This window comes from Staurois parvus, unplaced genomic scaffold (assembly GCF_062004578.1).
Source record: "Staurois parvus isolate SC_StPar_1 unplaced genomic scaffold, SC_StPar_1.0 ptg000582l, whole genome shotgun sequence".
Lineage (NCBI taxonomy): Eukaryota > Metazoa > Chordata > Amphibia > Anura > Ranidae > Staurois > Staurois parvus.
In genome coordinates, this window is record NW_028318378.1 from 281,172 (window position 1) to 353,260 (window position 72,089).

At 47.6% G+C, this 72,089-nt stretch overlaps 1 protein-coding gene and 1 long non-coding RNA gene across 2 annotated transcripts; both read right to left on the reverse strand.

The window, feature by feature from the left end:
- Positions 1–10,626: 10,626 nt before the first annotated feature.
- LOC149450100 (uncharacterized) lies at positions 10,627–12,431 on the reverse strand. Its single transcript, XR_016315307.1, has 2 exons — positions 11,724–12,431; positions 10,627–10,816 (listed from the first exon to the last, which is right to left on the reverse strand). It is a non-coding gene; the product is annotated as an uncharacterized LOC149450100 (long non-coding RNA).
- Positions 12,432–21,972: 9,541 nt separating this feature from the next.
- Positions 21,973–23,639, reverse strand: LOC149450101 (uncharacterized). The gene has a single exon (XM_089692361.1). It carries the CDS (start codon positions 23,609–23,611, stop codon positions 22,967–22,969), a length of 645 nt encoding a protein of 214 aa, XP_089548487.1. The 5' UTR covers positions 23,612–23,639; the 3' UTR covers positions 21,973–22,966.
- Positions 23,640–72,089: the final 48,450 nt, after the last annotated feature.

Consider the following 72,089-nt stretch of genomic DNA (forward strand, 5'->3'; position numbering starts at 1 on the left):
CTTGGAGTTAGGTGAAAGCCAGACTAGCTGTGTGCTAGTGGCCATAATTTGGGAAGAGTCTGCAGGAGACAGACAGTGAACTGTGTACAAGCCAGGAGGCTGAATCTTTGTTGGTATTTCTTGATGGTGGATACCCCTGCGTGGGAAGCATTTGTGTTATTTGAACTTTCTTTAAATAAAAGTGGGCAAAAAAAGCCCTTAAAGAAGCGAGTTGCTGTGTGCTTAGACAAGAAAAGCTCTACCAGTTGAAGCGAGTTCCCACAGTGGGTAGAAGGAGGACAGGAGGGGGAGCTGTTTGGTTCCCAAGTATACTGTAATATCCAGGACATTGTACAGAGTGGCGGTGGGTTCCTGGGGCTCTGAATTCCAGCACCGGGCACTGCCAGAGCCTGTGTCATGGGAAGGTATTGGAGTGTCTCCTGAAGATGTTCAGCACTGACCCCTGACTACCTTTTAGTAAAAAATGCACCAACAGACCTCCTCAAAGAACAAGTGACCACCAAGGGGTGAAGGATTGTCCTTCTGCATTCCATTTGGTATCTTGGAATACATTATTTGACCAGTGAGATGGTAAGAAGGTGAAGGTTGTCTTCCTTTCCTGGTAGGAGTTCTGTAAGGAGGTCTGGAAAGTAAGTGCAGGTAAGAGGACAATTAGAGACCAAGAGCCCCCCTCCCTGCCTCAGTGTCTCCCTGAGCCTGACAAACTTCTCTTTCCTCAGAGCTCTGCTCCCCACCAACCCTATCAAGGACCCAGATTCCTTCAGCTACTCTACCCCCTCAAAACCCTTGAACTCCACTGCCCCCTAAGGGCCCCCAAAGTCTCTCATCCTCAGTAATCCCTGAGAGACCCCTCAGCTCCTCTACTTCCCTCAGACCCCTCAGTATTTCCCTCCCTCTGACACCAATCATGGAACATATTCTTCATGGCAGGCTGGGGAATGTTTTCTTCCTCCTGAGCAGCAATGTAAGGGGCTCTATGCTCCATACTCCTGACCCCGGCACTCCATCATTGTGTTGGCTGCATAGTGTAATGATTGCCCATTGGCTGCCTGTGTAGTGTCATCATTGCCCTTTGTAGGCCATGTATGGTCAGGATGGTCCTTGTCTTGTCTATTTATTGTCAGTGCTGTTTGTTTAGAGGACCATATTACTAGAATTTATCTCCACAATGAGGAGAATGTTCCGGCCCCGGAAGTGGGGGAATGTTCTGCCCCTGAAGGGGTTCATCTGGGTTCCCACACTATATATGTGTGTATCATCATCTGCTGGAGATAAAAGACATCACAGTGACTATGGAGGAAGAGGACGGACGTGACTATGGAGGAAGAGGACGGACGTGACTATGGAGGAAGAGGACGGACGTGACTATGGAGGAAGAGGACGGACGTGACTATGGAGGAAGAGGACGGACGTGACTATGGAGGAAGAGGACGGACGTGACTATGGAGGATGAGGGCGGATGTGACTTTGGGGGAAGAGGACGGACGTGACTATGGAGGAAGAGGACGGACATGACTATGGAGGAAGAGGACAGACATGATGGGGAGTTACTGGGTGTAAATATAAAATAACATCTTATTACCTCCTCTGCTGCTACTTTGACCACTGTCTCCTCGCTGCTTCTTATGGTATGAAACTTCCTGTCTTTATTGCAGATGACTTCCTGTCTTTACCTGACATCACTTCCTGTCTCTGCCTGACATCACTTCCTGTCTGTGCTCTATAATAACTTTCTTTCTGGATAGAAGTGAGATCACCACCTTGTGGCGTTCAGAGGAACTGCAGCCCCGAGAAACATTAAAATATCAGTTCCTGTGGTTTCCATGAAAGATCAAAAATAACTAAAAAATAACTGAGAAAAAATAAATCTATCTCTTATGCAACCAACTATTTATTTTCCAATATTTTTATTGAAATGTTTCAAGTTACAGAAAATGTAATAGACAAGTGTCATGTTATAAGGTATGAAATCTCCCCAACAAACAGGCGGATGAATAAACAACAGACATCCCGCAGGGAAGCAGGAAATGTGTGCAATAATGACTGGAGACGTCACATAGAACATTCCCAGCATTAAGTCCACCTTGTACAGGGGTAGCAATAATAGGAGACATATGGATCACACAGAGCATTCATCATACACACCACACATAGTGCACAACACATACAACATGGAACTACACTAGCACCAGAACATGGGAAAATAAAAGAGACAGCAGAAAGGAAGAAAAGAGGGTAACAGTAATGAGAGGAGAGGAGGAGGAGAAGAGAGGGGAGGGGAGAGGAGGATAGAAGAGGAGGGGAGGGGAGAGGGAGAGGGGAGGAGGAGGAGGAGGAGAGGGGAGGAGAAGGGACAGGGGAGGGGAGAGGAGAGGGAGAGGGGAGGAGGAGAGGAGAGAAGAGGGGAGGAGGAGAGGAGAGAAGAGGGGAGGAGGAGAGGAGAGGAGAGGAGAAGAGAGGAGGGGGAGAGGGAAGGGGAGAAGAGAGGGAAGGGGAGAGGAGAAGGGAGAGGGAAGGGGAGAGGAGAAGGGAGAGGGGAGGGGATGGGGGAGGGGATGGGATGGGAGAGGAGAGGAGAGGAGAGGGGAGGGGAGGGGAGAGGAGAGGAGAGGAGAGGGGAGGGGAGGGGAGGGGAGAGGAGAGGGGAGGGGAAAGGAGGGGAGCGCAGGGGAGAGAGGAGATGGGGAGGGGAGGGAAGGGAAGGAGAGGGGAGGGTACAATTGCTAGTTATCAGCAGTACTTTCCTCATGTTGTGACAGTGTGAGGAAAGTGCAGCCGATAACTGGCAACTTCATTTCCTGGTGATCTGCTGTGTCATTGGACACAGCTGATCATGTGGTAAAAGGTTGCTGTGATTGGCCTTTTATCGCATCACATGATCAGCTGTGTCCGTAGGACACAGCGATCATGGAGATCACAGAGTGCACGCCTCCGGGGGTACGCGGGAGGGCGTGTTGTGGGAGGACGTCATATGACACTCCCAGAACTAGCCGGCCACAATGAAGCCATCATTTGCCTATATGCAGTTGGCAAGTGGTTAAGGGTCTTCTTTTGGTACTGTAAGTGGAAATTTATGGAAGAGGGCCGTTTCCGGGGCCCTACCAACATTAACCCCCATCACCCTGTAGATAAGGTTAAACATGTGGATCCAAAATCTAGTAACTATCAGACATTATACAAAAATCTTATTTGTGCCAGTCAATGTTTAAAATCCAAAATTATAGTCCAAATAAATGAATCCTCCGTGTCCAACTTCAACATCCCCATAAATCCAGATAAGATGTGTACCTCAAAAAAACGGAAAAACGAAATAGTGTATTACCTTCAATATCATCTGGTATATACTTTACCAACAATAATATATACTTAACAAAATATGCACAAAATAAAAACAAGATTCAAATCGTGAGCAACATGTGAATCATGAAATCACTCCGTGTACACTATAAATATATAAATGTGAACAATCAGTGTACACTCATAAAACAAAAAAATGAATAAAGTTAAAATAAATAAATAAAATAAAGGAAATAAATAAATAAAATGATATAAATTGTGAAAAATTCTAAATAGCTGAAATGCATACAATTACCCTCATTAGAGTAATAGCAAGCCTTTAAAGAGTACACCCTGGACTGTCACTCCAGTGTTGTAGTCGCTCCCCGGACTGTCGCTCCAGTGTTGTAGTCGCTCCCCGGACTGTCACTCCAGTGTTGTAGTCGCTCCCCGGACTGTCACTCCAGTGTTGTAGTCGCTCCCCGGACTGTCACTCCAGTGTTGTAGTCGCTCCCTGGACTGTCACTCCAGTGTTGTAGTCGCTCCCCGGACTGTCACTCCAGTGTTGTAGTCGCTCCCCGGACTCTCACTCCAGTGTTGTAGTCGCTCCCCGGACTCTCACTCCAGTGTTGTAGTCGCTCCCCGGACTCTCACTCCAGTGTTGTAGTCGCTCCCCGGACTCTCACTCCAGTGTTGTAGTCGCTCCCCGGACTCTCACTCCAGTGTTGTAGTCGCTCCCCGGACTCTCACTCCAGTGTTGTAGTCGCTCCCCGGACTCTCACTCCAGTGTTGTAGTCGCTCCCCGGACTGTCACTCCAGTGTTGTAGTCGCTCCCCGGACTGTCACTCCAGTGTTGTAGTCGCTCCCCGGACTGTCACTCCAGTGTTGTAGTCGCTCCCCGGACTGTCACTCCAGTGTTGTAGTCCCTCCCCGGACTGTCACTCCAGTGTTGTAGTCGCTCCCCGGACTGTCACTCCAGTGTTGTAGTCGCTCCCCGGACTCTCACTCCAGTGTTGTAGTCGCTCCCCGGACTGTCACTCCAGTGTTGTAGTCGCTCCCCGGACTGTCACTCCAGTGTTGTAGTCGCTCCCCGGACTGTCACTCCAGTGTTGTAGTCGCTCCCCGGACTGTCACTCCAGTGTTGTAGTCGCTCCCCGGACTGTCACTCCAGTGTTGTAGTCGCTCCCCGGACTGTCACTCCAGTGTTGTAGTCGCTCCCCGGACTGTCACTCCAGTGTTGTAGTCGCTCCCCGGACTGTCACTCCAGTGTTGTAGTCGCTCCCCGGACTGTCACTCCAGTGTTGTAGTCGCTCCCTGGACTGTCACTCCAGTGTTGTAGTCGCTCCCTGGACTGTCACTCCAGTGTTGTAGTCGCTCCCCGGACTGTCACTCCAGTGTTGTAGTCGCTCCCTGGACTGTCACTCCAGTGTTGTAGTCGCTCCCTGAACTGTCACTCCAGTGTTGTAGTCGCTCCCTGGACTCTCACTCCAGTGTTGTAGTCGCTCCCTGGACTCTCACTCCAGTGTTGTAGTCGCTCCCTGGACTCTCACTCCAGTGTTGTAGTCGCTCCCCGGACTGTCACTCCAGTGTTGTAGTCGCTCCCTGAACTGTCACTCCAGTGTTATAGTCGCTCCCTGGACTCTTACTCCAGTGTTGTAGTCACTCCCTGGACTGTCACTCCAGTGTTGTAGTCACTCCCTGGACTCTCACTCCAGTGTTGTAGTCGCTCCCTGGACTCTCACTCCAGTGTTGTAGTCGCTCCCTGGACTCTCACTCCAGTGTTGTAGTCGCTCCCCGGACTGTCACTCCAGTGTTGTAGTCGCTCCCTGGACTCTCACTCCAGTGTTGTAGTCGCTCCCCGGACTGTCACTCCAGTGTTGTAGTCGCTCCCTGAACTGTCACTCCAGTGTTGTAGTCGCTCCCTGGACTCTTACTCCAGTGTTGTAGTCACTCCCTGGACTGTCACTCCAGTGTTGTAGTCACTGCCTGGACTCTCACTCCAGTATGTTACAGACGGGGTTCCAATCCTTAGGCAAACATCTCATGACTCCATCATCCCCAAGTTTAGCCCAGTTCATCTCTGGCTACTTGGCAGCTCTCAGCACATGGGCAGAACCAGGGGTGGACTGACAACTCATGGGGCCCCCCGGGCAATAGGGGATCATGGGGCCTCTGTGTCCTTGCCCAAACTCAAAAAAGCCTATGAAAAAGGTACCAGGGGCATCTCATGGGGCCCCCTACTGACCCCGGGCCCTCGGGAAGTGCCCACGTTTCCAAATGGTCAGTCCGCCCCTGGGCAGCACTCCAAGTCTCTCTCAACACTCCTGTTTGTCTTGCCATGTGAAGAATTTATGATTCCTCCATCGTAGCTGTTTTTCTGTTTTTGTGGGGAGACAAAGATTAAGCTCCAAACGAGCCTGTTGTACCTTAAGTAACAAGTCGGGGGTTGGAGTCATTTTACGTTGGGCCAGTAAAGCCTCGTATTCCTTAGTTTGGGCAGAGATCAACTCTTCACGAGATCACTTTAGTCTAGAGGCTCATTGGATACAAAAACCTCTGATAGAAGCTTTATGGTTGTGAGCTCTAGAGAAATGAGAGTAGTCTCTAGAAGTAGGATTGGCCTCTCTCCATGCATCCACCAAATTATAGCCATATAAAGGTTGAGCAAATTTGCGACTTTGTTTCGGGGGACACAAGTTTGGTTGCATGCGATTTATCAAGCGTTTGATCTAAAGCCAAATTCGAATCCCCCACTAAAATGACATCACCTTCCAGTTCCGGAGCTAAAGATTTAAACAGGGATCGAAAAAAGGCAAATTGATTCACATTAGGGGCGTAGTAAATCAGGAAAGTCACTAAGTTTCCCCCCAAGTGGCCTTTAACCAATAGATATCGCCCTTCCTTGTCTCGTATCACTTTAGATTCAGTAAAGGATAACTGCTGGGCCAAACAGAGCGCTACCCCTCATTCTTTCTCAGATGCAATAGCAAAAAGCACACAGGGAAATCTCTATGAATATAACGTGGTGTGAAAGAGGAGACAAAATGGGTTTCCTGCAGAGCAACTATATCAGCTTCCAGGGACTCCAAGGGAAAAAACCTTGAGACGCTTAGAGGGGAATCCCAAACCTGCACATTATGGGAGAGTAAGGGAACAACAACACTATTAGGTCTTAAGGTGGACATAGAAAAATGCAAGACAGCGATGGGGAGACCCACACATCCCCTCGTAGGGGAGATCGAGAATCCAGGACCAAATAAAAATTCCCGAGATGACCCTCAAAGAAAAACAATTTAAAAAAGTGAGGAAAATAAGGAAGAAATAGGGGAGAGACAAAAGACACCGAGCCCAGAAAATGGCTAGCGTCAGTTCAAGTGGTAAAACAACAATATGCAGCATAAAACAGTAAAACACCAAATAACCCAGACACAAGGTCAAGGACTGGAAGAGTCTCCACCAAAGCATAGCAGTGGGGAGAGTCTTCCAATTAGGAGGAGCACATAGACGCTTCCCGGCACCATGGGGTCTGTAACAGACATGTATAAGAAAGGTTCCTAACCCCAGAGAAATAGAATACCTGACATATATCCAATCTAGCCAGGTAAAAAGCAATAAAATTAAAAACATAATATTTGGAATAACAATTCAAAGAAGAACAAGAGTGGAGGCCAATGTCTCATAAAAAGACCATGTAGAGGTCCCCGCCGGATAGAAAACAGCTAGTAGCCAGCAGGGTCCTCAAGGGACCTAACATGGAGTAGCAGGTTTCTTCTTCCTTGAAGAGGGGGACCACAGAGGTGAAAGCGGGGGAGGAGGGCTGTCAACCCTGGGCTGGTTTTGTGGGGAGGGGCTAAGGGAAATAAAGCCCAGATTCAGCAAGTTTCTCTCCTTCAGAAAATGTAGAAAAGGCGTAGGATTTGCCATTGTAAGTAAATTGTAAGCAAAATGGATATTTCCATTGATAACGAATGTCCCTTTGAATTAAAGATGAAAGCAACGGCTTGAACTTCCTCCGTTTCAGGATAGTAGCTTGAGAAATATCTGCAAAGACTTGAATCTTGTGCCCATGGATTTCCAAATCTGGATGTTCCCTGACGTATCGCATCACCGCCTCCTTAATTTAAAAAAAATGGGGTTTAATGATTATGTCTTGAGGAGGCCCATCCAGTTTTACAGGGACCAGAGCTCTATGGATACGATCTATTTCCGTTGTCACGATCAGGGGTCAGGATCAAAGACCAGAGCTCTATGGATACGATCTATTTCCGTTGTCACGATCAGGGGTCAGGATCAAAGGCCAGAGCTCTATGGATACGATCTATTTCCGTTGTCACGATCAGGGGTCAGGATCAAAGACCAGCAGTGTAAGGCTTACCTGAAACCAGCAGGATAGGTACACAGGCAGGTCCCCCTGGGAATGACGCAGGCTCACCTGAGGTGCGGGGTCTAAGTACTAACTGGTATCACCAGAGCTCCTAATGGTGGAGATGGATTTTGCTGGTGTTAGTACCAGGTCGCAGTTCTCAGGATCATGTCACCAGGAAGTGAGCAAGCCAGGAACCAGTAGCAGATATGGAAGGTAGGGATCTACCAGAAGCATGTGATCTGGGACTTCAGCATAGTAAAACTTGAGGTCAACATCAAGAAATGTAGCTACTCACCCAATTGTCAAGTTCCAATTGACGGCAACCATTTTCCCATTGCTCCAAATGTAGAGGCCAAATCAAATACATACCATGACTGAGTATTCTTGGGGCCATTTTCCCGGAGTCCAAAAACCCAGCCAGATCCCAAATAAAATCACACAAAAATGTCAATTTTCTAAGTCCCAAAAAAGGAATTCTCAGGGGCAAATCATTTTACAGGGCCCTCCCCCCCAAAAACAAATGAATCTAAATAATGCTTTTGACCTCTCATGTAAAAAAATTAGACTGCTTCGTTTTGGCACATCACATGACTAGCAGGAAGATCTATCCCTTTGCCAGACTTATCCACCGAGTATCTCAGGATTTAAGTTACCTAAAGCCCAAAAGGCATCATAAAGACTAATCTATTGTTCATTGACAAATACACTATATTGCCAACACTGCTGGGATGACTTCCTTTCCACACACATGAACTTGAATGGCATCCCAGTCTTAGTCCGTAGGGTTCAATATTGAGTAGTCCCGCCCTTTGTAGCTCAGCTTCCAATCGTCTGGCAAGGCTGTTTAATGTTTTTGGATATTCTGAGATTGCCACATGAGTTCATTATTTTCTTTTTCACATTGAGTTTGCAGGAGACCTGCGGTTTAAAAGTGATTAAAGGAGTTTTGGATGCATTGCTCTTGGTCTCCTCAGATCCACAGTTATATCAACAATTCTTTTGGATGCATTTACATGCGTTTGGCTTTGGAAATATTTTGGGGAACATTTATATTTGTGTCGACCCATTTTTTGCCCTGGGTGACCCTTCTATAACCTATTGACTCCTTTTTGGAATGTTGCCTTAACGACAAATGTTATATATTTTGCTTTAATGTTTGAAGCCCATGGTCAAAATGGCTGCAGTAGCTTATGGGCATAATGGAGCCATCCTAACACATCTGCCTCCTTGTTTGGCAGGAAAGGTGGCCCCTCATTCTTGTGGCCCCTGCTCCTGAGCCTTACCATGCCTCTTTCTACTCCCAAACAGTCTCCTGGGCTGTGGCTGCCAGTGTCCTATTTGTCTGGATAAACTTGGGTGAAGAACATACCAATGAGCAATCCCTCAAACCTTGGTCACAAATGTCACATCATACATACAGCCTAACTAGTATCTGTTACTAATCAGCATCTTGAACTCTATTTGCAGATCATCTTTTGCCCCTGGAGGCCCCAGCTGTTGGAGTGGGAGAAGAATCTGCATCTGATGTTGGGGTACAGGAACGGCTGTAATGGGGTGGGGATGTACAAATGCATGTTACATGTGTATTTGGGAAATGTCATGCATTTTTTTTGTTTTGTGGTGCAGGGAAGTTCAGGCACTCCAAACTTGTGTGAAATGCCGTCACCTCCACCTGAGTTGCCTGAACATCTGGTAAGAGATGCTAAAGATGTTCTCCCTAATGAGTCACCCATTTAGAGTATAACTCCGTTCCTGGCTGGGCAGGACTTGGCAACGTGATGTGTAACTTACTTTTTTTGGATCCTTGCTTAGTCAGGAGCTGGAGGAAGTGATGTGCATGTGACAAATCAGCAGGAAGGTATCAGTCTGGGGAAAGATGCCAAACCATTCATTTCGGTCAAATGCTGATCCAGTGTAATGTGTCAGGGAAAGGCATTCACCAATACCTGGTCCTAGGGGTGGAACAAGAACATGACCTAGTGTTTGGTGTCAGACGAGCCCCCTGTCCTACTGTACACTTGTGCTGTGTGTTACACACTTTAATAAGAAAATAAGAAGAAGGCCTTCTGTTGTTTGGACTATCATTATGCTGGACTAACTGGACCCAGACTAAGTTTGCTTTACACCCCGTGTGACATCTTGCCCCGAGATTGGTTGGGGAGCATAGGATCTTTAGCTGCCTGATTCTAGACGTGTGTGCCTATGGAATTTATGTGCCCAGTGGACACTTGTTCCTCACTTCATTACCTCCCCACCTCTTGTTGTCAAAACACTGACATGTGAATGAGCAAAAGTTGGATCCAAGTGGTGTGTGGTGAGCAGATAGACAATTTGCCCATTAGGGCCCCTTCTTTTCTGGGGGACATTGCATGTAACTGGTCTCATCCATAACTGATAGTCCATCCAAGAGCAGCTTTCAAGTCATGTGACTTCTGTGTAATGCCAATCCCAACTAGAGATGAGGTGATGGGAGACATCTTGACAGAGTTGGGCCACAGGATCCCACCACACATTGTCTACTTGGCTGCACCCCCCTTTTGGCAGTCTGCACAACTCCACTCCACCAAGCTATGTAGAAGTCCCTGGATGGAATGAAGAGCTACTCCAAACGTGAACAATGTAACGTGAATGGAGTGTTCTGTGTAAAGTGTTGCAGCATTTCACAAGAGGAAGCAAACCAAGATTGGGAGTAGCTGCAGACAGCAAGCAGACAACTTCAATCTTTATGTATCCCAGCTTAGGATTGAAGGAGCTGGTTTACCTCTCGGAAACATGCAATCCTATCTGCTACAGTCCTAAAGCTGGACTTGCCAGAAAACACTTCGTTTGGACATTACCAGAAATTCCAGGTAAGCAAGATTGTCCAGTGCAGCTGGAGCTAGCAGAGTCCTGCAATGCTTTAGGGACATGCAGATCAGCTCCAACTGCAATGAAGAAGATTGCCGACCTGCAAAGGCTGAAGAAGGCCACAACACAGGGCACTGTCCAAGAGAAATAGAACATTTATTTACAAATTTATAAAAATCTAAAAACCAAAAAACTAAAAATATTGCTTAATATAGACCACAAGTCCAGGCTGGTCCTCGGCTGGGTCCACCTCCAAGGCTTGCTCCAGGGTCTGGATGTGTCGGCACACCCAGCACAGGAGGCCATGAATGTCTGGATTGGGGAACACTGTAGAAAAAGCCAAACAAAATGTATTAGCTGTAATAAAAACCAACAACAGCATGCAATACTTGTCTACCTTTGTCTATTATCCTGAAAGCACTCTATGCTGTTGTCACCTCATAACTGGAACACAGAACTTACATTTCTTGCCTGGGAGGATTTCATGGCCCAGGGAGTGAGCTTGGAATCCTTAGGCCTAGATTAAAGTGTTTGCTCACTGACTGCAAATATATCTGTAGGCAACAGTGAAAAGGGCAATCTCATCAGTAAAGACAACAGATGACTTTGTCACACCTATCTCCTCCACAGAGTTCCCAAAGACATCTATCCTAGCTTTCTATTAGCTGCAGGGGGGGGATCCCTACACACATTATACACAGCCAGAGCACAGAGCTGAGCAAATTCTGTGAGCCTATTGGAGGGTAGTGGCCCAACTCCCTCCACACAGGTCCAGAGATTCCTATAGATCTGGCAGTGTGATTAACCAGGTGTGTCCTTGAAGGGAGGCGGTCCATCTCCCAGGAAGCTGGATGTGTCAGCTGCATCTATTAGAGTGATTCTTTAAGATGGTGGAGAGACCAGAGTGGAACAAACACTTGTTACTTGAGAAGCAGGTTTTTGCTCACTGGAGTGTCAGGTTAGTGCTTGACTATTGTGTCATATTCTTGGTTTATTGTCCTTTCTTAATTAGAAAAACACTTTAATGTATTCCTATGTAGACCAACTCAGCTGTCAGGTCTAAGTGTGAAGATTAAGCCCCTATCTGCCTGATGTGTTGTTTAGTGTGAATGTTTTATTTCTTTGGGGGGCATCCTAAACACAGGATGAGGCCAACCAATGGAGACAAGTAAGGGGAGGGGAAGTCTTCTACATACATTACATGTGCATATGTGTAAGCAGTTTAGAAACTGACCTTCAGGGACGCTGGCCTCTGCATCCAGAGGGGGCTGGAGCTCCCCCATAGCACCCCGGGCATTCTGAGGTACAAATACGTGAAGAGTAAAAAAAAGACACAGTAAAGATGCGAGCCCTGACAAGAAACACATGGATGTTAAACAGTCACATAGTACAGGCCCCGGTAGTAAGCCCTAGCCCTAACCAACATAGCAAAGTCCTCTTTCAGTTTGGGTTACTAAACTAGATGACCAGAACCAGAAGGGCTTAAGGCCAATTTCATATGGCCACTTAAAAATTGGAGTATAACAGCGCTAGGTGTCTAGTAATTAATCAAATAAGTGTATGGATTATAAAGATATTGTTAGTAAAGCTGCTAGCATAGAAAGTAAACCTCAGAACACTTCGGATAATATGTCATAAAATATGCAGCGCTTATAAACAGGTCTCAAGATCCACAGAAACCTGATAACATACAATTGTTCTAAATTGAGTGTACAAATGAATATAAAACATATATAACTCGTGACTTCTGTGGTGCATCCACGGTTGGAGAACCGGAAAAAAGTTCGTGACTCTTGTGTTGGACAAGCTGAAAGAAGTTTGCACTAACCAGATATCTCAGCACATGGAGCATGGAGTAATTAAGACCTACTCCTGGTACTCTGAAAGGAAGCCACTGGAAGGGATGATGTCATCTGATATCTCGCCACTAGATGTCATGTTCCCAGGACAGCAGGACGATGATTCCAGAGATGCACATCAGCCAATAAGGAAATGAATCCAGCAAGCCAGCCAGCAACACACAGGAGACCAAGAGGAACCAGGCACCTTCAAAAAGCCCAGGCTCCCTCCAAAAAAGAGAGCCACAGGCCAGAAGCTTTGATAGTGTAGTATTGCATTTATTATGTAGTAATTCACAATGATAAGAAAAACCACACTTACAAATAAAGGTCACAGGAACAAGGGGCAGCTAACAGGTGTGTCCAGACAGTGGGGGGGCACCTCCCTGACGCGTTTCGTGTCACACACACGTTTTCAAAGGGGGTGCATTGCAGGAAAATCGATCATTTTTATAATCCGCGGTGCGCATGCGCAGTACGCACCGGTGACGTCATTGCGGTAAAGCCGCGCATGCGCAGTACGCTCATACGGCGGCCATTTTCTTGAAGAACAGTGCAGATGGACAGAAGAAGGTGAAACCCATGTTAAGGGACACAGATGGGGACAATCAAATATATGAAGCCATTAGCTTGCAATGGGGCAAAAAAAGAACACTAATCCTGTGTGCAGAGAATATATAGTTATTAAGGCATGGGGAAATAACTATAAAAATTGTCTCTGCGGACATGGCTCACAAAATTGCCTATAATAACATACATAAATATGCATATACGTTATTGTGATGGGAACTATTCAGACAGGTATTACACCCGGTGAATAAACAAATAAGCATAACGCAGGAACATAGGGTAAGTGATTAATAACGGAACCCGTCATATATGCAGCATGACCATGCATATCAAACATTCCCCAAACTGCGCCATATGTACCTGGGTCTTACTAGCAAAGACAAACTGTGGAGTCATACTGAGATATAATAGACAAACGTCTAACGATACAAAAACGCATGTGACCACAATATATACATAAAATTAAAACTAGCAAATGACTCCACAGTTTGTCTTTGCTAGTAAGACCCAGGTACATATGGCGCAGTTTGGGGAATGTTTGATATGCATGGTCATGCTGCATATATGACGGGTTCCGTTATTAATCACTTACCCTATGTTCCTGCGTTATGCTTATTTGTTTATTCACCGGGTGTAATACCTGTCTGAATAGTTCCCATCACAATAACGTATATGCATATTTATGTATGTTATTATAGGCAATTTTGTGAGCCATGTCCGCAGAGACAATTTTTATAGTTATTTCCCCATGCCTTAATAACTATATATTCTCTGCACACAGGATTAGTGTTCTTTTTTTGCCCCATTGCAAGCTAATGGCTTCATATATTTGATTGTCCCCATCTGTGTCCCTTAACATGGGTTTCACCTTCTTCTGTCCATCTGCACTGTTCTTCAAGAAAATGGCCGCCGTATGAGCGTACTGCGCATGCGCGGCTTTACCGCAATGACGTCACCGGTGCGTACTGCGCATGCGCACCGCGGATTATAAAAATGATCGATTTTCCTGCAATGCACCCCCTTTGAAAACGTGTGTGTGACACGAAACGCGTCAGGGAGGTGCCCCCCCACTGTCTGGACACACCTGTTAGCTGCCCCTTGTTCCTGTGACCTTTATTTGTAAGTGTGGTTTTTCTTATCATTGTGAATTACTACATAATAAATGCAATACTACACTATCAAAGCTTCTGGCCTGTGGCTCTCTTTTTTGGAGGGAGCCTGGGCTTTTTGAAGGTGCCTGGTTCCTCTTGGTCTCCTGTGTGTTGCTGGCTGGCTTGCTGGATTCATTTCCTTATTGGCTGATGTGCATCTCTGGAATCATCGTCCTGCTGTCCTGGGAACATGACATCTAGTGGCGAGATATCAGATGACATCATCCCTTCCAGTGGCTTCCTTTCAGAGTACCAGGAGTAGGTCTTAATTACTCCATGCTCCATGTGCTGAGATATCTGGTTAGTGCAAACTTCTTTCAGCTTGTCCAACACAAGAGTCACGAACTTTTTTCCGGTTCTCCAACCGTGGATGCACCACAGAAGTCACGAGTTATATATGTTTTATATTCATTTGTACACTCATATGGCCACTTGTTGGCACCCACACTGCAGCAAGCTGCTCATATCCTACAATGCTGACATAGTCTCTGGCTGTCCATTGATGATCATCATGTGAAGTGAAAAAATGCTGCGCTACATGAAACAATGGCACAATCCATTATATAACCAAAAAACAAAGTGAAAAAAAAATATAAATATATATATTAGAATAAAAAATAGTAGAAAAACTATTAATATTGAAATAAAAAAAATAAAATAATTTATATAAACAAAAATCACACAAAAAATAAAAAATATTTTTAAGCATGAATCAAACAAGTCATTCAAAAAATCAAGTTCAATCAATAAAGTGTTCATTCAGTGAACCCTCCTTTGGATAACAAAAAATATATGTGCATCTGTCATCAATTCCCGTGCAGAGACATCCTCCACCATGTATCTGCTCACCATCCTCCACCATGTATCTGCTCACCATCCTCCACCATGTATCTGCTCACCACCCTCCACCATGTATCTGCTCACCATCCTCCACCATATATCTGCTCACCATCCTCCGCCATGTATCTGCTCACCATCCTCCGCCATGTATCTGCTCACCATCCTCCACCATGTATCTGCTCATCATCCTCCGCCATGTATCTGCTCACCATCCTCCGCCATGTATCTGCTCACCATCCTCCACCATGTATCTGCTCACCATCCTCCGCCATGTATCTGCTCACCATCCTCCGCGATGTATCTGCTCACCATCCTCCACCGTGTATCTGCTCACCATCCTCCACCATATATCTGCTCACCATCCTCCACCATGTATCTGCTCACCATCCTCCACCATATATCTGCTCACCATCCTCCACCATATATCTGCTCACCATCCTCCACCATGTATCTGCTCACCATCCTCCACCATGTATCTGCTCACCATCCTCCACCATATATCTGCTCACCATCCTCCACCATGTATCTGCTCACCATCCTCCACCGTGTATCTGCTCACCATCCTCCACCATGTATCTGCTCACCATCCTCCACCATGTATCTGCTCACCATCCTCCACCATGTATCTGCTCACCACCCTCCACCATGTATCTGCTCACCTCACGCAGTGTGACCGCACATTGTACAATGTTACCGTCTAACTGCACTTTTGGTCCCATATGGACTCAGAGGATCAGCTTGCTGAATGAAGACTCCAAAGTAAGCTCCCTCCTGATAAGCGTCTTTGTATCAGCCGTATTCCTCATTAATAAGAACTCCACATGGTGCTTTATCCTTTTATACTTTTATTCATCAATTACACATAAGAAATACTCTCATGTTCCGGAGGTGTATATTGCACCATGTATGATGAACATCCAGTGATGTACTGATCAGACACAAGGTGGCAGTATCATCTCAGTAGCAGAGTCCTGCACATGCTCAGAACAGACACCATCCATCATGTGATGTAAGGCAAAGCACGGGGCCCCTTAGTGAATGCTATTGCCTGCTGTAATGTCCTTCCAAGAGCCGGTTAGAGAGTACTACAACCGCTGTCCCGATGAATGGCAACATCATGGCGTCATCTGCACACTCCTCCCCGATGGATGGTGTCTGTTCTGAGCATGTGCAGGACTCTGCTGCTGAGATGATACTGCCACCTTGTGTCTGATCAGTACATCACTGGATGTTCATCATACATGGTGCAATATACACCTCCGGAACGTGAGGGCATTTCTTATGTGTAATTGATGAATAAAAGTATAAAAGGATAAAGCACCATGTGGAGTTCTTATTAATGAGGAATACGGCTGATACAAAGACGCTTATCAGGAGGGAGATTACTTTGGAGTCTTCATTCAGCAAGCTGATCTTCTGAGTCCATATGGGACCAAAATTGCAGTTTGACCGTAACATCGTATAATGTGCGGTCACACTGCGTGAGGTGAGCAGATATATGGTGGAGGATGGTGAGCAGATACATGGTGGAGGATGGTGAGCAGATACATGGTGGAGGATGGTGAGCAGATTCATGGTGGAGGATGGTGAGCAGATTCATGGTGGAGGATGGTGAGCAGATATATGGTGGAGGATGGTGAGCAGATACATGGTGGAGGATGGTGAGCGGATACATGGTGGAGGATGGTGAGCGGATACATGGTGGAGGATGGTGAGCAGATTCATGGTGGAGGACGGTGAGCAGATTCATGGTGGAGGATGGTGAGCAGATACATGGTGGAGGATGGTGAGCAGATACATGGTGGAGGATGGTGAGCGGATACATGGTGGAGGATGGTGAGCGGATACATGGTGGAGGATGGTGAGCGGATACATGGTGGAGGATGGTGAGCAGATACATGATGGAGGATGGTGAGCAGATATATGGTGGAGGAGGGTGATCAGATACATGGTGGAGGATGGTGAGCAGATACATGGTGGAGGATGGTGAGCAGATACATGGCGGAGGACGGTGAGCAGATACATGGTGGAGGATTTCTCTGCACAGAAATTGATGACAGATGCACATATTTTTCATTATCCAAAGGAAGGTTCACTGAATGAACACTTTATTGATTGAACTTGATTTTTTGAATGACTTTTGTTTGATTCATACTTAAAAATATTCTTTATTTTTTGTATATATATATATAAATAACATTTTCAATATTAATATTTTTTCAACTATTTTATCTTCTAATATATATTTTTTTATTTTTTCACTTTTTTTTTTGGTTATATAAGGATTGTGCCATTGTTTCGTGTAGCGCAGCATTTTTTCACTTCACATTATGAATGTATAATTTGCCGCACTGAGACATGGGTTGTGTGCACTAGCGGCTACATTATTTAATTCTAATTTTTTGTTTCCATTTCACCATAGTTAGCGCTAATTATTCAATTTATTTTAGATACCACTGCTCATGAGATTGGTCTCTTTCAGTTGGCTTTTGGGGGTGGTAAAAATGGACAGCTGAGCCACAGTGTTTCTGCCCTCGAACTGTAAAATAACAGCCAGATGGGGCTATTAACAGGCCGTGTCTGCAGCATTATTAACTCGGGGTGCAGAGTCTGACAAGCAGCACCTCTTTTTAAGCTCCCCCACTGGGCTCAATTGGGCCACACCACCACTACGTACAATGCACACAATTACAATGTGGTAGTGTCATTGTAGGGTGAAATCAGGTGGTGGGGGGTGGTAATAACATGTCCTCATTCCCTGTCAGATGTCCTCTGAAAAGCCCTGTGAATGGAAGGAGAGAGCCTGAGATGGGTACAGGGGGGATTTCTGGGGGTTCTGGCCTGGAGTGAAGGACAGGTGAACATCTCCCGGGTTTGCAGAGTGGAGGCGCTAACACAGGAAGGACTTGGCTGGGTAGCAGAGTGGAGGCGCTAACACAGGAAGGACGTGGCTGGGTAGCAGAGTGGAGGCGCTAACACAGGAAGGACTCGGCTGGGTAGCAGAGTGGAGGCGCTAACACAGGAAGGACTCGGCTGGGTAGCAGAGTGGAGGCGCTAACACAGGAAGGACGTGGCTGGGTAGCAGAGTGGAGGCGCTAACACAGGAAGGACTCGGCTGGGTAGCAGAGTGGAGGCGCTAACACAGGAAGGACTCGGCTGGGTAGCAGAGTGGAGGTGCTAACACAGGAAGGACTCGGCTGGGTAGCAGAGTGGAGGCGCTAACACAGGAAGGACTCGGCCGGGTAGCAGAGTGGAGGCGCTAACACAGGAAGGACTCGGCCGGGTAGCAGAGTGGAGGCGCTAACACAGGAAGGACTCGTCTGGGTAGCAGAGTGGAGGCGCTAACACAGGAAGGACTCGGCTGGGTAGCAGAGTGGAGGCGCTAACACAGGAAGGACTCGGCTGGGTAGCAGAGTGGAGGCGCTAACACAGGAAGGACTCGGCTGGGTAGCAGAGTGGAGGTGCTAACACAGGAAGGACTTGGCTGGGTAGCAGAGTGGAGGCGCTGACACAGGAAGGACTTGGCTGGGTAGCAGAGTGGAGGCGCTAACACAGGAAGGACTCGGCTGGGTAGCAGGGTGGAGGCGCTAACACAGGAAGGACTCGGCTGGGTAGCAGAGTGGAGGCGCTAACACAGGAAGGACTCGGCTGGGTAGCAGAGTGGAGGCGCTAACACAGGAAGGACTCGGCTGGGTAGCAGAGTGGAGGCGCTAACACAGGAAGGACTCGGCTGGGTAGCAGAGTGGAGGCGCTAACACAGGAAGGACTCGGCTGGGTAGCAGAGTGGAGGCGCTAACACAGGAAGGACTCGGCTGGGTAGCAGAGTGGAGGCGCTAACACAGGAAGGACTCGGCTGGGTAGCAGAGTGGAGGTGCTAACACAGGAAGGACTTGGCTGGGTAGCAGAGTGGAGGCGCTAACACAGGAAGGACTCGGCCGGGTAGCAGAGTGGAGGCGCTAACACAGGAAGGACTCGGCCGGGTAGCAGAGTGGAGGCGCTAACACAGGAAGGACTCGTCTGGGTAGCAGAGTGGAGGCGCTAACACAGGAAGGACTCGGCTGGGTAGCAGAGTGGAGGCGCTAACACAGGAAGGACTCGGCTGGGTAGCAGAGTGGAGGCGCTAACACAGGAAGGACTCGGCTGGGTAGCAGAGTGGAGGTGCTAACACAGGAAGGACTTGGCTGGGTAGCAGAGTGGAGGCGCTGACACAGGAAGGACTTGGCTGGGTAGCAGAGTGGAGGCGCTAACACAGGAAGGACTCGGCTGGGTAGCAGGGTGGAGGCGCTAACACAGGAAGGACTCGGCTGGGTAGCAGAGTGGAGGCGCTAACACAGGAAGGACTCGGCTGGGTAGCAGAGTGGAGGCGCTAACACAGGAAGGACTCGGCTGGGTAGCAGAGTGGAGGCGCTAACACAGGAAGGACTCGGCTGGGTAGCAGAGTGGAGGCGCTAACACAGGAAGGACTCGGCTGGGTAGCAGAGTGGAGGCGCTAACACAGGAAGGACTCGGCTGGGTAGCAGAGTGGAGGCGCTAACACAGGAAGGACTTGGCTGGGTAAACATATACAGTAAATTGTTCCTCTGCTGATTCACAATTGTGTAAATATGGTGATAAGGTGGGTAAGCAAAGGGTCTTTCCAACCAACTCATGTAGCCTCCCTAAAGGATACTTCTGCTGCCCTTGTCTCCTCCTCAGAAGAAACCAATAAAATACTGGAAGATATTTGTGCCACTCTATATCTAGATCCAAGACCTTGAGGTGACCACAAAATTCCTAGACTCACTTCATTTACTCACTATTGGCCCCTCCCACCTGCAATCTGTAAATGCCCCTATTTTATTAAAGGAAGAGTCTGAGGTGATTAAAGGCTTACCTAGTGGGAAATCCCCTGCTCCTGATGGCTACACACCAGCATTGTATAAGATGATGGACTCTCTTCATCCCTCAGCTACTGACAGTATATAACGAGGTTTGGGAGGGGGGCCATACCTTCCAATGGGTCACCAAGACTATATAAAACTGATTTCTAATAAGGGCAAGGACCCAACTGAACCGGAGGCATACCGACTCCTATCCCTCCTAAATGTGGACACTAAAATACTCTCTGAAATAGTAGCATCCCTCTTGGCTGCAGTATTACCCTCCCTTATGCATACTGCCCAGGCTGGCTTTATTAATGGTAGACCAGTGGCTTCCAACATTCAGAAAGTTATTGCAGTGCTGGAACAAGGCAAGGTACACCCGTCTGAGGATCGAGCTATTATTACATTGGATGCTGGAAAAGTCTTGGATAATGTCAGCTATCATTGGCTTGCTCTGGTTCTTCTGATGGGCTTTTCAGCAGTATGGATTCTGCACCTTCACCCAGGGTGGTAGCTGCAGGTCTCATATCAGGTGAAATATTGCTGCATGAAGGGTACTCACCAGGGTTGCCCCCCCATCACCTCTTCTTTTCAACCTTGCCCTGGAACCTTTCTCCCGTTACCTTTCCTCCAGAGCCCCAATACATGGGATTCAGACAGGTCAAGAAGAACTCTGTGTAGTCCTATTTGCTGATGATATTATTTTTTATGGCAGATCCTGTGGCAGATATTCACATTCTCCATCAGGTCTTCACAAGCCTCCTACAGTGCTCTGGCCTTCCAATCAATTCTGCTAAGAGTGGAATACTTTCCTTTTCTCGAACCAACACCCTTCCCTGGGCCCAGCAGTCTCTCTTCACGTAGCAAATGTTCAGATCACATATTCAGGCATTACGATAGGGAAGGAGCCATCCTCGGTCTATCATTACTACCCTCCACTGATATCTAAAATAGGAAATGAGATGGAAACATGGATGTACCTTCTCCTATTGCTTTTTGGGGGATGCCACCTGTTCAAAATGGTGAGCTTTGCTCCCCTATTGTACCCTCTTCAAACAATTCTGTTACTGCTTAAACAGGGGGAGCAAAAAAAGAGGGTGGAGCAAACTTTCCCAATATTCCATTGTATGACCTTCCTGTTTATTGTGTATAGGGACAGATTGGATACTTCAGGCTTCCTCATACAGTAATTATGATTTGGAGTTGGCAGTGGGGCAACCATATGACTTAGCTGCTCTCCTGCATTGCAAAATATAATTGTTCCCCACAAGTATTCAACACAACCTTCTGATACGGGATCTGATTCTTACATGGAGGGACATACAGAGCAAACTGGGCCTGTCACCCCATGTCTCCCAATATTTGCCCATAAGAGGCATTACAATGTTTCCACAAGCTGTTCAATATGCGGCTTTCAACATTTGGAGTTCTAAGGGGCTCTCCTGCATTGCCTCCCTGTATGACACATATTTGAACTATCAGGAACTTTGAAATCTTTCCCAACCCTTGCATCAACTTATGCCCTGCCAAGCCATCCCTCTCTCTACTACCTACACCTCTCAGGTTGTATAAACTGGTGCTGCCCAGCCAAGCAACGTTTTCAAACTTCCATATTGGATCGCTTCCTACAGGAATGGAAATACTCCATATCTGACATATATCGACCTTTACACTCTCTCTTTACTAAACCTCTACATCCCACATCTGTGAAATCTTGGAGCAAGGTCATACCGGGAGAGAACGGGGGGGCAACATACTGGAAGGATAGAACAAAGTGCAAAGGCTTGTGGTGAATGAATCCTGGAGAGTCTCAATGTAAGCTCTTCCATGGGGCCATCATCCCATTTCTATCCACTAAGAACTCTCCACAAATCCACTATGTAGTGAGCACCGCCCTCTCTCTTCCACCGATTTCAGGAATGGCCCCGCATCTCAACCTTTTGGGAACAAGTGTTAGCCTACATCTCAGGAGTTTGTGGCTGCTCACTCCCCATGGACCCAGTTCTTCTACAACTCTCCATTCAGCTCAGAAAACCCACATCCACAAATCCCGCAGGAGCTTGCAGTGGATATTATTATGTTTCCTGGTGGCCCACAGGGCTATTCCTAAGAAATGGACTATCACCTTGTCCCCACCATCACAGACACTAAAAAGATCTACGTCTTCTGATTTACAGAGAGAAGTTAGACATGGAGCTCAACAACCAAGCCTCAGTCAAACATTTCCATAATAGATGGGACACTTTTATTGCAGCAACACTTACATCCTTGGAGCGATCCTCTATGTTGTCTTCTTTTACTTCTATGGATGGGTTGGTGAAGGTGGTTACATTGTAGAGATTAGACAGCCGTGTATGGAACACGCATTGAGGACACGCATACATAACAGGTGTTACTTGCTCCCCATCTGGCCGTGTATACCTTGGTTTTCTGGTTCATGACGTTGTCATTCTTTTGCTCTCCTGATGTGTCTGTGCGCACTCATGGCCGAACCTTACTTCCTTGGCTTTATCATGACATCTAGGAACATTATGACATTCTGCTCCTCTCACTTATTGGAGTTGGGAACAAAGTCTCAGGAGAGTCCATCCATGTTTTCTGATCAGGTATCACACCCGGTCACACCTCCAGGTCAGTTCCTGCCAGAAGATTCCTTCCTCTTTCTTTATTGGAGAGATTATAATTATTTCATTGGTTACTGTGATTTATCTTTTATTCAGAAGTCATGGCAAGAAGTATGAGGTACTCGTCTCCTCTTTCACCCCAGACATATTGCTTCTTTGTATATCTCTTTAGAAAACTCAATATAGAATGTTTGAAAAAAAATGTACTCAGCCAATGAAAGGTCAGGACTCCATTTTTATTCTTCTCCTATCAACCCGGTCCCACACTTCATCCATGTCTTTGGGGACCTCTCATCTCCTTATCAACTGTTTCTTCCATGATGAAGATCAGCCATGGAGTATATCTGAGGTGTATATCAGGGTGTGCTTCTTCCCCACATGAGAGCTGGGATGTCCAGCAACATTCATCTAGAAGACATTTCCCGCACTCAAGGCACTAATACACCTCCAGGGTTGTGTGTGACCCCTGATGTACAGGAAGACAGGACTTCAGTGAGGAACATTTCCCTCAATCAGGAAAGGAAAGTGACTTCAGCCCTGTTTGACATCTCTGATGTTTATATAGATGGGGCTTCTGTGAAAAACATTACCTTCACTCAGGACAGGAAAGTAGCTTCTCCCCCGTGTGAGTTCTCTGATGTCTGTAAAGATCGGACTTCTGCAAAAAACATTTCCCGCACTCAGAACAAGAATATGGCTTTTCTCCTGTATGAAATCTCTGATGTGTGTTAAGGCCGGATCTCCCTGAAAAACATTTCCCGCACTCAGGACAGGAATACGGCTTCTGTCCAGTGTGCAATCTCTGATGTGTGTAAAGATGGGACATCTGAGAAAAACATTTCCCGCACTCAGAACAGGAATAAGGCTTCTCCCCCGTGTGAGATCTCTGATGTATGTAAAGATGGGGCTTCTGTGAAAAACATTTCCCACACTGAGGGCAGGAATGTGGCTTGTCCCCAGTGTGCAATTTCTTATGTCTGTAAAGATTAGACTTATCTGAAAAACATTTCCCACACTCAGTACAGGGAAAGCTCTTCCCTGTTGGAAGGCCGGCCCGGTCCCGCACAGTCTGAGGTTCCTCAGGATACGAGGAATCCGATGGTCCATCTACACTGGGTGGTGCCGGATGGACATTGGAGGGAGCCGGGTTTTCTCCTGGACTATACTGTGTGATGTCCTCATCTTCTACTTTCCAGTCTGGAGACAAAGTGAGACAATCCTCGGAGGTTTTCCTCATCTCCCGGCCATGGACTAAAATACAAAGATAAAGAGGATTACTAGACAGGAGCTGATTGGTTTCCCCAAACCAGGACTCCGCCCACATCAGGCAGCTTGGTCTCTGAGGAGCTTACAATTCCACCCTCAAGGGAACTAGGAAATGGCTCCTCTGATCTCCTACCAGGTCATTTCTTTATTCATGGACCTTAGTCAGAGAGTGAAGAAACAACCAGAACTGTCTTTTATAGGAGGGACAGTGATGAGGGGATTATAGGACGAGGGTCCCCACCCCCTCTATCACTCATCACCATCTTCCCAACACAAGAAGTACTGCACTTCCTTATTTAGTCCATGATTTAGACATGAAGAACAGCGGGGCTGAGCCCCACCAGAGGTCAGAGAGTGAGGATGGGGGGAGAACAACCAAGATGAAGACTGGACTGATTCTGAAGACCACCATCATTGGGGTATTGACTCCTCCCTCATTATCACTTTCTGTTTAAGGGTCCAAAGGGTCCACATGAAGACACGTTTCTCAAACACTAATACACAAATGTAAAGGCTTAATAACACCTAGGTTCAGGGGGGATAGGTAGGAACAGACAGGAGGCAAAACCCGATGCTGGATCAATGTGAAGGAAAGCATGACAAGTATGGGTGGAGGAATGGATTTAGTGTTCATGACCCACCTGTGCTGATCTCTGTAGGAGTGTCCTCCTCTATAAATGTCCCCGTTATTCCATCCTCCTCCATAGACTGCTGATCATCCCTCACATACGCCTCTTCTTCTTCTTTAACCTCAACTTTGATGTCTATCAGATCTTCACTCTGAACCAAGAAAATGAGAGAAAATATCATCTGTAAATATAAGGTCACATAAAAGAACTCCACACATTGTCTCCATGAATCCATGTTCTAGATGCTCCATCCCACCAACCTTGTAATAGAGAGGGATGGTGTGACCTTCCTGTGTGGAATCCCGGGAATACAGAGGACGGGGACATCTCTCTGGTGGGTTCCTGGTATTAGGTGGCTCCATCATATCCTTGTGTCCTTCTGAAAACTCCTCCATCACTCCATACTCCTCATCCTCCTCTTTATACTCTTCTTTAACATCAATATTATCATCCCCGAGGATTCCACTCTGAAAGATATAATAAAACATTCATTGTAACAAACATGCTGTGTATAAATCACAACTACCAATAATTGTCATCATCTACCTGATGATGGTGAGGGATGGTGTGACCTTCCTGTGTGGAATCCCGGGAATACAGAGGACGGGGACATCTCTCTGGTGGGTTCCTGTAGCTGGATGACTCCACCATGGTGTCCTGGTACAGATCTTTGTGTTCTCTTAGAAGCTCTGACTCCTCAATCCCCCCATCCTCATCCTCCTCCTCTTTTATCTCTTCTTTATCCTCAACTTTAGGATCTCTCAGGTTTCCACTCTGAATATATAATAAAAATGCCATCAATGGTAACAATGCAGATAATGTACAGATCCTAATGATACTATCAGTGATTGTTCCTCATCTACCTGATGATGGTGAGGGATGGTGTGACCTTCCTGTGTGGAATCCCGGGAATACAGAGGACGGGGACATGTCTCTGGTGGGTTCCCATGACTGGATCCATCTGTAGGAAACACACACACTGACTGAATCCATTGTTTCTATGTGTTTATCAGATGATGGGGGATCTAGGTGGATCCTCCGTACTGCTCTCTCCTTTACAATAAAGTCTCCTCTTACCCGGTGATGTGAGGGGCGGCTGATTGTCCATCATGACGTCCTTGTAGAGATCCTTGTGTCCTTCTAAATACTCCCACTCCTCCATGGAGAAATAGACAGTGACACCCTGACACCTTATAGGAACCTGACACACACAATGATACAGTCACCATCCAGACACATCCCTTGTCTGTTACTGGAGAATGTCCCAGAATTCCCGGCACCGCTCACCTCTCCTGTCAGCAGCTCAGTGATCTCTCTGGTGACTTCTAGAATCTTCTTCTTCTTTCTCTCTTCTATCAGGGAGGGAGGTGGAGGCAATGTGATGTCATATGATCTCCAGACTTCACAGGAGGAAAACTCTACATCTGAACACAAATAGTCACATCAAATGATATTCCCAGAATCCTCCTCACCTCTCCATTCAGGTCTCCATTTTATTAAAGCCCCACTTCAGGCTGAGGTATAATTCCCCCCCACAGGACCCCCACACTACGCAGGGTATAGGCTTGTTGCAGCATTCTGATTTCATTACATACAACGCAGGACCAACAGTCCCACTTTACATGTGAGGATACCAAGGGACCCCACATCCTAAGAGCATCAGAAAATATCAGATGGAGGAACATTGGGAGGAGGAGCTGTGAGGTCAGTGTGATGTCATAGGATTCTCTGACTCTGGATGGAGGGACATTGGGGGGAGGAGCTGTGAGGTCAGTGTGATGTCATAGGATTATCTGACTCTGGATGGAGGGACATTGGGAGGAGGAGCTGTGAGGTCAGTGTGATGTCATAGGACATATAGACTCTGGATGGAGGGACATTTGGATGGGGAGATTTGAGGGGTCCTCTATATGAGGCTCTCATGCAAACCAAATCCTTGTTCCTGGGTGCGTCCTACCTCTCCTAAACTGAAGAGTGAACTTTGACCTTTACCATCCAGAAATCTGTCCGGAATCTGTAGAAGTAAGCTGTCATGTGATCAGGTGACGTGCGGAGGAACGGAGTGTAAATAGCAGACAATTGTCTCCAGAGCCCCTAATGGTGGGGATGGATTTGGCGGTGTGCTGGTGCCAAGTTTCCTCCCCCCAGGGTCACTGCAGTTGTGGAGAAAAGCTGTGTAAGAGGATATGGAGGAGAGATGAGGAGGAGATGCAGGAATCAGGAGAAAGGTCAGGGCAAGCAACAGACGAGCGCATCCAAGAGACCAAGCCGGGGTCACTACACAGAAAATCAATCCAAGGAAACAACAGGCAGGACGAGGAATAGCAAGAAGGAGCTGAGAGACAAATGAGAATATTGCTCAGCCAATGGGAGATGATCTCAGCATGACTTCCATCATGAAGGAGATGAGGGGGAGGGGAGGAAGTCACTGAAGGTGACCATAGATCCATGGAAATTCAGCTGGTTCAGCAGGGATCGCTCACATTTCCATCCATGTGTGGCCACTGCCGGATAAAAGCCACTCCCCCAGTGGCTGCAGCCAATAGCTTCAGTGCTGATCTGTGTATTCTGAGAGCGGAGGAGACCCCCATTGTCAGAATACAAGAGTGCAGTGGGGAGGATTCCCCCATCCACCTCCAATGTGTGGATGGGGGAATCACTTCAGTTTTTATGGTCATCCCGCTGGCTGAACGATGAAACTGAACCATGTAGGCCAGCTTTGGGGGCAAATATATTATCATCAACTCCTCCCCCTGAAGGGGTTCATCTATGTATTACCTCCTCTGACACCAGATTCAGATTCACCTCTCCGCTTCCTCCCGATTCATCTCTCACCCAGAGCATCCTGTCTGTACCTGACATCACTTCCTGTCTGTCCCTGACATCACTTCCTGTCTGTACCTGACATCACTTCCTGTCTGTACCTGACATCACTTCCTGTCTTCCATAGAGACTTCCTGTGTGGGTAGAAGTGAGATCCCCACCTTGTGGAGCTCAGAGGAACTGCAGTCCCAAGAAGCGTCTGGTAGTGTGACCCCGGCCTTGTGCTGGGTGTGTATGGACTGTAGATCCTTATAGAGGGGTCACCTCCACTCCCACCAAGGGGGACAGAAATATATGACTGCTCGGGGGAGGGATTTTGGCCCCTTTGATTTTGCAGTAAATGTGATTGCATTAGTCCCGTTGATTTTCGTATTTCCATGTAATAAAAGGTGTCACATGATGTCGGGTTCCCCTTTCTCTCCTCCCTGAGTGTGTATTTAGAGGCGGAGCTCCTGCTGGAATGGCGGTTGGAGGCGGAGTCTAGGAGGGAGACTGACAGAACCCGCAGCAGACTTGCAGGAGTGAGCGAGGAGGATCCGGTTCCTTTACCATCGGAGATGAGGAGAGTGTGAAGGATGTTTCTGACTCTGGGAGCTGAAAAGCTGGGAGTCCTATTGGTGTGGTGAGGGGGAAGCACTACTAGGGGGCGCCCTCACCATCCCGTGTACAAGAGGTGGAAGAAGGCGTGGCTACACTACAGCCAACACAATTTGGAGGGCGGAGCACTTTCACACCTTATCAACTTTTCACTGATTGGTGGATTTTTGGAGTAAAATAAGTGGATTGAAGTAGATGCAAAGTGGAAGCGGTGGACTTGCAGAGAACACTATACTGAGCACACAATATTGTCTGTCTCCATGGATTTGCACAGGATTTGAGATGATTTCCTATAGCAGCAAATCTGATGAGATGAATGAATGTAGCGCCCCCTCCTGGTCAGGTCTAGGATGTGTAGTCAGGTAAAGCATAGCTGTGTTTCTCTGCTCACCAGAGAGGCTGTCAGGTAAATTCAGTCGGTATTCTGCTTTACAGAGAGCTGTGATTGATTAGTCAGGTCTGCTCATGCTGCTCTGGTTCTGTTGGAGTTCTGCCCGCCTTCAGGAAGCTATGAGAGTCTTCCAGAACATGGCAATTGGCTAGACAAATGACCAGCATGAATATGGATACAGTCCTGGCCAATTGCAGGGGAGGGTGGCCCCATTGCATGCTGGGAGTGGTATTTATACTCTGAGAGCACATGGGTTCAGTGTCTTTCCTCGGAGAGGATTGCACCAGCCAGGCTGGAGGCAGGCTGCCTCGCCTGGCACTTGCTGTTATGTGTCCTCGGGTGGGTGACCTGAGGGCCTGAAGTTAGAGAGAGTGACCCTGATTCTACAGTAAGCTGACTGAGGGGAGCTGTCTGCCAAAGCTCTGTCTGGTATCACTGGAGAGAGTGGCTTGGAAGATTGGAAGGAGGCAACCATTCTGTCCTTGGACCTGTGAGTGCAAACTCTGAGAGATCTGGGGGGCTCTGTGTGCTTGTTACCCCTCTGGTGCTTGATAGTCAGCCTGGGTCTGAGAAAGGGAGCCCTGCCTAGTGTTCTGCAGAGCTTGTCCAAGTATTGCTACTGCTAATGGGACTTTGCTCTCCTACAACTACTTGCTGCTATTTGTTACTGAGAAGTCTGCTATCTACTGTCAGCCGAGACTTCACAAGTGTTCTACTAAGAGATCAGCTAGATGTCCTCAGTGTGAAGAGTTCTGATTCTGGAGGATCCGACTACATTCCCCATCCCTATCCCCAGTCCTACAATAAACTCCAAACACAAAACATCCCCTAGACTGGTCATTGGAGACAACGAGCAGAAGTGTGTGTGTTTGCCTTGCTGTGGGGCAAAGCAAAGGGAAACCAGGGGCAACATTTAGCTCCTTCTGAGGTAGTGCTACATGAAGGCGGTGTAAAGTGGAAGCAGTAGATCTGCAGGGAGCAGCATCTTGAGCACAAAACACTTTGTTGTATATGAATTTGCACATGGTTCAGTATTCTTAATTTACTGGCAAACACCTCAAGATCAATGAAGTAGGTGTAAAGTGGAAGCAGTAGATCCGCAGAGATTAATATTTTGAGTAGGGATGGCCTGACAGTTCGACTCAAACATTATCCATTTCCGTGTTCAACATTAACCAGGAAGTTCACCCGAGTGCCACAGGTCAGGTGCAATGCTTTGGCCAATAACAGCTGAGTTCTCAGGAAGAGCCATGATTGGCCAAAGTGCTGGCCGTATTATTGAACCACAACATGCAGAAGAGGTGGTGGAGTGGATAAGTCAGTCATCCTCATCCTCTGTCATCCAGGCTCATACTATTTTGCCTTCCACCACAGCTGCCAAAGTGTCCTGTTCCTCCGGCTCCTTGTCCACCACAGCTGCTCCTTCCGTAGCCCCACCATCATGCATGGAGGAGTCACCAGAATGATTGGATCATAGTGTCAGTCCCATGCTGCTGGAGGATGTGCAGCAATCTGAATGCTGTGATGTTGGTTCCCAGGATGAGGAAAGGAGTGACGTGAGCCTAGAGAGAGGGGGCGCCAGTGAGGGAAAAGAAATTGTCAGTCCTGTTCCCCCAGCCGCAGCACACTGCCAAGTTGGCTCCATTGATGAGGAGGAAGGGGATGATGAGGTCACTGACCGTACTTGGGTGCCTGAGAGATCAGAGGAGGACAGTGAGGAGGAGGCAGAACTCCAACAAGGCAGGATGTCCTCCAGGGACAGGCATAAGGGCAGCCAACCAATGGCATCACACGACAGAGCTCCACAGGTGGGGGGCGCTGCTGACTCCATGCAGACTTCCAAAAGTTCTCTGGTGTGGGCTTTCTTCAACACATGTGCAGCATTGCTGTTTGCAGTCTTTGACTGAAGCAGACCAAGCGTGGCCAAAACACCAGCCACTTGGGCACCACATGATTGACAAGACGTATGATGAGCTGCCATGCAGCCCGCTGGTAACAGCACCTGAAAGACCCAGAAAAAGTGCAGACTTCTCCTTGCTCCTCATCTGGGATCTCTACTGTAAAACGTCAGGTCTTCTCAACAGCCTCCACTGAGAGGAGTGATGGTACAGCAGTGGGTGGCCCATCTGACAGCAGGACACCGCCTGTTGATTTCAGCAGGAACATTTCACTACCCCATTTGCTGAACCATGAAAAAAAAGACTGTCCCAGCCATCCACATTCTATCCTGGCCAAATTGCTGCGTTACAACTGCTGCCTTTCCATCTGGTGGACTCTTCCCCCTTCCGGGAATTTGCAGAATGTTCTGTATCACAGTGACAGGTTCCGAAAAGACAATTTGTTTCATGCAAGGCCATTCCAGCTCTGTACCATCATGTGGAAGGTCATGTTTTGGCCTTGTTGGACAAGGAGGTCAGCAGCAAGGTCCACATTACTGACACGTGGTCCAGCAGGCACAGTCAGGGATGGTACATATCCGTCACGGCACACTGGGTGACTCTGCTAGCAGCTGGGAAGGATGCAGGACAGGGTTCAGTTCTGGAGCTTGTTCCACCACCATGCCTCCAAAAACCTAGTGGTGATTCTGCCACATCTGTCTGCTCCACCCCCTCCCCTTCCTCTACCTCTATGGCCTCTTCTGCTGAATTGTCATCTGAACCAGCAGTGCTCCATAAGCGTTCAAGGGGCTATGCAAGCAGTCAGGCTAAAAGATGCCACGTGGTGCTTCAGCTGGTCTGTCTAAGGGACAGGAGCCACACCAGGACACAGATTCTGTCAGCTATGAAGGGGCTCTCCACCCTCCAACAGGGACACTTGACACATGTTCCATGCTTGGCACACAAGCTGAATTTGGTGGTACAGTGCTTCTTGAACAGGTACCCTTGCATTCAAGATCTTCTGAGGCAGGCCAGAAAAGTCTGTGGCCATTTCCGGTGGTCATACACGGCCTGTTATCAGTTGGCTGAAATTCAACCTGCCCACCAACCGACTCATTTGTGACATGTCCACTCGGTGGAACTCCACTTTGGCAATGCTGCAGTGGCTGCACACACAGCAGAGGACCATCAATGAGTACCTGTGTGAAAATGGCACAAGGACAGGCTCAGGGGAACTTGGCTTCTTCTCACCTCACCAGTGGCTGCTGACAATGGATGCATGCGCTGTCCTGTCACCATCTGAGGAGGCCACAAGGATGGTGAGCTGTGACACTGCATGCATCAGTGACACTATCCCTGTAGTCTTCCTGCTGGAGCACACGCTGCATGGAATCATGGACAGGGCACTGGAGGCAGAACATCGGGAGGAAGAGGAGGATTTCCTGTCCTCTCAAGGCCCCCTTTATGTAGAAACCATTCCTGTGGGGCTGCAGAACACACAGAAGGAGGAGGAGGAGGAGGATTGCAGCAGCATGGAAGTAGAGGATCACATAGAGCAGTATTCAAGGGACACTTTTCAGTCCCCAGAACCCATCCAGGAGTAGTACATGTCTGGGAGGAGGTAGTTCCTGACAATGTCATCCTCAGTCACCCAGAGGACTCAGAATCTCCTGCCTCCTCAAACTTACATTGCATGGGCTCCCTGATTCTGCAAAGCCTGTGTAAGGACCTGAGGATTTGTGTTATCAAGAAGAGGGATCAATACTGGTTGGCAACCCTTCTTGATCCACGTTACAAGGGTCAAGGTGCAGAGCTCATCCAGTCTTCCCAGAGGGAGCAGAGGATGAAACATCCTGAGGATGCCTTGAAATTGTGTAACACCTTTCCAGACACTGGGAGGTCACCATTTCCTGGACAACGTGTTTCTGAGGCTTCATTCTGTCAAAGGAAGAGCGGTGGAGAATGCGGCCAGCTGACCGATGCCTTTAGACAGTTCTTTAGTCCTCAGCGCCCAGGGCTGTTAGGTTTAAGCACCCATCGGCAGGGTCTGCATCATATAGTGCAGGATTATCTAGGGGCAAGAACAGACTTGGAGACCTTTCCAACTGATCATCCACTGGGTTACTGGGTCTTGAGGATGGATCACTGGCCAGAACTTGCTCAATATGCCATCAAGGTACTGGCCTGTCCTGCATCCAGCGTGCTTTCCGAACGGACATTCAGTGCTGCTGGAGGTTTTATGCATTTACCTGAATGACATCGATTCATTCAGGGGTTTTTTTGTGATTTGGCTACAGCTAATCACATGACACAGCTGGGCTGTGATTGGTGCAGCTTGTGCATGTGATCGCTGTGACCATTCACAGCTAGACACACTTGTATACAATGGATGGCATGAAAGGAAGCCATCCATTGTATACAACTGTCATGTGACCTGCAGTGATTGGTCACAGCAGGTCACATGGCACTGGCAATAGGGCCAGTACACAAATCTGTCATCGGCCGTGTCTGAGGTACATGGCCGGTGACAGATCGCACCACAGCCCTGCGGGGTGCACGCTCCAGAAAGGACGCCATATGGCACCACCTGGAGGGGCGAGCTGTTCGTCCAACCGCCATCTGGCTATAGACTGGGCAGCAACTGGTTAAACTGGAGGGGGTGATCTCAGTGGAAAGAGTGTCTTCAGTGGGGAGGGGTGACAACACTAGGGGAGAGGTGTGTCCTCAGAAGGAGAAGAGTGTCCCCAGCACAGGAAAGGAGGGGGAGGAGTGTCTGCAGAGGAGGAAAAGAGAGGAAGAAGTATCTTCAGTGGAGAGGGTGTCTGTAGTGGGGGAGGGTGTCCTCTGTGTGTGTGTGTGTGGGGGGGGTGTCTTTAGTGGGGGAGGGTGTCTGTAGTGGGGGAGGGTGTCCTCTGTGTGTGTGGGGGGTTGTCTTTAGTGGGGGAGGGGTGTCCTCTGTGGGGGGAAGAGGGTGTTCTTAGTGGAGGAGGGGAAGGGTTTTTTGGGTAAATGACACCAGATCAAAGTCCTCCTGAGAAGTTCCTAAAGACAGCTGTCTTGTCTATGTAAAAAGATAACTTTAGCTGAATATTAGAAGCACAGCTTATTCCAAGGGGGCTATGAGGTAAACTGACCCCAGCTTTGTTTGTGGACAGGGAGGAGTCCAGTGGTCTGTTTGTGGACAGGGAGGAGTCCAGTGGTCTGTTTGTGGACAGGGAGGAGTCCAGTGGTCTGTTTGTGGACAGGGAGGAGTCCACTGGTCTGTTTGTGGACAGGGAGGAGTCCAGTGGTCTGTTTGTGGACAGGGAGGAGTCCAGTGGTCTGTTTGTGGACAGGGAGGAGTCCAGTGGTCTGTTTACACAAGTCCTAAACAAAAGCTCCATTGTTCTCCGAGTTTCATTTCTCCAGAAGGAAGAAGCTGCTCTGGCTGTACAGATCACAGAGGTGGAGTCTACACTGCAGTCTGCATTGTCAGCCGAGCAGCTGAAGGAGTCCAACATCTAACCGTCTACTAATCAGGCGTACTCTTGGAGCACCACCTACACAAGACTCACCTCGTCCATCTAGACTGCTCACTAGAGCTTCTTCTACAGCCTCTGACCCATCACTTCCCTCCTCTGCTGGAGGCACTTTATTAGGATCTATAGAGGGACAACACCGGCCTCGTATTGTACATCAGAATCAAGGAAACAGTAGAGATCCGGCCACAGGGGAGCTAGGAAACATCAACGCTGCAACAAGGGATCTCCCACTCATCCAACCATCCCAACAGACGATTCATCATCAACAGAAATAGACGGAATTGTCACCTTCTCCTCAGCTGGACTGACATCGGGTAAGATGGACCTTCTGGGGAAAGGTTTGGGCTTCAGCCCTAAAGGTATCAGGAAGACGTTGTTGGCACAGGACTTGTATAGATGTCTCAGGAATATTAGATTGAAGGGACATTATTCCTGGAGAGGCGATATTGAGGGATCATCTGTAGTCACACCACTTCTGAGACATAGAGAGGGAAATGGGCGCTAATAGGATGCAGGAGATCTGCTGAGACATAGAAATGGAAATGGGAGCTAATAGGCTGCAGGAGATCTGCTGAGACATAGAGAGGGAAATGGGAGCTAATAGGCTGCAGCAGATCTGCTGAGACATAGAGAGGAAAATGGGCGCTAATAGGCTGCAGGAGATCTGCTGAGACATAGAAAGGGAAATGGGTGCTAATAGGCTGCAGGAGATCTGCTGAGACGTAGAGAAGGAAATGGGTGCTAATAGGCTGCAGGAGATCCGCTGAGACATAGAAAGGGAAATGGGAGCTAATAGGCTGCAGGAGATCCGCTGAGACATAGAAAGGGAAATGGGAGCTAATAGGCTGCAGGAGATCTGCTGAGACAATGAAATGTGTATGAAATGGACGGATGTGCAGACACTCCCAGAAGATGATGTCATTATGAGTGGATTGATATATATGTTTCTACTTTAGGATGTATTTTTGCATTGTCTCCCCCAGAAGGATCAGGTTTGGTGGGATCGCTCTCATTAGACAACCCAACCAATCAGTGACTGCTGCCCCTCTCTGCCAATCCCTTCACTGACTTCCACTAACCCAACATATAAAATACAAAATACTAACCACAACTTACAAAGTCATCCACAACACTGCCCCTAGCTACATCACCAATGTGATAAAATGTGGGATCCATGGATTCCATACATCTCCATGCCCTAGTACTTCCTGATTTGACCCTCCCCTCTCCCCCCCTCCCCTTTTTTTTAGTTATTTTTGATCTTTCATGGAAACCACAGGAACGGTTATTTTAATGTTTCTCGGGGCTGCAGTTCCTCTGAACTCCACAAGGTGGTGATCTCACTTCTATCCAGAAAGGAAGTTATTATAGAACACAGACAGGAAGTGATGTCAGGCACAGACAGGAAGTGATGTCAGGCACAGACAGGAAGTCATCTGGAATAAAGACAGGAAGTTGTATACCATACAAAGTGGAGAGGAGACCTTGGTGGAAGTGGCAGCAGAGGAGGTAATAAGATGTTATGTTCTATTTACACCCAGTAACTCCCCGTCACGTCCGTCCTCTTCCTCCATAGTCACGTCCGTCCTCTTCCTCCATAGTCACGTCCGTCCTCTTCCTCCATAGTCACGTCCGTCCTCTTCCTCCATAGTCACGTCCGTCCTCTTCCTCCATAGTCACGTCCGTCCTCTGCCTTCATAGTCACGTCCGTCCTCTGCCTTCATAGTCACGTCCGTCCTCTGCCTCCATAGTCACGTCCGTCCTCTGCCTCCATAGTCACGTCTGTCCTCTGCCTCCATAGTCACGTCCGTCCTCTGCCTCCATAGTCACGTCCGTCCTCTGCCTCCATAGTCACGTCCGTCCTCTGCCTCCATAGTCATGTCCGTCCTCTGCCTCCATAGTCACGTCCGTCCTCTTCCTCCATCATCATGTCCGTCCTCTTCCTCCATAGTCACGTCCGTCCTCTTCCTCCATAGTCACATCCATCCTCTTCCTCCATAGTCATGTCCGTCCTCTTCCTCCATAGTCACTGTGACGTCTTTTATCTCCAGCAGATGATGATACACACATATATAGTGTGGGAACCCAGATGAACCCCTTCAGGGGCAGAACATTCCCCCATTTCTGGGGCCGGAACATTCTCCTCATTGTGGAGATAAATTCTAGTAATATGGTCCTCTAAACAAACAGCACTGACAATAAATAGACAAGACAAGGACCATCCTGACCATACATGGCCTACAAAGGGCAATGATGACACTACACAGGCAGCCAATGGGCAATCATTACACTATGCAGCCAACACAATGATGGAGTGCCGGGGTCAGGAGTATGGAGCATAGAGCCCCTTACATTGCTGCTCAGGAGGAAGGAAACATTCCCCAGCCGGCCATGAAGAATATGTTCCATCATTGGTGTCAGGGGGAGGATAATACTGAGGGGTCTGAGGGAAGAAGAGGAGCTGAGGGGTCTCTCAGGGGTTACTGAGGATGGGAGACTTTGGGGCCCCTGAGGGGATAGTGAAGTTAAAGGGTTTTGAGGGGGTAGAGTAGCTGAAGGAATCTGGGTCTTTGATAGGGTTGGCGGGGAGCAGGGCTCTGAGGAAAGAGAAGTTTGTCAGGCTCAGGGGGACACTGAGGCAGGGAGGGGGGATCTTGGTCTCTGGTTGTCCTCTTACCTGCACTTACTTTCCAGACCTCCTTACAGAACTCCTACCAGGAAAGGAAGACAACCTTCACCTTCTTATCATCTCACTGGTCAAATAATGTATTCCAAGATACCAAATGGAATGCAGAAGGACAATCCTTCACCCCTTGGTGGGCACTTGTTCTTAGAGGAGGATTCTTGGTGCATTTTTGACTAAAAGCTAGTCAGGGGTCAGTGCTGAACATCTTCAGGAGACACTCCAATACCTCCCATGACACAGGCTCTGGCAGTGCCCGGTGCTGGAATTCAGAGCCCCAGGAACCCACCACCACTCTGTACAATGTCCTGGATATTACAATATACTTGATACTCAGATCCTCCTGCTATCCTCCTTCTACCCACACTATGCTTCCATTGGAGGGAAGAGAATAGGCTCCTTCCTGACAGCTCTCTACTCCACCAGCACCATCCTCCTTCTACCCAATCCAATCTCTTCTTTTACTGCAGAGAATGACAGTGACATCACTCCTGTCAGTCAGCAGGCTGCCACAGATTGGAGCCTTGCAGCCGGATTTCTGCCAATTGTCCTGATTAGGCAGCAACTCCGGCCAAAAGTCCTCAAGTTCCCCTTCCTGGACATCATGATGAGCCGACATTGACCTCACAGCACTGCCTCAGAGCAAACAAGTCATAGGAAGGATCATATTTATCATTCCTTGTCTGCATATCTAATACTCATCAAAACCAGTTCAGAGACCAAACAAACCCAACAGAGAAAAGGGGATTTCTGATCTGACAGGTCAAGAGGGTCCCGGGACCTCCAAAATTTAGCAAACACTAAACAGTCCAGACTACTGTCTTCCCATGGGGGGAGTAGTTCTTCAATGTCCAGCAACCCTCCTATTCCCCCCTCACATCCACATCCTATTATTGTGTGACCAATACCATCCAAATCATTCTTACTTTCATTTCCCAAAGTTATCCGTCTACAAGGAGACCTGTATAGATCACATGATGGCACCAATGAGGATGGAGGAGGACCGGAGTCACATGACTGAGAAGATACTAAACCTCACCCTGGAGATCATCTACCTGCTGACCGGAGAGGTGAGGGGGATTCTGGGAGGTCACATGACATCACTCTCATCTCTATTAATAAAACACAGACCTGACCGGAGAGGTGAGGAGGATTCTGGGAGGTCACATGACATCACTCATCTCTATTAATAAAACACAGACCTGACCGGAGAGGTGAGGAGGATTCTGGGAGGTCACATGACATCACTCATCTCTATTAATAACACACAGAGCTGACCGGAGAGGCGAGGAGGATTCTGGGAGGTCACATGACATCACTCGTATCTCTATTAATAAAACACAGACCTGACCGGAGAGGTGAGGAGGATTCTGGGAGGTCACATGACAACACTCATATCTATTAATAAAACACAGACCTGACCGGAGAGGTGAGGAGGATTCTGGGAGGTCACATGACATCACTCTCATTTCTAATAATAAACACAGACCTGACCGGAGATGTGAGGAGGATTCTGGGAGGTCACATGACATCGCTCTCATCTCTATTGATAAAACACAGACCTGACCGGAGAGGTGAGGAGGATTCTGGGAGGTCACATGACATCACTCTTATCTCTATTAATAAAACACAAACCTGACCGGAGAGGTGAGAAGGATTCTGGGAGGTCACATGACATCACTCTTATCTCTATTAATAAAACACAGACCTGACCGGAGAGGTGAGGAGGATTCTGGGAGTCTAACATGATATTCCTATTGGTTCCTCAATACAGAGATTTCCTCTTCTGAAGTCAGGTGACCATATGACCATCACAGTGCCTCCATGTGACTCCCTAAACCCTGAGAGACACAACATGCAGAAGATTCTAGAAGTCACCAGAGAGATCACTGAGCTGCTGACAGGAGAGGTGAGCGGTGCCGGGAATTCTGGGACATTCTCCAGTAACAGACAAGGGATGTGTCTGGATGGTGACTGTATCATTGTGTGTGTCAGGTTCCTATAAGGTGTCAGGGTGTCACTGTCTATTTCTCCATGGAGGAGTGGGAGTATTTAGAAGGACACAAGGATCTCTACAAGGACGTCATGATGGACAATCAGCCGCCCCTCACATCACCGGGTAAGAGGAGACTTTATTGTAAAGGAGAGAGCAGTACGGAGGATCCACCTAGATCCCCCATCATCTGATAAACACATAGAAACAATGGATTCAGTCAGTGTGTGTGTTTCCTACAGATGGATCCAGTCATGGGAACCCACCAGAGAGATGTCCCCGTCCTCTGTATTCCCGGGATTCCACACAGGAAGGTCACACCATCCCTCACCATCATCAGGTAGATGATGAAAATTATTGGTAGTTGTGATTTATACACAGCATGTTTGTTACAATGAATGTTTTATTATATCTTTCAGAGTGGAATCCTCGGGGATGATAATATTGATGTTAAAGAAGAGTATAAAGAGGAGGATGAGGAGTATGGAGTGATGGAGGAGTTTTCAGAAGGACACAAGGAGATGATGGAGCCACCTAATACCAGGAACCCACCAGAGCGATGTCCCCGTCCTCTGTATTCCCGGGATTCCACACAGGAAGGTCACACCATCCCTCACCATTACAAGGTAGGTGGGATGGAGAATCTAGAGCATGGACTTGTAAAGGTGATGTGTTGATATTTTCTGTGAATTAATATATTTTATAGATGATATGAAAGTTTTAATTGATGTCACAATATTAAAGCTTATATTTTACAGATGTTATTGCTGATCTGTTTCTTGATTTAGAGTGGAGATCCAATCGATATAGAATTTGAGGTGAAATCAGAAGAAGAAGAGGCGTATGTGAGGGATGATCAGCAGTCTATGGAGGAGGATGGAATAACGGGGACATTTATAGAGGAGGACACTCCTACAGAGATCAGCACAGGTGGGTCATGAACACTAAATCCATTCCTCCACCCATACTGCTCACTGATTGGTCCAGAGTAGGGCGGGGGCGGGGTGATATCAGCCTGTAATCCCCTGGTCACTTTCCTGAGCTGTGTTCCCCGTCCTGTATTCCTGGATTTCTCTCGGATAATCTTCCTTCTCTGTGCTGCAGACACAATTTATGTCTCTAGACTGGATTTATGGAGGTTCTGGGGTTCAGCTGGCAGCATAATGTTTTTCAGCACAAGCGATACTAGACCTAGGCACCTGGGGTGTGTGTCTTGGGTGTTCTTCCCCATGTCCGGGTCTAGTAAGATCTCTGACAGAACATTTCTCCCAGGGTTCCTTGCTCTGTGTTCTGCTGGCTGTGCCGGGTGGAGGGATATGTCTGTAGTGTCTCAGACCCAAGTCACTGAGTGCAGTCTCAGGAGATGGGAGGCAGCGATGTGGGATCTCTGCAACTTGTCTACAGTAAACATTTAAACTTCCACTGATTACTGAATACCAATATTATGAGTCCTGACCCTTATACTGTATAATTTATATTGTACATTACATACTCCTGACTTCAGGATCAGTCCAGTCTCCATCTTGGTTGTTCTTCCCCCATCTTCACTCTCTGACCTCTGGTGGGGCTCAGCCCCGCTGTTCTTCATGACTAAATCATGGACTAAATAAGGAAGTGCAGTACTTCTTGTGTTGGGAAGATGGCGATGAGTGATAGAGGGGGTGGGGACCCTCGTCCTATAATCCCCTCATCACTGTCCCTCCTATAAAAGACAGTTCTGGTTGTTTCCTCACTCTCTGACTAAGGTCCATGAATAAAGAAATGACCTGGTAGGAGATCAGAGGAGCCATTTCCTAGTTCCCTTGAGGGTGGAATTGTAAGCTCCTCAGAGACCAAGCTGCCTGATGTGGGCGGAGTCCTGGTTTGGGGGAACCAATCAGCTCCTGTCTAGTAATCCTCTTTGTCTTTGTATTTTAGTCCATGGCCGGGAGATGAGGAAAACCTCTGAGGATTGTCTCACTTTGTCTCCAGACTGGAAAGTAGAAGATGAGGACATCACACAGTCTAGTCCAGGAGAAAACCCGGCTCCCTCCAATGTCCATCCGGCACCACCCAGTGTAGATGGACCATCGGATTCCTCGTATCCTGAGGCACCTCAAACTGTGCGGGACCGGGCCGGCCTTCCAACAGGGAAGAGCTTTTCCTGTACTGAGTGCGGGAAGGGTTTCCGTTCTAAATCCTATCTTAATGTGCATAAAAGATCTCACACGGGGGAGAAGCCGTATTCCTGTCCTGAGTGCGGGAAATGTTTTTCACAAAAATCAAGTCTTGTCATACATGAAAGGTCTCACACAGGTGAGAAGCCGTATTCCTGTTCTGAGTGCTGGAAATGTTTTTCAGTGAAGTCCCATCTTTACACACATCAGAGATATCACACAGGGGAGAAGCCGTATTCTTGTCCTGAGTGTGGAAAATGTTTTTCAGAAAAGTCCCATCTTTACGAACATCAGAGAACTCACACGGGATTGAAGCCGTATTCCTGTCCTGAGTGCGGGAAATGTTTTTCAGTGAAGTCCAGTTTTAACAAACATCAGAAATCTCACACGGGGGAGAAGCCATATTTCTGTCCTGAGTGCGGGAAACGGTTTTCATTTAAGTCCCATTTTTACAGACATCAAAGATCTCACACGGGGGAGAAGCCATATTCCTGTCCTGAGTGTGGAAAATGTTTTTCATATTCGTCCAGTCTTTTCAGACATCAGAGATCTCACACGGGGAGAAGCTATTTTCCTGTCCTGAGTGAGGGAAATGTTCCTCACTGAAGTCCTGTCTTTGTGTACATCAGGTATTATAACGGGGTAGACAGATCAGACAGAGGTCAGTACTTTTTGGGGGGTGGAATGGGGAAAGATGGGGGGAGGGCTATGGCAGATGATAAGAAGGTTCCCATGTTACAAACAACCAGTGGAATTGGTACCATTTGTATACAAATGAAAAATACACAAAATCCGTGTGAACAATGTGTCAGTGAATGGACAAGGTGTCAGTGAATGGACAAGGTGTCAGTGAATGGACAAGGTGTCAGTGAATGGACAAGCTGTCAGTGAATGAAAGTGTTTGTTCCCCAATGCCAGAAGTGTGCCCAGCACAATAGGTGAGTTGGAAGGTTTGGTGCATGAAGAGAACTAGGATTGAATTGGTATTGCTGAATCTTGGCTTCATTCCTCACATGACTGGGCCATTCATATTCCTGGCTAGGTTCTCTTTCGGAGAGATGGGGGAAATAGGAAAGGTGGTGGTGTCTGTCTCTATGTGAGAAGTGATCTCAGAGCGAGTGTGAAAGAGGACCTAGTTGATGGAGAGTGTGATGAGGCTGAAGTATTATGGGTGGAACTGCACATGGGGGGGCAGTACTACAAAGGTCATCATTGGAGTTTGTTATAGGCCTCCCAGTGTTAATGAGGAGGTGGAGACTCAGCTCCTCCCACAGATGGAAAGGGCTGCAAGGGCAGCAGTGACCATAACATGATTTCATTTATTGTTAGCTGTAGCTAGCACATAAGGGAAAAATAAAAACAACTTTAAGAGAGCTAATTTTCTAAGGCTGAGAGCTGCTCTCCAAGACTTAGACTGGGAGGGAATATTGGCATCGATGAACACAACACAGAAATGGGAGTTCTTCATAAAGACTGTATGTGACCACACTGCAAAATATATTCCCATGGGCAACAAGTATAAAAGGCTACAAATCCAACCTATGTGGCTTACGGCCAAAGTTACAAAAGCGATAGATAATAAGAAAAGAGCTTTTATTAAATATAACAATGAAGGAAGGCGATCATCGTTTACACATTACAAAGAATAGAACAGAATATGCAAAAAGGAAATAAAGGCACAAAAACTGAAAACAAACGACAGAAAGATATCAGGACGACCCCAAAACATTCCTCCAATCTATGAATAGTAGAAAGGTCCGGTCCCAGCATGTAGGCCCTTTACAGAACCATCTAGAGGGGGTGACTGGGGACAAAGAGGATTTCATACATTGTCCTTCTTTCTTCAGCTCTGTGTATACAAAGGAGCATGGGGGGCTCTTGTCCATAATGGGGGGTGGTACTGACACCCCCCAGATGATCCACATTGTCTCACAATTGATATGATCCAGAAATATTATAGAATAGAATAAAGGGGAATAAAGCCCGTGGACCGGCTGGCATACACCCACTGGGCCTTAGAGGAGAGAAGTGGTGGTGGTTGTGGTATACTTGGACAGAGGAGTGACGGTGAACGTGGTATACTTGGACAGAAGGGTGGCTGTAGTCGTGGTATAATTAGACAGAGAGGTGGACGTGGTATACTTGGACAGAGGGGTGGCGGTGGATGTGGTATACTTGGACAGAGGAGTGGAGGTGGACGTGGTATACTTGGACAGAGGGGTGGCAGTGGACGTGGTATACTTGGACAGAGGGGTGGCTGTAGTCGTGGTATAATTAGACAGAGAGGTGGATGTGGTATACTTGGACAGAGGGGTGGCTGTGGTCGTGGTATACTTGGACAGAGAGGTGGATGTATTATACTTTGACAGAGGAGTGTGGTGGACGTGGTATACTTGGACATAAGGGTGGCTGTGGAGGTGGTATACTTGGACAGAAGGGTGCCTGTGGACGTGGTATACTTGGACAGAGGGGTGGCGGTGGATGTGGTATACTTGAACAGAGGGGTGGCGGTGGACGTGGTATAATTGGACAGTGGGGTGGCGGTGGACGTGGTATACTTGGACAGAGGGGTGGCGGTGGATGTGGTATACTTGGACAGAGGGGTGGCGGTGGATGTGGTATACTTGGACAGAGGGGGGGCGGTGGACGTGGTATACTTGGACAGAGGGGTGGCGGTGGATGTGGTATACTCGGACAGAGGGGTGGCAGTGGACGTGGTATACTTGGACAGAGGGGTGGTGGTGGACGTGGTATACTTGGACACAGTTCCCCACACACGGCTAATGTGTAAGTCTATGGGATGGAAAAATCAGAATGTAAATGGATAGAAAACTGGCTAAAATATCATATTCAGAGAGTAGTGGTTAATGATTCATACTCTGAATGGTCTGGGGGTGTCAGTGGGGGACCCCAAGGTTTGGTGTTATTAGTGGGGTACCCCAAGGTTCAGGGTTATTAGTGGGGTACCCCAAGGTTCAGGGTTATTAGTGGGGTACCCCAGGGTTCAGTGTTATTAGTGGGGTACCCCAAGGTTCAGTGTTATTAGTGGGGTACCCCAAGGGTCAGTGTTATTAGTGGGGTACCCCAAGGTTCAGTGTTATTAGTGGGGTACCCCAAGGTTCAGTGTTATTAGTGGGGTTCTCTGTAAGAAATCACATTTATGATTCGGCACTTATATTGATGGCAAGCTTGCAAAATATTTGTTTTTTATGATTAGTCATAATTAATATTAATATGTGTGAATGGTCTTCTGACAAATGGTAGTATTAGTATTCTTCAGATATAACTGAGACTGAAAGATATGAATCAGTTAAGCTGAGACAGTAACATAAGACAGGAGTTAGCTGACCAGCTATCCAGCTGAAGGCTGAGGATTCTATATTTCGGTGTAGCTGGTTATACGTCTCTGGTAGTAAAATGTCAGAGGTATTAGAAGTGACTTGTTATTACATTATGTATTTAATAGTATCTGTGTGTATTTAGTATACGTCTCTAACATTGATACATATATAGATTAGTGATTATACATTGATATGTTGTAAAGATATGTTCTTAAGTTATATTATCATTTATATATGAATAGCTGAGGTGACATCATCAGCTTATAATATTATGTACATCACATCTGTACCTGTCCATCAAACATCATATGTATAGCATCCCCTTCCTTGTATGAAATGGCTTTGCCAAGCAGTAATCATTTCCATAGAAGGTATTAAGATCGCTAGCTATGACGCTGTTCCTATATAAAAGGTCCATAAGGGACAGTTGGAAACGCTAACACTGACACTCTTGTATACATACACATCCACGTCTGAGAAGCTGCAACAGGTGCGTGCTGCAAGATCCTCACTTCCGTCTACTTCCCAAAAGACATGAGAAGGACAAGAACATGGAGAACAGCACATGGCCAGGACAGCCATGACAAATAATGGTGACTTATCTTTACACTTCTGCTTGATATTTCTACAGTAGTTGTATCTCCATGGAACTGTTCATGATACGCTTTACATTGTTATTTCTACAGTAGTTTTATCTCCATGGAACTGTTCATGATACGCTTTACATTGTTATTTCTACAGTAGTTGTATCTCCATGGATCTGTTCATGATACACTTACATTGATATTTCTACAGTAGTTGTATCTCCATGGAACTGTTCATGATACGCTTTACATTTTTATTTCTACAGTAGTTGTATCTACATGGAACTGTTCATGATACGCTTTACATTGTTATTTCTACAGTAGTTGTATCTCCATGGAACTGTTCATGATACACTTACATTGTTATTTCTACAGTAGTTGTATCTCCATGGAACTGTTCATGATACACTTTACATTGTTATCTCTACAGTAGTTGTATCTCCATGGAACTGTTCATGATACACTTACATTGATATTTCTACAGTAGTTGTATCTACATGGAACTGTTCATGATACGCTTTACATTGTTATCTCTACAGTAGTTGTATCTCCATGGAACTGTTCATGATACGCTTTACATTGTTATTTCTACAGTAGTTGTATCTACATGGAACTGTTCATGATACGCTTTACATTGTTATTTCTACAGTAGTTGTATCTACATGGAACTGTTCATGATACGCTTTACATTGTTATTTCTACAGTAGTTGTATCTACATGGAACTGTTCATGATACGCTTTACATTGTTATTTCTACAGTAGTTGTATCTCCATGGAACTGTTCATGATACACTTTACATTGTTATTTCTACAGTAGTTGTATCTACATGGAACTGTTCATGATACGCTTTACATTGTTATTTCTACAGTAGTTGTATCTACATGGAACTGTTCATGATACACTTTACATTGTTATTTTACACCATTGTGTGATAGAATAAAATCACACTTTATTTTTTATTTCAATGGCTCTTTCATTCATAATCGCCTCAAGACACTAAAGAAGTATTATATGTGTCTAAAATCCAACATTTTGGTGAGCCAGCCTCCGCTGCAGTTTTTCTCTGGTTTTCCATTCCTTGATAAGGGGGAGAACGCACAATTCTGTGATTGTCAAGTCTGGGAAAAACACGGTGAAAAGAACCTAGAAGTGAAGGCGTTTGTGTTTCGTCAGACGTGAACGAGAGGTCCAGTGACTGAGCCGGGTCAAACAAGAAAATCATCTGATTACGGTGAATAACAATTATGGAATTTATTGATGATTTAGTTAATGAAAGCAATCTAGAGTTTAACCAATTCAATTCCGTGCAATTTTACACCTTCCTGCCCAGACCATTTTTCAGGTCTCAGCGCTCTCACACTTTGAATGACAATTGCGCGGTCATACAACACTGTACCCAAACTAAAATTTTATCATTTTCTTCACACAACTAGAGCTTTCTTTTGGTGGTATTTAATCACCGCTGGGGTTTTTGAAAAAATTTTTTCTTTGTTTCTGTTATAAAAGTTTACAAATAATTGTTCTTCATAAATTTAGGCCGAGATGTATTCTGCTACATGTCTTTGGTGAAAATAACCCAAATTAGGATGTATTTTTTAGTTTGTAGGAAAGTTATAGAGTTCACAAACTATGGTATAGATCTGAATATTGATCAATCCTGAAGTACTGACAGCCAATCTCATTTCTTGAGGTCCAAGAATTTCAGAACAGTACAGATATCCCCCAAATGTCAGAACGGTACAGATATCCCCCAAATGTCAGGACAGTACAGATATCCCCCAAATGTCAGAACGGTACAGATATCCCCCGAATGTCAGGACGGTACAGATATCCCCCAAATGTCAGGACGGTACAGATATCCCCCAAATGTCAGGACGGTACAGATATCCCCCAAATGTCAGGACTAGAGATGAGCGAAGTATTCAAAAATTCGATTCGACTGATTCGGCGAATTTGTGGAAAATATTCGATTCGAGTCGAATATATTCGCTGTGAATTTAACTTAAAAAAGGGTGTTTCTAGGCTTCAGAGAGCCTTTATATTAGTGCAGAACACTGTACCTTTAATTTAAATGCCCTTGGAGTCTGCTGGGGAAGAGAAATAATACTGTCAGTCAGTATGACATGCAGGTGAGTGCCGTCGATCTTAGAATCACTGCACACTTCACTCATTTGGCCAGTCACGGGGCCAAAACCAGTGTTTGGAGCCACAGTGTGGCGGTGGAGGCAGCAGCAATGGGAGGCCATACAGCAACCTATAACAAAATGGAAACCAGCAGGAGTGGGAGGAGACCTGAAAGTGGCACATGGCAGAGTGGGAGCAATGGGAGGCGGTACAGGGACCCATGTCACACTGTGGACCCAGCGTGACCAGGCGGTACAGGGACCCAGGTCACACTGTGGGCCCTGCAGCAGCGTAACCAGGCGGTACGGGGGCCCATGGCAGATTTGGGGCCTGGCAGCACCTATGGGAGGCCTGAAATCTGCCAGCAAACTATGACAAAATGGAAAACCGCAGGAGTGTGAGGAGACCTCAAAGTGGCACATGGCAGAGTGGGAGCAATGGGAGGCGGTACAGGGACCCAGGTCACACTGTGGGCTCAGCAGCAGCGTGACCAGGCGGTACGGGGGCCCATGGCAGATTTGGGGCCTGGCAGCACCTATGGGAGGCCTGAAATCTGCCAGCAAACTATGACAAAATGGAAAACCGCAGGAGTGTGAGGAGACCTCAAAGTGGCACATGGCAGAGTGGGAGCAATGGGAGGCGGTACAGGGACCCAGGTCACACTGTGGGCCCAGCAGCAGCGTGACCAGGCGGTACGGGGGCCCATGGCAGATTTGGGGCCTGGCAGCACCTATGGGAGGCCTGTAATCTGCCAGCAACCTATGACAAAATGGAACACACCAGCAATGTGAGGAGACCTGAAAGTGGCACATGTTTGGGGCATGATTCATGGCGGATTTAGTCAGTTGTGTCAGGAACTGGTGGTTTGAAATCCAGACTAATCCACGCCTGATTCATTTTCACAAACGTCAGTCTCTCCACACTTTGGGTGGACAGTCGTGTCCTCCGCGGAGTTACAATACCTCCTGCCGCACTAAACACGTGCTCCGATGCCACGCTGCTGGCCGGGCATGACAGCCTTTCAAGGGCAAATTCAGCTAGTTGGGGCCAAAGGTCAAGTTTCGTTGCCCAGTAGTCAAGGGGATTGTCTACCTCGGTTGGCAGGGTGCTGTCCAAGTAGGCCTAAGCCTGTTGTTTGAGGTCCTGCTCCAGGTCCACCTGATGCTGCTGCTGCTGCGGCTGGTTAGTAGTTTCCTCACTGCGCTGGTGAAGAAAGCTACTCATCATCGACTGCAGACTGAGGCAGCCGCTGCTGGTGGAGCTGCCACTGCTCCTACCACCCCACCCCTCCCCTGCTGCCATGGCAGCGGAACGCGAGCGCACAGGGCCCACAGTGTCTGAGGATGGACGTTGGCGCACAAAGGCAGAGACCAGCTGACTACATAGGTGGTTTTTATAGTACGTTATTTTGGCCTCCCTCTCAGCAGGTGTGAAAAAGGCCACCATTTTTGAACGATAGCGAGGGTCCAACAAGGTGGACAGCCAAAAGTCATCCCTCTGTCTGATGGTTATTATTCGGCTGTCGCTACGCAAGCAAGCGAGCATGCTATGGGCCATTTGTGCCAAGGAATGCGAGGGACTCCCTGCCTCCATCTCCACAGCATACTGCCACGGTGCGTCTGGGTCCTCTGTCTCCTCCTCCTCCTCCTCTACCAGATGCTCCTGCTCCTCCACTCCTGTCCGCTGAGTGGAAAAACCACCCATTTCACTCAATAATTCCTGAGCACCAATGTCCTCCTCTACCTCCTCCTCTTCTTCCTGTCCTGCCCCCACAGTGGTCATGTGGCGTTGAGATCTGTGCGCCACGTCTACCGCACCCTGACCAGCCATTGTTAACAGCATTTGTTCCAGGACGTGCAACAGAGGAATGACGTCGTTCATCCCATAGTCCTGCCGACTCACGAATAGCGTGGCCTCCTCAAAGGGCCTGAGCAAGCGCAGGAGTCACGCATGAGCTGCCAATGGCTGACATCTAAGTTACACAGGGAGTACCTTTATCCGCTTTTAACATCAGGAAATCTGTGATGGCCTTTCGCTGTTCGTAATGGCGGTCTAGCATATGTAGGGTTGAATTCCACCTTGTTGCAACGTCACAGCATGAGGAGTCGGTACGGGGGCCCATGGCAGATTACGTGCCTGGCAGCAGCAATGGGAGGCCCGTAATCTGCCAGCACCCTATGTCAAAAAATTGAACACACCAGCAGTGTGAGGAGACCTGAAAGTGGCACATGGCATGAGAGACTGTGGACCTGGCAGCAGCATGAGGAGGCGGTATAGGGGCCCATGGCAGATTAGGGGCCTGGCAGCAGCTATGGGAGGCCCGTAATCTGCCAGCACCCTATGACAAAAAATTGAACACACCAGCAGTGTGTGAGGAGACCTGAAAGTGGCACATGGCAGAGTGAGGCGATGGAGACAGCAGCAATGGGAGGCCGTACAGGGACCCATGAGAGACTCTGGACCTGGCAGCAGCATGAGGAGGCGGTACAGGGGCCCATGGCAGATTAGGGGTCTGGCAGCAGCTATGGGAGGCCCGTAATCTGCCAGCACCCTATGACAAAAAATTGAACACACCAGCAGTGTGTGAGGAGACCTGAAAGTGGCACATGGCAGAGTGAGGCGATGGAGACAGCAGCAATGGGAGGCCGTACAGGGACCCATGAGAGACTCTGGACCTGGCAGCAGCATGAGGAGGCGGTACAGGGGCCCATGGCAGATTAGAGGCCTGGCAGCAGCTTTGGGAGGCCCGTAATCTGCCAGCACCCTATGACAAAAAATGTAACACACCAGCAGTGTGAGGAGACCTGAAAGTGGCACATGGCAGAGTGTGGCGATGGAGACAGCAGCAATGGGAGGCCGTACAGGGACCCATGAGAGACTGTGGACCTGGCAGCAGCATGAGGAGGCGGTATAGGGGCCCATGGCAGATTAGGGGCCTGGCAGCAGCTATGGGAGGCCCGTAATCTGCCAGCACCCTATGTCAAAAAATTTAACACACCAGCAGTGTGTGAGGAGACCTGAAAGTGGCACATGGCAGAGTGTGGCGATGGAGACAGCAGCAATGGGAGGCCGTACAGGGACCCATGAGAGACTGTGGACCTGGCAGCAGCATGAGGAGGCGGTATAGGGGCCCATGGCAGATTAGGGGCCTGGCAGCAGCTATGGGAGGCCCGTAATCTGCCAGCACCCTATGACAAAAAATTGAACACACCAGCAGTGTGTGAGGAGACCTGAAAGTGGCACATGGCAGAGTGTGGCGATGGAGACAGCAGCAATGGGAGGCCGTACAGGGACCCATGAGAGACTCTGGACCTGGCAGCAGCATGAGGAGGCAGTACAGGGGCCCATGGCAGATTAGGGGCCTGGCAGCAGCAATGGGAGGCCCGTAATCTGCCAGCACCCTATGACAAAAAATTTAACACACCAGCAGTGTGTGAGGAGACCTGAAAGTGGCACATGGCAGAGTGTGGCGATGAAGACAGCAGCAATGGGAGGCCGTACAGGGACCCAGGAGAGACTCTGGACCTGGCAGCAGCATGAGGAGGCGGTACAGGGGCCCATGGCAGATTAGGGGCCTGGCAGCAGCTATGGGAGGCCCGTAATCTGCCAGCACCCTATGACAAAAAATTGAACACACCAGCAGTGTGTGAGGAGACCTGAAAGTGGCACATGGCAGAGTGTGGCGATGGAGACAGCAGCAATGGGAGGCCGTACAGGGACCCATGAGAGACTCTGGACCTGGCAGCAGCATGAGGAGGCGGTACAGGGGCCCATGGCAGATTAGGGGCCTGGCAGCAGCTATGGGAGGCCCGTAATCTGCCAGCACCCTATGTCAAAAAATTTAACACACCAGCAGTGTGAGGAGACCTGAAAGTGGCACATGGCATGAGAGACTCTGGACCTGGCAGCAGCATGAGGAGGCGGTATAGGGGCCCATGGCAGATTAGGGGCCTGGCAGCAGCTATGTGAGGCCCGTAATCTGCCAGCACCCTATGACAAAAAATGTAACACACCAGCAGTGTGAGGAGACCTGAAAGTGGCACATGGCAGAGTGTGGCGATGGAGACAGCAGCAATTGGAGGCCGTACAGGGACCCATGACAGACTCTGGACTTGGCAGCAGCATGAGGAGGCGGTATAGGGGCCCATGGCAGATTAGGGGCCTGGCAGCAGCTATGGGAGGCCCGTAATCTGCCAGCACCCTATGTAAAAAAAATGGAACACACCAGCAGTGTGTGAGGAGACCTGAAAGTGGCACATGTTTGGGGCATGATTCATGGCGGATTTAGTCAGTTGTGTCAGGAACTGGTGGTTTGAAATCCAGACTAATCCACGCCTGATTCATTTTCACAAACGTCAGTCTCTCCACACTTTGGGTGGACAGTCGTGTCCTCCGCGGAGTTACAATACCTCCTGCCGCACTAAACACGCGCTCCGATGCCATGCTACTGGCCGGGCATGACAGCCTTTCAAGGGCAAATTCAGCTAGTTGGGGCAAAAGGTCAAGTTTCGTTGCCCAGTAGTCAAGGGGATTGTCTACCTCGGTTGGCAGGGTGCTGTCCAAGTAGGCCCAAGCCTGTTGTTTGAGCTCCTGCTCCAGGTCCACCTGATGCTGCTGCTGCTGCTGCGGCTGGTTAGTAGTTTCCTCACTGCGCTGGTGAAGAAAGCTACTCATCATCGACTGCAGACTGAGGCAGCCGCTGCTGGTGGAGCTGCCACTGCTCCTACCACCCCACCCCTGCCCTGCTGCCATGGCAGCGGAACGCGAGCGCACAGGGCCCACAGTGTCTGAGGATGGACGTTGGCGCACAAAGGCAGAGACCAGCTGACTACATAGGTGGTTTTTATAGTACGTTATTTTGGCCTCCCTCTCAGCAGGTGTGAAAAAGGCCACCATTTTTGAACGATAGCGAGGGTCCAACAAGGTGGACAGCCAAAAGTCATCCCTCTGTCTGATGGTTATTATTCGGCTGTCGCTACGCAAGCAAGCGAGCATGCTATGGGCCATTTGTGCCAAGGAATGCGAGGGACTCCCTGCCTCCATCTCCACAGCATACTGCCACGGTGCGTCTGGGTCCTCTGTCTCCTCCTCCTCCTCCTCTCCCAGATGCTCCTGCTCCTCCACTCCTGTCCGCTGAGTGGAAAAACCACCCATTTCACTCAATAATTCCTGAGCACAAATGTCCTCCTCTACCTCCTCCTCTTCTTCCTGTCCTGCCCCCACAGGGGTCATGTGGCGTTGAGATCTGTGCGCCACGTCTACCGCACCCTGACCAGCCATTGTTAACAGCATTTGTTCCAGGACGTGCAACAGAGGAATGACGTCGTTCATCCCATAGTCCTGCCGACTCACGAATAGCGTGGCCTCCTCAAAGGGCCTGAGCAAGCGGCAGGTGTCACGCATGAGCTGCCAATGGCTGACATCGAAGTTACACAGGGGAGTACCTTTATCCGCTTGTAACATCAGGAAATCGGTGATGGCCTTTCGCTGCTCGTAAAGGCGGTCTAACATGTGTAGGGTTGAATTCCACCTTGTTGCAACGTCGCAGATCAGGCGATGCTGTGGAATTCCGTTCTGCCGCTGCAGCTCAAGGAGGGTGTGCTTTGCGGTGTAGGAATGGCTGAAATGCATGCAAAGTTTATGTGACATTTTAAGGATGTCTTGCAGTGGGATGGTGGATTTTAGGAACCGCTTGACAACCAGATTGAACACGTGAGCCATGCATGGCGCATGGCACAACCTTCCTTGACGCAGAGCAGACACCATGTTCTTTCCGTTGTCGGTCAACATGGTTCCGATTTTCAGTTTGCGCGGAGACAGCCATCTGTCGATTTCTCTGTTCATTACACTCAGAAGTTCCTCCCCTGTGTGACTACGTTCGCCAAGGCATACCAGGTGCAGCACAGCGTGACACCGTTGCGCCCTGCACATGTGATATGCCGGTCGGGTAATGGGACTTGGCACGGGGGTGGCGGCTGAGGACACGGCGGAAGAAGAGGTGGTAGAGGCGGACATGTTTGCTGGACCAAGGACGTGCAAACGTGGAGGCAAAAGCGTCGTGACCTGTCCAAGTTGCTGGTGCGGCTGTGCCGGCACCACGTTCACCCAGTGGGCCGTAAATGACATGTACTGTCCCTGACCGTAGTTACAGCTCCACACGTCGGCGCTGCCGTGCACTTTGGCAGAGACCGACATGCTCAAAGACTGGCCCACCATCTCTTCTACATGTGAATGCAGGGCTGGCACTGCCTTTTTGGCGAAGAAATGACGGCTTGGCACTCTCCACCGCGGCGCGGCACAAGCCATCATTTCTCGGAAAGGTGCTGAGTCCACCAGTTGGAAAGGGAGGGACTGCAGCACCAGCAACTTGGACAGGAGGACGTTCAGCTTTTGCACCGTCGGGTGCGTGCTCGCAAACTGTTGTCTCTTGGAAACGGATTCCAAGAAAGACTGCTGACGGAATCTGAGAAGAGGAGTAGCAGGAGAAGGAGCATCTGAACGAGCGGAAGATGCCAACGAGCGACAACTCCCCTCAGCAGAGGTGTTGGAGCCTTGACTGGCTGATAGAGGGCGATTGACGTCGGGTGATGGAGCAAGTAACGGAGCGGGTGATGGAGCGGGGGCTGGGGCAGGCAGAACCGCCGTATCTTTATCACGGTTTTCCCAGGCCACCAAATGGCGACGTTGCATATGCTGACGCAACGCTGTAGTCCCAACATGGGCCCCCTGGCCACGCTTGACTTTCTGGCCACATAGTCGACATACGGCTACGTTTACTTCCTCGGGCGGCTTGACGAAAAATTGCCACACATCCGAGTAGGAAACTTTGCCCCCGCTACTCCTCACTGGCTGACTGCTACTTCCTCCGTGCGCACCGGCACCACTACTGGCCGTGGTGGTAGGCTGCAGTGGAGCTGGTGCTCTACTCCGTGGACGTTTGGCTCCACTGACACTGCTGCGACCCTGCTGCCTCCTGGGCAACCCACCGACTGTTTCGCTCGCTGCCAAGCTGGCACCCTCTTCTCCTGATGATGCGGAAGAAATTACCTGATGACGACGAGGCAGCCAAGTGCGATCAACCTCCTCATCATCAAGTAGGGTCTCCGCCTCACTACTAGCCCCCTCGGCTGTGTCTGGGTCAGGAGACAGACCTGTCTCTAGACCGGCTACCGAGCCACTCTCCTCGCCAGTACTTCTTCGCCTGGCTGCTGAAAAGGCGGATGTCTCCCCCCATTCCTGACTGCCCTCTGTTAGCTCTTCCTCACTGTACAGTGGGGCTGAGCCCACAGCATGCGATACTTCGCTTGGTGAGGGAACACCAAAGGACAGGGGCAGGTAGAGGACATGTGATTTCAGTGGGCTTGCTCCCGGGCCATGCCAACTAACGGTTGTGTCTGACGTACCCACCGACCGTTGGCTGTAGGTGTCAGAGGTGACCTGGGAAGAGGAAGACGACCGAGCCAACCAATCGATGACGGCAGGGTTGTCGGTGGAGACACGACCGCTGGATGACACCGGGAGCACTGGCCTCTGGCTGCGAATAGTGCTGCCTCGACCCCTTACTCTGCTGCCACGTCTGCTCGCTCCTAAAACATTGCCTCCTCTGCCACTCCTCTGCATGTTGTCTGACATACTCTTTAATTCAACGATTCTGTGTCCCTGAGTAACAATTCTGTGTCTGTCCCTGAGTAACAATTCTGTGTCCCTGAGTAACAATTCTGTGTCTGTCCCTGAGTAACAATTCTGTGGCCCTAAGTAACGGTTCTGTGGCCCTCAGTAACAATTCTGTGTCCCTGAGTAACAATTCTGTGGCCCTAAGTAACGGTTCTGTGGCCCTCGGTAACAATTCTGTGTCCCTCAGTAACAATTCTGTGTCCCTGAGTAACAATTCTGTGGCCCTAAGTAACGGTTCTGTGGCCCTCAGTAACAATTCTGTGTCCCTGATTAACGTTTCTGTGGCCCTAAGTAACGGTTCTGTGGCCCTCAGTAACAATTCTGTGGCCCTCAGTAACAATTCTGTGTCTGTCCCTGAGTAACAATTCTGTGGCCCTAAGTAACGGTTCTGTGGCCCTCAGTAACAATTCTGTGTCCCTGATTAACGTTTCTGTGGCCCTAAGTAACGGTTCTGTGGCCCTCAGTAACAATTCTGTGTCCCTGAGTAACAATTCTGTGTCTGTCCGAGTAACAATTCTGTGTCCCTGAGTAACAGTTCTGTGGCCCTAAGTAACGGTTCTGTGTCCCTCAGTAACAATTCTGTGTCTGTCCCTGATTAACGTTTACGTGGCCCTAAGTAACGGTTCTGTGGCCCTCAGTAACAATTCTGTGTCCCTGATTAACGTTTCTGTGGCCCTAAGTAACGGTTCTGTGGCCCTCAGTAACAATTCTGTGTCCCTCAAGAAACAATTCTGTGTCTGTCCCTGAGTAACAATTCTGTGGCCCTAAGTAACGGTTCTGTGGCCCTCAGTAACAATTCTGTGTCCCTGATTAACGTTTATGTGGCCCTAAGTAACGGTTCTGTGGCCCTCAGTAACAATTCTGTGTCCCTGATTAACGTTTCTGTGGCCCTAAGTAACGGTTCTGTGGCCCTCAGTAACAATTCTGTGTCCCTCAGTAACAATTCTGTGTCTGTCCCTGAGTAACAATTCTGTGGCCCTAAGTAACGGTTCTGTGGCCCTCAGTAACAATTCTGTGTCCCTGATTAACGTTTATGTGGCCCTAAGTAACGGTTCTGTGGCCCTCAGTAACAATTCTGTGTCCCTGAATAACAATTCTGTGTCTGTCCGAGTAACAATTCTGTGGCCCTAAGTAACAGTTCTGTGGCCCTCAGTAACAATTCTGTGTCCCTGAGTAACAATTCTGTGGCCCTAAGTAACGGTTGTGGCCCTCAGTAACAATTCTGTGTCCCTCAGTAACAATTCTGTGTCTGTCCCTGAGTAACAATTCTGTGGCCCTAAGTAACGGTTATGTGGCCCTCAGTAACAATTCTGTGTCCCTGAGTAACGTTTCTGTGGCCCTAAGTAACGGTTCTGTGGCCCTCAGTAACAATTCTGTGTCCCTGAGTAACAATTCTGTGTCTGTCCCTGAGTAACAATTCTTTGGCCCTAAGTAACGGTTCTGTGGCCCTCAGTAACAATTCTGTGTCCCTGAGTAACGTTTCTGTGGCCCTAAGTAACAATTCTGTGGCCCTCAGTAACAATTCTGTGTCTGTCCCTGAGTAACAATTCTGTGGCCCTAACTAACGGTTCTGTGGCCCTCAGTAACAATTCTGTGTCCCTGAGTAGCGTTTCTGTGGCCCTAAGTAACGGTTCTGTGGCCCTCAGTAACAATTCTGTGTCCCTGAGTAGCGTTTCTGTGTCCCTAAGTAACGGTTCTGTGGCCCTCAGTAACAATTCTGTGTCCCTGAGTAACAATTCTGTGTCTGTCCCTGAGTAACAATTCTGTGGCCCTAAGTAACGGTTCTGTGGCCCTCAGTAACAATTCTGTGTCCCTGAGTAACAATTCTGTGGCCCTAAGTAACGGTTCTGTGGCCCTCAGTAACAATTCTGTGTCCCTGAGTAACAATTCTGTGGCCCTAAGTAACGGTTCTGTGGCCCTCAGTAACAATTCTGTGTCCCTGAGTAACAATTCTGTGTCTGTCCCTGAGTAACAATTCTGTGGCCCTAAGTAACGGTTCTGTGGCCCTCAGTAACAATTCTGTGTCCCTGTGTAACAATTCTGTGGCCCTAAGTAACGGTTCTGTGGCCCTCAGTAACAATTCTGTGTCTGTCCCTGAGTAACAATTCTGTGGCCCTAACTAACATTTCTGTGGCCCTAAGTAACGGTTCTGTGGCCCTCAGTAACAATTCTGTGGCCCTCAGTAACAATTCTGTGTCTGTCCCTGAGTAACAATTCTGTGGCCCTAACTAACATTTCTGTGGCCCTAAGTAACAGTTCTGTGGCCCTCAGTAACAATTCTGTGTCCCTGAGTAACGTTTCTGTGGCCCTAAGTAACAATTCTGTGGCCCTCAGTAACAATTCTGTGTCTGTCCCTGAGTAACAATTCTGTGGCCCTAACTAATGTTTCTGTGGCCCTAAGTAACAGTTCTGTGGCCCTCAGTAACAATTCTGTGTCTGTCCCTGAGTAACAATTCTGTGGCCCTAACTAACGTTTCTGTGGCCCTAAGTAACAATTCTCTGGCACTCAGTAACAATTCTGTCTGTCCCTGAGTAACAATTCTGTGGCCCTAACTAACGTTTCTGTGGCCCTAAGTAACAGTTCTGTGGCCCTCAGTAACAATTCTGTGTCTGTCCCTGAGTAACAATTCTGTGGCCCTAACTAACGTTTCTGTGGCCCTAAGTAACAATTCTGTGGCCCTCAGTAACAATTCTGTGTCTGTCCCTGAGTAACAATTCTGTGGCCCTAACTAACGGTTCTGTGGCCCTCAGTAACAATTCTGTGTCCCTGAGTAGCGTTTCTGTGGCCCTAAGTAACGGTTCTGTGGCCCTCAGTAACAATTCTGTGTCCCTGAGTAGCGTTTCTGTGGCCCTAAGTAACGGTTCTGTGGCCCTCAGTAACAATTCTGTGTCCCTGAGTAACAATTCTGTGTCTGTCCCTGAGTAACAATTCTGTGGCCCTAAGTAACGGTTCTGTGGCCCTCAGTAACAATTCTGTGTCCCTGAGTAACAATTCTGTGGCCCTAAGTAACGGTTCTGTGGCCCTCAGTAACAATTCTGTGTCCCTGAGTAACAATTCTGTGGCCCTAAGTAACGGTTCTGTGGCCCTCAGTAACAATTCTGTGTCCCTGAGTAACAATTCTGTGTCTGTCCCTGAGTAACAATTCTGTGGCCCTAAGTAACGGTTCTGTGGCCCTCAGTAACAATTCTGTGTCCCTGTGTAACAATTCTGTGGCCCTAAGTAACGGTTCTGTGGCCCTCAGTAACAATTCTGTGTCTGTCCCTGAGTAACAATTCTGTGGCCCTAACTAACATTTCTGTGGCCCTAAGTAACGGTTCTGTGGCCCTCAGTAACAATTCTGTGGCCCTCAGTAACAATTCTGTGTCTGTCCCTGAGTAACAATTCTGTGGCCCTAACTAACATTTCTGTGGCCCTAAGTAACAGTTCTGTGGCCCTCAGTAACAATTCTGTGTCCCTGAGTAACGTTTCTGTGGCCCTAAGTAACAATTCTGTGGCCCTCAGTAACAATTCTGTGTCTGTCCCTGAGTAACAATTCTGTGGCCCTAAGTAACGGTTCTGTGGCCCTCAGTAACAATTCTGTGTCCCTGATTAACGTTTATGTGGCCCTAAGTAACGGTTCTGTGGCCCTCAGTAACAATTCTGTGTCCCTGAATAACAATTCTGTGTCTGTCCGAGTAACAATTCTGTGGCCCTAAGTAACAGTTCTGTGGCCCTCAGTAACAATTCTGTGTCCCTGAGTAACAATTCTGTGGCCCTAAGTAACGGTTGTGGCCCTCAGTAACAATTCTGTGTCCCTCAGTAACAATTCTGTGTCTGTCCCTGAGTAACAATTCTGTGGCCCTAAGTAACGGTTATGTGGCCCTCAGTAACAATTCTGTGTCCCTGAGTAACGTTTCTGTGGCCCTAAGTAACGGTTCTGTGGCCCTCAGTAACAATTCTGTGTCCCTGAGTAACAATTCTGTGTCTGTCCCTGAGTAACAATTCTTTGGCCCTAAGTAACGGTTCTGTGGCCCTCAGTAACAATTCTGTGTCCCTGAGTAATGTTTCTGTGGCCCTAAGTAACAATTCTGTGGCCCTCAGTAACAATTCTGTGTCTGTCCCTGAGTAACAATTCTGTGGCCCTAACTAACGGTTCTGTGGCCCTCAGTAACAATTCTGTGTCCCTGAGTAGCGTTTCTGTGGCCCTAAGTAACGGTTCTGTGGCCCTCAGTAACAATTCTGTGTCCCTGAGTAGCGTTTCTGTGTCCCTAAGTAACGGTTCTGTGGCCCTCAGTAACAATTCTGTGTCCCTGAGTAACAATTCTGTGTCTGTCCCTGAGTAACAATTCTGTGGCCCTAAGTAACGGTTCTGTGGCCCTCAGTAACAATTCTGTGTCCCTGAGTAACAATTCTGTGGCCCTAAGTAACGGTTCTGTGGCCCTCAGTAACAATTCTGTGTCCCTGAGTAACAATTCTGTGGCCCTAAGTAACGGTTCTGTGGCCCTCAGTAACAATTCTGTGTCCCTGAGTAACAATTCTGTGTCTGTCCCTGAGTAACAATTCTGTGGCCCTAAGTAACGGTTCTGTGGCCCTCAGTAACAATTCTGTGTCCCTGTGTAACAATTCTGTGGCCCTAAGTAACGGTTCTGTGGCCCTCAGTAACAATTCTGTGTCTGTCCCTGAGTAACAATTCTGTGGCCCTAACTAACATTTCTGTGGCCCTAAGTAACGGTTCTGTGGCCCTCAGTAACAATTCTGTGGCCCTCAGTAACAATTCTGTGTCTGTCCCTGAGTAACAATTCTGTGGCCCTAACTAACATTTCTGTGGCCCTAAGTAACAGTTCTGTGGCCCTCAGTAACAATTCTGTGTCCCTGAGTAACGTTTCTGTGGCCCTAAGTAACAATTCTGTGGCCCTCAGTAACAATTCTGTGTCTGTCCCTGAGTAACAATTCTGTGACCCTAACTAACGTTTCTGTGGCCCTAAGTAACAGTTCTGTGGCCCTCAGTAACAATTCTGTGTCTGTCCCTGAGTAACAATTCTGTGGCCCTAACTAACGTTTCTGTGGCCCTAAGTAACAATTCTCTGGCACTCAGTAACAATTCTGTCTGTCCCTGAGTAACAATTCTGTGGCCCTAACTAACGTTTCTGTGGCCCTAAGTAACAGTTCTGTGGCCCTCAGTAACAATTCTGTGTCTGTCCCTGAGTAACAATTCTGTGGCCCTAACTAACGTTTCTGTGGCCCTAAGTAACAATTCTGTGGCCCTCAGTAACAATTCTGTGTCTGTCCCTGAGTAACAATTCTGTGGCCCTAACTAACGGTTCTGTGGCCCTCAGTAACAATTCTGTGTCCCTGAGTAGCGTTTCTGTGGCCCTAAGTAACGGTTCTGTGGCCCTCAGTAACAATTCTGTGTCCCTGAGTAACAATTCTGTGGCCCTAAGTAACGGTTCTGTGGCCCTCAGTAACAATTCTGTGTCCCTGAGTAACAATTCTGTGGCCCTAAGTAACGGTTCTGTGGCCCTCAGTAACAATTCTGTGTCCCTGAGTAACAATTCTGTGTCTGTCCCTGAGTAACAATTCTGTGGCCCTAAGTAACGGTTCTGTGGCCCTCAGTAACAATTCTGTGTCCCTGTGTAACAATTCTGTGGCCCTAAGTAACGGTTCTGTGGCCCTCAGTAACAATTCTGTGTCTGTCCCTGAGTAACAATTCTGTGGCCCTAACTAACATTTCTGTGGCCCTAAGTAACGGTTCTGTGGCCCTCAGTAACAATTCTGTGGCCCTCAGTAACAATTCTGTGTCTGTCCCTGAGTAACAATTCTGTGGCCCTAACTAACATTTCTGTGGCCCTAAGTAACAGTTCTGTGGCCCTCAGTAACAATTCTGTGTCCCTGAGTAACGTTTCTGTGGCCCTAAGTAACAATTCTGTGGCCCTCAGTAACAATTCTGTGTCTGTCCCTGAGTAACAATTCTGTGACCCTAACTAACGTTTCTGTGGCCCTAAGTAACAGTTCTGTGGCCCTCAGTAACAATTCTGTGTCTGTCCCTGAGTAACAATTCTGTGGCCCTAACTAACGTTTCTGTGGCCCTAAGTAACAATTCTCTGGCACTCAGTAACAATTCTGTCTGTCCCTGAGTAACAATTCTGTGGCCCTAACTAACGTTTCTGTGGCCCTAAGTAACAGTTCTGTGGCCCTCAGTAACAATTCTGTGTCTGTCCCTGAGTAACAATTCTGTGGCCCTAACTAACGTTTCTGTGGCCCTAAGTAACAATTCTGTGGCCCTCAGTAACAATTCTGTGTCTGTCCCTGAGTAACAATTCTGTGGCCCTAACTAACGGTTCTGTGGCCCTCAGTAACAATTCTGTGTCCCTGAGTAGCGTTTCTGTGGCCCTAAGTAACGGTTCTGTGGCCCTCAGTAACAATTCTGTGTCCCTGAGTAGCGTTTCTGTGGCCCTAAGTAACGGTTCTGTGGCCCTCAGTAACAATTCTGTGTCCCTGAGTAACAATTCTGTGTCTGTCCCTGAGTAACAATTCTGTGGCCCTAAGTAACGGTTCTGTGGCCCTCAGTAACAATTCTGTGTCCCTGAGTAACAATTCTGTGGCCCTAAGTAACGGTTCTGTGGCCCTCAGTAACAATTCTGTGTCCCTGAGTAACAATTCTGTGGCCCTAAGTAACGGTTCTGTGGCCCTCAGTAACAATTCTGTGTCCCTGAGTAACAATTCTGTGTCTGTCCCTGAGTAACAATTCTGTGGCCCTAAGTAACGGTTCTGTGGCCCTCAGTAACAATTCTGTGTCCCTGTGTAACAATTCTGTGGCCCTAAGTAACGGTTCTGTGGCCCTCAGTAACAATTCTGTGTCTGTCCCTGAGTAACAATTCTGTGGCCCTAACTAACATTTCTGTGGCCCTAAGTAACGGTTCTGTGGCCCTCAGTAACAATTCTGTGGCCCTCAGTAACAATTCTGTGTCTGTCCCTGAGTAACAATTCTGTGGCCCTAACTAACATTTCTGTGGCCCTAAGTAACAGTTCTGTGGCCCTCAGTAACAATTCTGTGTCCCTGAGTAACGTTTCTGTGGCCCTAAGTAACAATTCTGTGGCCCTCAGTAACAATTCTGTGTCTGTCCCTGAGTAACAATTCTGTGGCCCTAACTAACGTTTCTGTGGCCCTAAGTAACAATTCTCTTGCACTCAGTAACAATTCTGTCTGTCCCTGAGTAACAATTCTGTGGCCCTAACTAGCATTTCTTTGGCCCTAAGTAACGATTCTGTGGCCCTCATTAACAATTCTGTGTCCCTGAGTAATGCTTCTCTGTCCCTAAGTAACGTTTCTCTGTCCCCAAGTAACGTTTCTGTGGCCCTAACTCTGTCCCTAATACAGAGCGGTCTGCCTCTCTTGAATGACTGCAGGCAAATGAAGAATTCTAAAATGGCCGCTATTTATAGCTCGACCATTACACAGTGCTGGCTGGCTGGCTGCTGATTGGCTAATGCGATCACATGTCATGAATGAATGCATTATGGGTCAGCGCGCCTTGTCTGCGCGCCTTCCCAGACATCCCCGCTCCGTCGCCGCACATGTCCGCCGCCATTTTAGGAAAAATCGAAAATTTTCCAATATTCGACTCGAATTCCACTTCGCCTACTTCGATTCGCTCATCTCTAATGATATCTACTGAAGAGTGAATTCACTGTTCCTCAGATTCCTCAACTTTATATATTGTTGCTCCTTAATGTATTCATTACTACAAAATAAAGATGTGATTTTGGATCTTCACACCAAAACTGCCACCATGGATGAGACCAGCATGCTGGGAAATTTCTGTTTACGACATGAAGATTCCTCCTACACAAGTAGAAGACACTGAACACACAGTGACAGTGCGGTGAGGACAGCGGGGAGCACTGTCCATCCTTTATCCCAATTCTCCTGTGCTGACAGTTGAGGACATTGGGGGGCACTCCGCATCCTTCATCCCAATTCTTCTCTGTGGACGATGAGGACAGAAGGAAGCGCTCTCCATCCTTCATCCCAATTCTCCTCTGTGGACGATGAGGACAGAGGGGAGTGCTCTCCATCCTTCATCCCAATTCTCCTCTGTGGACAATGAGGACAGAGGGGAGTGCTCTCCATCCTTCATCCCAATTCTCCTCTGTGGACAATGAGGACAGAGGGGAGTGCTCTCCATCCTTCATCCCAATTCTCCTCTGTGGACGATGAGGACAGTGGGGAGCGCTCTCCATCCTTCATCCCAATTCTCCTCTGTGGACGATGAGGAGAGAGGGGAGTGCTCTCCATCCTTCATCCCAATTCTCCTCTGTGGACGATGAGGAGAGAGGGGAGTGCTCTCCATCCTTCATCCCAATTCTCCTCTGTGGACGATGAGGAGAGAGGGGAGTGCTCTCCATCCTTCATCCCAATTCTCCTCTGTGGATGATGAGGACACATCATGACTGAGATTTATAGCATTCAGGATTTGTATGATGTTAGACAAGGTGAAGAGATATATGGAGAGGATGATCAATACATGGAGAAATCAATCTATTCTATCATAGAAGGGAATCAATAGATCAATAAATGACATCAACCAATCAATAAGATCCATTTCATGGGATAGATTTATCATTCTGTGCACTGGTTATGTTGGAGGATCAAACCGTGATCACTGGATATTGGAAACATTCCTATTGATCTGATGATTGCTGGCATGGATTCCTGATTGATTATTGCTGGGAATAAAGTCCAATAAACACGCAGATTTGATGGGATTATTGATAGAAAAATCTCTTCATATTCCATGGAATAAATATGTGTAGAATAGTTTGGATTTGATGGAATAAATCTCTATAAAAAGACTTTGTGGGGTTTGTTGATTCTTTTCTATTCCTCTCTAGGTCTGGATTTCAGGAAGAAGAAACAATTCCTCCAATTTCTAGTGGATGGTGAGGAGGGGAGAGATTTGGGGGAGTTTTGTACATACAGGAGGTAATAGAGAGAATCCGACTAGTAATTGAGGAGAGGAGATTTCACTGGAGAGTTTCACTGTACAGCAACAAAGCTTTTTTCAGATCCTCAGAGAGTTCTTTGCCATGAGGTGCCATGTTGAACTTCCAGTGACCAGTATGAGAGAGTGAGAGCGATAACACCAAATTTAACACACCTGCTCCCCATTCACACCTGAGACCTTGTAACACTAATGAGTCACATGACACTGGGAGGGAAAATGGCTAATTGGGCCCAATTTGGACCTTGTCACTTAGGGGTGGAGTCAGTTTTGTTGCCAGCGGTTTAGACATTAATGGCGGTGTGTTGAGTTATTTTGAGGGGACAGCAAATTTCCATGTTATACAAGCTGTACACTGACTACGTCACATTGTAGCAAAGTGTCATTTCTTCAGTGTTGTCACATGAAAAGAGAATCAAATATTTACACATATGTGAGGGGGGACTCACTTCTGGTGGATACTCATACACTGCTCAAAAAAAATGAAAGGACAACTTTGAAAACCCATCAGATCTGAATGGGGAGAAATCTCCTGCTGGATCTCTATACTGACATGGACTGGTTAATATGTTAGGAACGTAAGGATGCCCCATCATTTGATGGAAATGAAAATGATCGACCTACAGAGGACTGAATTCAAAGACACCCGGAAAATCAAAGTGAAGAAATGATGCAGCAGGCGAGTCCATTTTACTGGAATGTCATTGCAGAAACTCAGAATGGTCCTCAGTAGGTTGTATGGCCCCCACGTGCTTGTATGCATGCCTGACAATGTCAGGGCATGTTCCGAATGAGACCACGGATGGTGTACGGGGGGATTTCCTCCCAGCTCTGGACCAGGGCATCACTGAGCTCCTGGACAGTCTGAGGTGCAACCTGGGGGCATTGGATGGACCAAAACATGACATCCCAGAGGGGTTCTATTAGATTTAGGCCAGGAGATGGTATCAATTCCTTCATCCTCCAGGAACTGCCTGCATACTCTCATCACATGATGCTGGGCATTGTCGTACACCAGGAGGCGCCCAGGACCCACTGTACCAGGAGGAGCCCAGGACCCACTGTACCAGGAGGAACCCAGGACCAACTGCACCAGGAGGAGCCCAGGACCCACTGTACCAGGAGGAACCCAGGACCCACTGCATCAGGAGGAGCCCAGGACCAACTGTACCAGGAGGAGCCCAGGACCCACTGTACCAGGAGGAACACAGGACCAACTGCACCAGGAGGAGCCCAGGACCCACTGTACCAGGAGGAGCCCAGGACCCACTGTACCAGGAGGAACCCAGGACCAACTGCACCAGGAGGAATCCTGGGCCCACTGCACCAGTGTAGGGTCTGACAATGGGTCCAAGGATTTCATCCCAATACCTAATGGCAGTCAGGGTGCCATTGTCTAGCCTGTAGAGGTCTGTGCGTCCCTCCATGAATATGCCTCCCCAGACCATCACTGACCCACCACCAGAACGGTCATGCTGAACCATGTTCCAGGCAGCAGAACATTCTCCACGGCTTCTCCAGACCCTTTCACGTCTGTCACATGTGCTCAGGGTGAACCTGCTCTCATCTGTGAAAAGCACAGGGTGCCAGTGGTGGACCTGCCAATTCTGGTGTTCATTCCTGCTACAGTCCTACTAAGGCCTCGTTCAAAGATACATGTGTGTATATGCACATGTGCGTGTATATATATATATATATATATTGTGACAGTGTGGCAATCTGTCACCCAGGATTCTCAACAAGGCAGGTTGAGGGGCTCCAGGCTAAGTGTTTGATACGGAGGAAAGTGGCTTTTCACTTTCCTCCTTTGTTTGTAAGGTCTGTTTTGGGATCTGGAGCCTGGAGATTTCAAAGAGATCTGGGAGGGATGAAATCTCCAATCCTGGGACCAGGTTTTGGGATAGGCCAGGAGACTGATTGCACAGGTGTGTGCAGGCCTTTAGAGAGAGTCAGGACCAGGGTTCTGGGCTCCACCACTCCACCCTGGCAGATAGGAGTCAGGAGGGCTCCACTTGGAAGACAGGAGGTCACTGCCTGGAAGTCAGGTGGGCTTCACCTAGGAGAGGTGGAAGCCAAAAGCAGCAAGGGGCTGCTAGAGACTAGCTGTGTGCTAGCGGCCATAAGTCTTGAAGAAGTCTGCAGGAGACAGACAGGAAGATTGTATATCTGAGTGTAAGCCAGGAGGCTGAATCATTAAATTTTGTTTTGTGGATGATCGATACCCCTGTGTGGGAAACTTCTGTTTGAACTTTCTTGTAAATAAAAGTGGGCTAAAAAAGGCCTTGGAAAATAAGCGAGTAGCTGTGTGCGTTTAAAAGCTCTACCACGTTGAAGCGAGTTCCCACAATATATATTTATTCCTTTTCTTTTTTTTGATGCATTTTTTTTTGTTTTTTGATGTGTTGTTTTTCGATGCGTTACTTTTTTGATATATATTTAGTAATTTATTTTTCTGCTGTTTTTATATATTCTGGTCTGAATATGTATGTTTTTTTGTGATTTTTTTTTTTTTTGTATTTTATTCCAAGTAGACATACATTTTTTGTTTTTTTTATGCGTTTTTTTTGCATATATTTAAATTTTGATTATTTACAAATGTGACTTCTTAGCTCATATCTTGGGATATTTACTCACTTTTATCTGTGTTTGTTATTCTATTTTTCATTTATAATTTTTTCATAATTGTTTTTTCAAAATTATTTGTATCCATTATTCTTTTTATCTTTCTTTGTATCTCCTTTTATTCCACTTTACTTTCCTTTTTTCTTTTCTTCCTTTCTTGTTCTCTGAGATCACTGCTTTTGATACAATGGTTTTCTATGTCTTGTTACAATGTATTAGTAGGTGTATCCTCAGGATGCAGGAGTGCTGATTAGGACAGGTGTTCTTTATTAATTAACACCTATATAAGAGGGCACTTTTGTTGTTTTCTTTGTTGTGATTAAGCATGAGATGGTGTGAAATGCGTTAACAGGTCCTGTATTCATGTCCTGGTGTTTTGTGTGTCCTATGGATCAATAAATACACACTATATTCATCAATCCTCAGGTGTGTGGCTGACCCTTCTTCCTAAGGCCTCGTTCACACAGGAAATCCTATAGTGTACGCCCTGCCAGGCCTCGGTTCCCCACACGGTGATGGACACGTGCTGTGCGGTCCCATTGGTGTCATTGGGGATTCAGCAGCTGCATGGAGGACACAGCTGCTGCTCCCATCCTGCCATCCATGAGGAGGGTGCACAGCCCTGAATGCAGACAGTGTGACTTCTGGGACATGCATCCACATGGATGTCAGATTTGTAGTATATTGTGTGTGTGTGTGTGTATATATATATACGGGTGACAAAACACAGATGATAGGTAGAGATCATAACTCACATTACTGTATGCATGGGAGCAACCTGGGTGTATATTATATATCGGACATATGCTGGGTGGTGTACTATCTCTATGCTTGATATGAAGTATCTTGAATGGGACTTTGAGGACTGTTGTTCATTGTAACATTTACAAATATTCAGCTGGATTTCTGTCACCTGTAACAAATATCTTTATCTGCATAAATGCATCTCTCTGGAAAAGGACTATTGGTTGCTGCAGGAATAGTACATATATAATACACCCTGGTCATACGTCCTCCATTACTGATATAAGACAATAGATTTGTCATATGAACTGTTCCTGTGTGGACGTCATTATAATAAGACAACAAGATTGAGATCAGCAGCTGTGTCTGTGCAGTTGCTGTGTACCAATTGTCATCAATGGGACTGCTTGTACAGGGATACACAGAGCACCACTGTATATCTGTGCAGGTGAACAAGGACTGGCATGGGCCTATGCTGTAATGTGCCCTGTAAAGAATTTTAATTTTTTTTTTTTTTTGGGGGGGGTGGTTAGATATCAGAGGACTAAAGAAATCTTTAATGGAGTTCTCAATGCAACCTCACCTGCACTGTAGATGAATAAATAGGAGTCTACTTGTAACGGAACCGGACCCCGACTGCACTAGGGTATTTCTGTTAGACTCTTGCTTCCCTGTCTGAACACAGATCCACGGACACCACCGCTGACCATATAGGAAATAGCACCAGGTTTCTTAAGACAGGAAGTGGACTGCTTTATTTTAACACAAACACAAGATATATACACAGGGCGGGGAAATACAACCAGGAACAGGAAACACATCAGCAGGCCAACCCATCAGGGAGAAGGGTTGCAGGAAACACCCCCCACCAAACCAAGACACACAATAGAACAAAGGGATACACCATGTGGCAGTAGACAATACACACACAATAGAACAATGGCACAACCATGTGGCAGTAAACAATGAACAACCTCCACACCCCACCTATACATGTCTACACAACATCAGGACATTCCACTCTGCACCCCTAACTGGCACAGGGTGCCTTACACATAAGAGGGATTTGGGGAGATAATACAGGGTTCCCCCACCCCCAAAAGTCACTCCCATCACACTACTGTACAGATGCATTCATCTATTCATTCATGAAACTAAAGCACAGAAAACACTCTTTACTAGGCTTCAGTGATGAATGAATACAGGAGTGATCGGTACTGATCAATCATTGTGTTCATTCAGGAAGGGGCTGGTAAACATGACATGCCCACCCTCCACTCTCCATCCTGAACACCACACTGATCTCCCACTCCAGCAGCAGCTACAGCCATGGGCGGGGGTAGAGGGGAAGCCGGCAAAGCAGCACTGCAGGGAAGGTGCTTCAGGGGATCAGTAAGAGGTCTAAGGACAAGGGGGGAGTCTGAGCGGCAGGGGGAAATATTTAGACATTTTGATTCCCAGTGGCTCCCCTGCAGCAGCTGAAGCTGGTGGGAGGGGAGAAGAGGCCAGCAGCAGGGAAGCTAAAGGTAGATCTGTGCTGTGGGTGAGCAATGGGTGCTGCGTGGGGGGATCGGTGCTGTAGGGGGGATGTTAGAGGTGCAGGGAGCCATCCTAGAGGACAGGCAGAGGGTCTGTGGAGTGGAGGGAAGCTCAGGAGACCATGAGGTTATAGCAGAAGGGGAAAGCCATGGACATACGTCGTACTGACCTGGCCAGCTGGAAGCAGTTCTATAGGTCAGTACAACACCCTTCCATGGCAGCACAAGGGTTAATGATCACCTCGGGGGGGTTTTAGGGCACCAACATTTTCCATCATTTCATCAGCAGACACCATTCTAAGGATGGACAGGTTGGATGTCTATTCACTCAGCACAACCACATATTTTACATTTTATCCCCCATAAAATTAGTAAAATCTTGCATTTCTGTGCTCTAATATTACATTTAGAGTATTTATTTACTGAAATTTAATCTTGATAAATCATTGAGCTTTATCATGTGAAATACAAAACTGGAACTACCACCATTTTATTCTCCAGGGCCTCTGATGTCACAGAATAGATGTTTGGGGGTTTATCTCATCTTCAGGACCAAAATCTGCATTTTCCCATGTGTGCGAAATCATGCAGAAACAGCTCTGGCAGTGAGAGGGTTAATGTGGGCTAGATGGGATCACTCTGCTGGGGTGACATTAGAGCTCCCCCTAGCTGCAGCCTGGTAATAACATTGCTGGGAGGTCTATTCATTTCTCTGCTCCATACTTCCCGTCTTTATAGAAATGTCTCCTGACATGGATCCATAAATGACCGCGTAGCGATTATCCCGGGGAAAGTGCAGAAACATCCCTTCTGTGTGAATGGGGGAAGTGAAATATTGTTAGGATATTTGCTAAGTGGGTTGATATAAAATGGAAAATGCTGCATTGGGCCGGTTCTGGTTCTAATGGTCCAATGTCATATTTTCATTCAAGATTAATATTGTTGGTTTAGAGAACTTCCTTTCCTTCAATGTCTCCTGTAGTCACAAGTGTGGGAGTATGAGCTCAGGTATTAGTATGAAGCCATCCTGACCAAGGACACTAAGGGGTCTTTTCATAGGAAATTCACTGGACGACTGTGACAAACATTCACTCAGCCATGAAATATGAGGGCCATAGTTCAAGTAACACAGTGATTTCCTCTGATTGTCAGCGCCATCTAGTGACCATCATACAGTATTTCTTCTGAAATGAACCCATCAGTAAAAATAGTGCAATACAACATTATGGCCACTATATGGAGCCAACGAGCAGCATGAAGTTACAGGCTAAGGTCACCTTTGTTTCTAGAATCCATCCCCCCTGTGTACCAATACACCATTCATGTGCCTCACTGCACAAATATACAAGATGTCTCTGGTCTGGAGAACAAGGCCTTACCTTAATCTTTGATCAATGTCTTAGAAATCGTTTTCACTTCCTGGAATGTAGACAGAGGACAGAGGAACCAGTAAGACCAGGAAGTAGATTACCAGCTGACCTCATTAGGACACAAATCCTGCACTGACCTCATTGGTACACACCTTTCACCCATCAATGTTTTCTTCACAGCATCCCCGGGAACTCTCCCCACGTGCATTGCCTGGCTACCCCAGATGGGCTCAGGCTGCATGCTAAATTCCCTGGGGCCACATGCAGCCCCCGGGACACCCCTGATGTAGTGCAAGGGCCAGCCTGATCAGATAGATGGTAGGTCCTCCTATTATATTGTTTTGGTAAATCTAAAGAAGATTGTACAATCAGATGGTATAGTGTATGGCCCCTTTATACACCTAAAATGACCTATTTGTCCTTTCAGTGTCATTAATTGGTAACGGCACACGCAACACAGAAACAAGAACATATTTTACCGCATGAAAAAACAGGTGACAAATCCAGCAAAACACGTGTAGCGCTCTTTGTACAATTTTTGTGGCTACTAGGGTATGATGGCCCCACCGGTATAAAATTCAGGAGCAGTCTGTATAATCTGTGTGATCAGGACAAGATCTCTAACAAGCACTAGCGCCTCCACTCAATTGGGGCTTGTGGATAACAAGTGAAATCCCAACTGAGAAATGTATCATCCACATAGACAGTAATCCACACAGCATTGTATATGACAGTTAATGTATTGCAGAAATCACATTCAGTGACCATCCAACATAAAGTATCTTCCAAACAGGAACATTGAAGCATTAACAGTGTTTTCTGCATGTCTCAGTGAGGGGAGGCTGCAACACTGACAGTCTGAGCTCTCTCTGCAGGAAATCCACACCTCTCTCTTCCACAAGTGCTCTCTCTGATGACCTCATCCTCAGTGCACAGAGAGCATAGGAGCCATATTGGAAAAGGGCAAAACAAACACTGCATAACAGAAGCATACACTGGAAAATGGGCAAAGAAATGATCACATCACTACACACGCAGTAAAAAATATTCAACACGCACCCCGCCAAGATGTCCCATGAGCTACTCTGCCATGTAGCACAGCCCATTGCAATTAATGGGCTGCCCTACATGTGTCAAAAAACCTGCGTTCCCTCTACTCTGGGTGTGAATGGGGCCTGAAACGCACCGTGCGTGGGGCACGTCAGCAACTATGTATTGAGCATTCATGGCGTGTGCATGTCACGGGACACAATACTTGGAAGACAGAAATCTCTCACTAGATAATTCGGGACTTTTATGGATTCTGTGTTTGTTTCTATTAGTTTTATGTGTATGCGTTTACATGCGTTTATAGTATTTATGACGTTTAAAGGGGAACGATGGATTATGAAGCTCTGTATGGACAAGGGAAGTCGGGGTTTATTGCACTTTATCCACTTTTATCACTCATTGTGTTTTATGCGTTTGCCAGTTTGTGATTTTCTTGTTTTCTTTGCACATTTATAGGAAGTTCTACACATTTAGTTGTGCTGCATTTTTCCTATTATTTGTTTTCTCATCAGTTATATCATCACTTTTATCACTCTCTGTGTTTTATGCGTTTGCCATTTTTTATTTGTTTTCTTTGCACATTTATAATGGGGTACACACATTTCATTGCCCTGGACTTTGTCTGCCCCTGTACTACATACCTGGTGGGAGATCTAAAGGAGATTGTCCAATCAGATTGTATAGGAAGGTATTATAATGAGGGAGGTGTGGTCCAGAGTGGTGAACACGCCCTGTCACACCCCTTTCTGTGATGCAACAAGGAAATGAAGACTTCTGGGAAGTGGCCTACAGGAAGTGAATGCTGAGATATCATGGACAGGAAATGATGCAATCTGAAAATCTGTTCCAATAAACTGACAGACAAGTAATGGTCCTGTGGATGAGGGGAGAGGAAAGCCCATCGGGACGGCCGGGCCAGAGATGGCATCAGAGAACGCTTCTGTGTATTATGGGAGGGAAATTCTGCCCGAAAAGGGGAACTTCTCCTTCAAGTATGGACCAAACTGGTCACGTCTGGGTGAATGACGGTCCATTCATTCAACAATTTATAGACTCAGCCAATCACAGGGCAGGACTCCATTTTTATTCTTCTTCTACCATCAATGGCCAACCCGGTCCCACACTTCATCCATGTCTTTGGGGACCTCTGATCTCCTAATGAACTGTTTCTTCCATGATGAAGATCAGCCATGGAGTATATCTGAGGTGTATATCAAGGTGTGCTTCTTCCCCACGAGAGCTGGGATGTCCAGCAACATTCATCTAAAAGACATTTCCCGCACTCAAGGCACTAATACACCTCCAGGGTTGTGTGGGACCCCTGATGTACAGGAAGACAGGACTTCAGTGAGGAACATTTCCCTCACTCAGGACAGGAAAGTGGCTTCTCTCCTGTATGGGATCTCTGATGTCTGGAAAGATGGAACTGCTGTGAAAAACATTTCCCGCACTCAAAACAGGAATATGTCTGTTCCCCTGTGTGGGATCTCTGATGTGTATAAAGATGGGACTTCACTGAAAAACATTTCCCACTCTCAGGACAAGCATATGGTTTCTCCCCTGTATGAGATCTCTGATGCTTGTAAAGACTGGACTTCCTTGTAAAATATTTCCCGCACGCAGAACAAGAATATGGCTTTTCCCCTGTGTGAGATCTCTGATGCTTGTAAAGATTGGACTTCTGTGAAAAACATTTCCCGCACTCAAGACAGGAATGTGGCTTCTCCCCCGTGTGATATCTCTGATGTT

Bases quoted from the DNA above. Each gene is read 5' to 3' on its own strand.
- LOC149450101 (XM_089692361.1), bottom strand. From the start codon at position 23,611: ATGAGGAAAACCTCCGAGGATTGTCTCACTTTGTCTCCAGACTGGAAA.